The sequence below is a fragment of the Cupressus sempervirens genome, chromosome 10, assembly GCF_028749045.1.
Source record: "Cupressus sempervirens isolate cs-2001-9-10 chromosome 10, ASM2874904v1, whole genome shotgun sequence".
Taxonomy (NCBI): domain Eukaryota; kingdom Viridiplantae; phylum Streptophyta; class Pinopsida; order Cupressales; family Cupressaceae; genus Cupressus; species Cupressus sempervirens.
Genome location: NC_143127.1, coordinates 111051533 through 111123621, shown reverse-complemented (window position 1 = coordinate 111123621; position 72089 = coordinate 111051533).

Sequence of the window (72089 nt, the reverse complement as noted above, 5' to 3'; positions counted from 1 at the left end):
TGGATTTATCCTCTATTTTTGTCATTGGTTGAACATTTCTAGTTGTAGGAATGGTAGTAGGTGTTTCTTGTGTGTTCACCTTTTCCCTTGTTATGTTAGGTATAACCTTTTGTAGTTCGTCCACACTAACTAATAGAGTATTTTCACATAACCTTGCCTATAATGTAGATTGGTCAAGTATTCTTTTAAAATCCTTTGTAGTTAATGGATTGATGTTCTAAGGTGATTTTTTAGGAACATCTTTTACTGTAATGGTCTATGCAGTTGTGTTTGTGTCATGTGTAATTGTGAATCTTCTACATTGTGTTCTAATTGTTGCTCATCAGTTGTTGCCACCTCTTCTTTCTTTTGTTTTGTCTCCTTCACAGTATTTTTTTCTCTCTCTTTTTCAATTTCTTCCTCCTTGTCCTCACCTTCTTCTTCATTATATCTTCCCTCAAAGGGATCTACCTCTCCTTCCTTGACAATTCCTTGACTATTGTCAATCCATATATTAATCTCCACATTTGTATGGATTTCTTAACAACATTTTCAATTTTATTTTGCAAAATGTTCAATGCCCTATATTTTAGTGCAAATCTGCTACAATATTTCTTATTATCTTTGGTTATTTGTGCTTTTGACAATCCTAGCATCACTTGTGCAAATGTAGATTTTCTTATTTCTTTCACCATGTTTAGGAAATAGTGCCATTTATTCTCAACAATAGTATACAAGTCTTTTGGCATTGCATTATCAAATTCAGTAGGAGTGTTCTTGAGTTTTTCCATCATGGCATTATCTCTAACATTATCACAAATTTTTTCAAGATCAGATTGGGAGCTTGACTTACCATTTTGAATTGACTTGTGTCTTCTGACTCTATCTCTTCATCATTTTTCTTTGGTTGTGCTACATGTTTTCTTCTTAGTTTCTTCTACATAGGACCAGTCTACTCAATCACCTTGATTTTCTCTTTGGCTTTCTCACTGGTTGTGTGAGTGGTTACCCTTGTAGTGGCTCTTGTTGCTAGAGCTGCATGATTTGTTGCATTAGGCTTTATAGTTTTCTTTGCCTTAGGTTGTATAATTGGTTGTGTCTTTCCCTTTCTCTTCTTTGGTTGATGCTTTGTTGGTGCTTCCTTAGCATCTTCTCCCTCAGCACCTTCTTCTTCCTGATCCTCTCCTATACATTGGGTCAAAGAAAGAGGTTCTTAACCTTGTTCCTCTTCTTCCATTTCTTCTTCATCATCATCTTCTCCATCATTTTCTTCTACACCTTCCCCAAACTTTTCTTTTAGCTTCTTCACCATTTTTTCTTTCTTCTTCAAAGTTGAGGCTATCTTCAATTCCATTTCTAGCTTTGATTTAACAACATCATAGCTACCAAAAAAATTTGGTAGTCTTTTCAACTTCTTTAGCAAGAAGTGCAATGATACTAGTTGAAGATTCAACTATATTTATTTCATAACCTAAAGGCCTTAACCATCTAAATCTAGGTAGTGCAACCTGGATGAAGTTTTAATGAATATCTACTAAAAAGAAAATATCATTGCAATATTTCTCTACTAGGGAAACAAGAATTCTCAACCTCTATTTCATGGACTGCTTGAAATCTTCAAAATAACTAGTCATCACTGACTCAAAATTCTCTCCCATTTGCTCAATATAATCATTTATTTGTAGAGTAACCAACTTATTTGTCTTCCATCCTACTCTACCAAAAGATGGGAATTCATTTTGAACATACAAAAATATGCAAATAAGTATTCAAGCAAACTTACATTGAGCACTTTTAGATTTCCTTATTTCTCTTAGGTTTTCAATTATTTGTTGCAACTGGAGTTCTACAAGATCATAGGTATGATCTATCTTGACTATCTTGTAGCCTACATGAACTGCTATACAGAGAACACTATTCAGTCTACTTGACTAATAGAATTTGTGTAATATGACTCTAATAGAAAAGTCAATAAGTGGATCTACAATAGTATTAATGGTCATTCCTCACTTATTCCACTTAGGTCATGTATTTGACTTGATTACCTCTTTAGAGTCGCTTTTCAATGTTTTAGGCTAATCTAGGGTTGGGTATCCAGTAACCTTATGTATAATCCTCTTTGAAAGTTTGATGGGTCCACTATCTAGCCATATAAAATCATCATGTATTCTACTTAAAAATTTTTTGATCCAATCAGTTTTGAAGACAATTGGAAAATCTAGGGCACCGGTTGAGCCCTTCCTTTCTACAATTTTATATTCTTCCTTCAACTCCCCACTTTTGCATAATCTATCATATGCCTATATAATTTCCATATCTCCAATCACTCCTACCTTGTAGTTATAATAGTTCCTTATGTCTTGGACCATGACAACCGTAGGCAGAATGACAAATAATGTGCCTACTGGGTCATTTTTTTATGCAACTTATGGTATTTGTTAGAAATGCTTTAGAATAATTGAGAGGCAGGGGGATGAATTAATTATTCAAGGTCCAAATTTTCTATTCAAACTTTTCATACTAAGTGTAGTGAACCCATTCAATCGTTCATTCATCCAAGCTTTAACTTTTCTAATTAGCAAGTGCGCTTGGTTAGAGGACTTTAGAACATTCACTTGGAATGCCAGCTTGTTAAAGGATTTACAAATGGTTGTTAGGCCAACCTAAGTCCATATGATTTTCCTTCAATCCTAACTAATAAAATTGCTAGAGAGTAACAATTAGGGATTTTGACCTGATTATAGCATACAATTGAACTTGCAGATCTCAGATTGTTCTTTAGCTCTTCTCATTGTCTGGCCTTCAATCTTTACAACTCTTGACAACTTGTCCTCCTTTCAAGCTTAGTCTCCTTGAGTCACCATGCTCAATGTACCAATGCAATCATCTCTTCTTGACCCCTTGTAGAAGTAGATTCTATATGCTCTTCCTTCTCCTAGATGCCTTCTTCTGGACACCCTTCTATCCACTTTGCAATTTGGCTCTTTGGCAGTAGTAGCATCAACAACATTTGCTTCCTAGTCTATGACTCCTTAAATAGAAGTCTTGGAGTTCCTTTCATAGTCAATTCTTCCATTCTTTTGATTTTAATTTCTCTTGATTAGGTAAGATTCATTGTATCTAACCCATATTTTGTTTCCTCTAGAAACTTCTTGAATAATCCCTTTGAAATTTCTCAAAAAATAGTTTATATAGAATTTCGTGCCACGAGCTCATCATCCTTATCTTCCAACTAGTTCACAAAATTCAAGACAACAACTTTGTCAACTCAGATTTAGCGAATCTTCATCATTTAAAATAATGCAATAGCTCGACACTATTGAAATACTGGTGCTTGGCACATATTGTGTTACCTAGCATCAACTATGTTTTTCCTGATGCTCAGTACTTGATACTTTACTCAGCACATGAAGATCACTCGAAATGCACTAGAATTTCTTGTTACTTGGCTCCAGCTGAGAACTTGCTCAACTTCAATTAGCTTGCTCGGCACCCACTAATGAATTTAGTTTAAGGTTTGTAGTCATCTTTGTTACAACTTCTTCCTCCAATATTTCTATGTGTGACCAACCTCTATATCTTTGAGTATGTTATCAATACATTATCTAACCATTGTCTTAATTGATCCTTGCACTTCATTACATGATCATAACTCAAATTTTCCCTTAAGTGCTCTTGTTACATCTTGTTGATCAAATCCTCTTCATCAATCAACTAAGTGATAGTACTTGGATCTTATAAGAAAATGTCATTTTTTCAAATAGCAGGTTTGACATTAATGACAGAATTAATGATTGAAAACATTTTGTTAACAACAACATCCCTGTTTGATCTTCAATCTTCTTCTCACAATGATCTTTTCAATTAGATTTCCAATAATCTCCCTCTTTGGCACTGATGGCAAACCAAATTGATCAACCATCAGACTAAACTATTCAACCACCAGTTAATTAGGTTACAACAGTAAGTCAAATGCCAAAAAAAATTGTATTACCATCACCGTCAATTTTCACATTTGCTTCTACTATTCCGATTGCTTCATATGTTTCTCCCTCTTAGCCATTGTAACCTTTCTTTTCTTCTCTCCCTCTGTATTGCTTATCTTGTGCTGTTCTGATCAAATTTTGATTTTTTTTTCTACTTCTCTATCTATCTTCATTTGATCACATGTTGTTGATCAGTTTCTCACAACTTCTCCCTCTTTGACAATAATGTCGAAGACATATTTGTTTCTTAATATGCAAGCCTAGCTTTTGTAGGTTCATTAAATTTATCCCTCTATCACCTTGCTTGTGACTAATTTGGAACTTCTACACTTCAATTACTTTAGGCATGAATCCTAAAGTAAATATCCTTTGCATCAATGTGTAAAATCTTCAACAATCAGCTCATTTGATGCAAGGCAGTCTTTTTTTTACTTCAAGTAGCCTTGGTTAGGGGTACCACCCCTAACTTACCTCTAAGATACTCAAAAGCATCTTTAGGTAGTGCTTTCATGAAGATGTCAGCAATCTGTTCTTTTCAACTAACATATTCCATCTTCACTTGTTTGTCTTTCTCCAACTCTCTTACATAGTGATACTTGATTGCAAAATGCTTGGTTTTAGCATGCATTACAGGGTTCTTTGATATGTTGATAGCACATGTATTATCACAATAAAGTATCATATTCTCACTTTCTTCTTCATTCATATGTTGCAACAAATGTTTGATCCATAGAATATTGGTGCAATTTATAGCAACTGCAACATATTCAACTTCTGCAGTGGACTATGAGGTACAAATTTTCTTTTTGATGGTCCATGTAATCAATCTTTTTCCCAAGAAAAGTGCTTCTCCACTAGTGATTTTCCTATCATCAATGTTACCTCCCCAATCTACATTAGAGTAGGCTTTTAGTTCAATTTTTTTACTCCTCTTATAATACAGACCAATGTAATCAATTCCTTTTAGGTACCTCAGTATTCTCTTCACTACCATTAGGTGAATTTTTTCTTGGATTTGCATAAAATCTTGCCACTATTCCAATAGATAATGTAATGTTTGGACTACTATGTACAACATACTACAACTTTTCAATCATTGATCTATACAATGTCTGATTCATTTCAGCAGACTCATCATTCTTAGATAACTTATGTCCTATTGGCATTGGTGTGCTAATTGATTTTGAATCTTCAAATCCAAATGTCTTGAGTATCTCCTTGATGTATTTCGATTGGGTCATAAATATACCATGCTTCAATTCATGTACTTTCAATCCAACAAAGAATTTGATTTCTCCAAACATTGATCAGCAAAATCTTTGCATAGAGCATCTTTTCCTCCAAATATTATATCATTAACAAATATTTCTGATATCAAAATGTCTTTACCTTTTTCAGCTTTGATATACAATTTGTTATTGTCATTAGTTTTCTCAAATCCTATCTTCACAAGATATTTGTGTAGTCTCTCATACCATGCTCTTGGTGCTTTCTTCAATCCATAAAGTGCTTTATGCAATTTGTAGACCATATCTTTGTTCTTGTTATTGAAAAATCCCTTAGGCTATTCTATGCAGACTTCCTCTTCTAGTATACCATTCAGAAAAAGAAAACTTGACATCCATTTGGTAGAATTTGAAACCTTTGTAAGAAGCATATGCAAGTAGTGTTCTTACTCCTTCCATTCTTGCAATAGGGGCAAATGTTTCTCCATAGTCCAATCCTTCTTCTTGTGCATAGCCTTTACAAACTAATTTGGCTTTGTTTCTTTTTATCTCACCATTCTCATAAAGTTTTTTTCTAAACAACCATTTTATACCAATTACACTCTTATTAGCTGGTCTAGGAACTAAAGTCCAGGTTTTTTTCTTCTCAATTTGATCTATCTCATCTTCCATAGCTTTATACTAGTCATCATCTTGTAGTGCATCTTTCACTATTTTAGGTTCAACCTTTCTTAGTAGACATGATTCATTCCTTAGTCTATTCCTTGTCATTAGTCTGACATCCTTCTCACCAATGATTTGTTCTATAGGGTGATGTCTTCTTACATTGGTTATGTCATTCTTTCAATGTTTGATCCTTTAGCTTTAGAGTAATTTTTCTCTTCTCCATCTGGTACTTCATCATTCCTCTCATGTATACTATTTTTAGAATGAGAATGTGCATTTTCTACATTCTACAACTCAGCTTCTTAATGTAGCTTGGCTTTCACTGGCTATGACTTAGTTGATATTGAAATTTGTTGTTGATTCCCAACTTGATTTGCAGAATTGTCTTTGATAGTCATTCCTTTATAGAAGTATACAAAGGATCTATAATCCTCTGATTGCTTAGACTCAACAACTTGAAATTTTGCATGCTCATCAAAATTTACATTTTCACTCTCCACAATCTTGTTAGTGTTAGTGCTCAAACACTTATATGCCTTACTTGTAGTGGAGTATCCAAGGAATATGCCTTCATCACATTTTGCATCAAACGTTTCATTTCTAGTATCTTTAAGAATATAGAATTTACAACCAAATACTTTGAAATGTTTTACATTAGGTGAGTGAATTTACCATAATTCAATAGGTGTTGCATTTGTACCTTTCTTGACTTGGACTCTATTCAATGTGTAGACTATAGTGCTTACAACTTCTCTCTAGTACTTTAGTGCAATATTTTTCTCCATCATCAAGGTTCTATCACAATCAATCATTGATCTATTCCTTCTTTTAGCAATACCATTCTAAGGTGGGGTCCTTGGTGCTGATGTTTTCCTTTTGATACCTTTGTCATTGTAGAATATCTCAAATTCCTTTGATGTAAACTCAACTCCTTTGTCTAACCTTAGGCATTTCAGATTCTTTCCAATTTCCTTCTCAACTCTGGCCAAATACCACTTGAACATTTGAAATGCATCAAATTTTTTCTTTAAAAGAATAGTAGTCATCATCCTTGAATAGTCATGTAAAAATAGTATTATGTATCTGTCTCCTAGGTAGCTTTGCACTTCTACTGGACCACATAAGTCTATATGAACTAACTCTAATACTTCTTTGGAAGTGTATGTTTTTCTTTTGAAACTATACTTAGTCATCTTCCCTGGTTGACATTGTTTGCACATTGTGTTTTCAAGTTTCTTCAATTTTGGCAACCCTCTGTCTTTGTTCTTTTTGGTACTGCTAATCAGATTATCAAAATTAACATGACACAACCACACATCATCAAGTCTAATAAAAAGACAAGTTGCATCTTCCATATCTAGGTAAAATAAGTTACTCCTAGTTTGTTCACCTTTTCCTATCAGATTTCCATGCGTTTCATAGATCTTGGTAGTATTGTTTCCAAATTCAACTTTACAACCTATATTACCTAACTATGATACACTCAACAAGTTGTAGTTCAATCCTTCAACATAGTATGCATTATCACATGAAATTTTCTTTGTGATTTTAATATAACCTTTCCTTTGATTTGACATGGAGCATCATTACCAAATCTAACACTATTTCCATCATATTGAGTAGAGGTAATGAACTTACTTTTATCTCCTATCATGTGATGTGAGCATCCACTATCTATGATCCACTTTTTATTCTTGTTCACACAAGTAACCAATGTCGTTGCTTCATCTTCATCTTTATATGATTCATCCTTCATGGCCACATAGACTACTTTATCATCATTTTCATCAGAATCTTCTTCAACAATGTAGCATCTTTTGTCTTTTACCTTGTAGTCTTCGCTATCACCTTCTCTCTTGTTCCTATACTTGTTTCCTTCTTTGTAATTCTTCTTCTATGTACATTTTGCAACAATATGTCCTATGTCATTTCAATTTAAACATATGATAGGGAGCTTACCTTTGAATTTACCTTTGCCTCTATGGAATCTTCTAGCCAATAGTGCTTTTAAATGTTCCATATCTTCCTTATCTATTCTACTATCACTGGATGCATGTTTTCCTTTTCTTCTCTTCTTTCTTGATGTCTCCTCCTTAGTTTCTTTTATTGTCATCTTGGCCTTGAAAGAAGATTCAAGGTTCTTAGGTTTGTAGTTATCAAAATTGGATAGCTCAAATGCATTAAGTCTTCCCACAATTCCTTCAAAGGTTAGTGTATTTCCTTGTACATACCTTAGCTCTTGGATGGCTGAAACTCTAATAGAATAGATAGGGAGTAGAGTTCTTAAGTATTTTCTCATAAAAATTTCTTCTTCCAATTGACCACCTAGAATTCTTATTGCACTTACTACTTCTTTTATTCTTGTAGCATATTGAATAGCATTTTCACCTTCCTATATTTTCATGTCATAAAACTTTCCTCTTAGGCTTTCTCTCTTTTCTCTCTAAACATTCTGATCTCCTCCATAGATATGTGATAAGGCTTTCCACATCTTAAATGTAGTATCACAATCTTTGATGTCATCATATTCTGCATAGTTAAGTGCAAAGGCAATCTTCAGCATTACTTGATTGTGCTCCTTCTTTTTGCTCAAATCATCTACAATAAGAGGTTCTACTAGATTTACATGTTCTATTCCAATTGAGGTTTGTTCATAGTCACCTATTGATCCAAGGTGCAGTTTCATTAGACTCTGCCAGGCAGAAAAGTTGTCTTTGTTGAGCTTGGGAACTTCTCTCTTGGACATCTTGATCTTCCTACTTCTTGTAACTTGAAACTAAATCAGCAGATGGCTTTGATACCAATTGTTAGAAATGCTTTAGAATAACTTGGGGGGGGGGGGGGGGGGGGGGGCTGTTAATTATTTTTTCAAGGTCCAAATGTCCTATTCAAACTTTTCATAGTAACTATAGTGGACCCATTCAATCATTCATTCATCCAAGCTTTAACTTTTCTAATTAGCAAGTTACTGTAAATCAACATACAAGCATAACACATAAAAGATCAACGCATAACACAATGATTTACTTGCAAACTTAATTTAGGAAAAGCCACTAGTAACATGCTACTCAATTCTCACTCTTCTGAAGTGATGCCCTATGAAAGGCTTAGCTAATGAAAGGCTTACAACACACTATTAAACGTGACCTTGTTAGAGGATTTAACCACCCTATTAGAAATGGGCCTGGTTAGAGGACTTTAGAATATTCACTTGGAATGCCACCTTATTAAAAGATTTACAAATGGTTGTTAGGCCAACCTAAGTTATAGAATTTTCCTTCTATCCTGATACAATTACTAGAGAGTAACAATTAGGGATTTTGACCTAATTACAATATACAACTGAACTTGCAAAACTCATATCACTCTTCAGCTCTTCTCATTGCCTGGCCTTCAATCTCTGCAACTCTTGATAGCTTACCCTCCTTTCAAGCTTAGTCTCCATGAGTCTCCATGCTCAATGTACCAGTGCAATCATCTCTTCTTGACCACTTCTAGAAGCATAGCCTCTGTGCTCTTCCTTCTCCTAGATGCCTTCTTCTAGACATCCTTCTATCCACTTCAAAATTTGGCTCTTTGGCAATAGCAACATTAGCAGCATTTGCTTCCTAGTCTATAACTATTTAAATAGAAGTCTTGGAGTTCCTTTCCCACTTGATTCTTCCATTCTTTTGATTTCAATTTTATGGATTAAGTGGGATTCATTGTATTTAACCCATATTTTATTTCCTCTAGAAACTTCTTGAATAATCCTTTTGAATTCACTCAAAAAAAGGGTTACATAGAATTCTGTGCCACCAACTCATCATCCTTATCTTCTAACTAGTTGAAAAAATTCAAGACAACAACTTTGTTGGCTCAAATTTGGCAAATCTTCACCATTTAAAATAATTCAGTAGCTCAACACTATTGAAATATTGGTTCTCGACACATACTATGTTGCTCAGCATCAACTATATTTTTCCTGATGCTCAACACCTTATACTTTACTCAGCACATGAAGATCACTCGACATACACTAGAATTTCTTGTCACTCAGCTCCAATAGAGAACTTGCTCGACTTGAACTAGCTTGCTCTGTACCCACTAATGAACTTAGTTTAAGCTTTTTAGTCATCCTTGTTACAACTTATTCCTCCAATGTTTCTAAGTGCAACCAACCTCTGTATCTTTGAGTATGTTATCAATACATCATTTAACCATTGTCTTAACTAATCCTTGCACTTCATTACATTGTCATAACTCAACCTTTCCCTTAGATACTCTTGTTACATCTTGTTGATCAAATCCTCTTATCAATCAACTAAGTGATAGTACTTGGATCTCATAAGAAAATGTCATTCCTTCAAATAGCAGGTTAACATCAATGACAAAACAATGATTGAAAACATTCTGTTAAGAACAATTTCCCTCTTTGATCTTAAATCTTCTTCTCAGAATGATCTTTTCAATCAGATTCCCAACAGTATTTCTTTGAAATCTAGTTGTTTAACCTGGTTGCTAATCAATTAAACTTCAAACATTTCCTTATCGTTTACATTCTTAAAACTTGAGGCCATTTTGCAAGCTACGATTTTAACAAATATCAAAACTACATAGCTTGGCAGGTGAAGAATACCTTTGAAATCAATGAACTAATGCTCGATCTTCATTATGATCTATGCAAATGCTTTACTCTTTCTTGTCAATCACTTCTTCACTTTTCTCACTCTTGCTCTATGTTCATAATGATAAAAAATGTGTGAAATTTTCCCTAATACCCTTTCAAAATATAGCATTTATTGCATGGTACATGTATAGTTATAAACTCAACTTTAATGCAATTTCTATTTCACTCAACATCCATTGGCTTTCCCTACTTGGCACCAGTAGAAATTTCCCTCACTCAATAGCTACCACTGACTCAACTTTAACAAACTTTGGCTAATAGCTTGGCACATACTAGGATTTTACTCGGCAATTAAAGAGGACCTTTCACACTCAACAGTAATGTGAAGACTTAAAGATTTAACCATGAAAATTTCCTTCGAATTTTTCTTTATGCCAATATGCCTTTTTTAGTACTAAATTCTTTTAGAACTTATGTGTGATAAAATAGTTAAATATTATTCCCACATACCTTCTTTTCCTTAGTTTGAAGGGATGCAACCACTTGACCTATTAGGTGAACTGATCCCTTCATTTGATGTGTTGCATCCATCTTTCTTCCTCCATGTTTTTTTCATCTCTCCTTTGATGTGTTCAACGTCTACCTTGCCTTTTCCTTCGTTGAATTCTGAGTTTGGTGCCTTTTTCCTTCTTGGGTAGTGCTTGCTGATATGACTAGTCTTCAAATAGCTAAAGAATGTAGTTTGACTCAACCATCTATTGTAGTTACCACTAAAGTGTGTTCTTATATAATTTTTAGGGATATGTCCATACTTTTGACAATAATAATAGCTTTGTCTTGTATTGTAATCCTAATTATAGGAGTTTTCATAGCTTATTCCCTTTGTTGGCTTATTTGATGACCATGTGGACTTTGATCTACATTCAAAGGCTCTATGTCCAAACTTCTAACAATTGTAATAGACTCCTTCAAATTTTGGTGCATGCATGGTTTTGGTTCTGTATTCATGTGCTCGATGACATTGTTTGTTGCACTTATGACAATGAGTCATGTTCTTAGGCTTAGCATTCTGACTAGTATTCTTGTTCCTACAAACATTTTCTATATGTCCTTTCTTACCACAATAATGACAAGTAGGTTTAGAATTCTTACCTTTATTATTTCTTTCATTAGTAGCTTTGGATGATTCTCGTTCTTTACTGCTTATGTAGCCCAATCCTGATGTGTCTTTACTAGATCTAAGGGATTTTAGTAGTTGCTCAATGTACATGATGGCTTCATTTGGCTTGTTGAAACCTTTAGAAAACTCCTTTTCTATTTTTGGGTCATTCTATAGTTTTTCATTCTGCAACTTCAATGTAGTTATCTCAATGTCCTTGACATTCAACTCATGATGAGCATTCATCATTTGGCTTAGGGTGTCTAATTCCATATTTGAGATTCTGGATAGCTCTACTAATTTTTCTTCGAATCTGTTTGCCAAAACTCTTTTGTCTTCTTCAATCATGGCCTTGTCTTCCATAGGTTTCTTCTTCTATTCAATCACTTCACACAGTAGTATAGCTTGTGATTCTTGTTCCAACTTGAGATGTTTTATTTCCTCAACTAGTGCTCTATTCTTTTCCATGAGATCTATAATTTTTGCATTGAATTCATAGGAGTTACCATCTACAAATAGCTTTGTGGTGTCAATCTCTTTGTATTATATGTAATTTTTTTCCATAGCTATCTCTTTCCTTCTCTTCAGTGAACTTCTCAAAGAATCTCTAGCTTCATTCAATTGTTGTAGCAAGAGATGTATCTCAATCTCCTAATTTTCAGTGGTCTTTCCCAACTTGTAAACTTCCATTCAAGATCTTTTCTCTAATTTTTAAGGCTTCTCCTGATGAGAACTTAGCTCTGATACCAATTGTTGGAAATAAAAATGGGAAATGTATACTTCTGACAAAAGGGGGGTTGAATTAGAACTACTAGTCTTTAACCACTAAAACTTTTTACTTTATAATAGTCATTCATTAACATATTGAAATAGCATGTAAAGTAAATGCATTCACATAAACACTTGACACTAGATATGATTACCCAAAAACCCTCCAATAAGAAGGTAAAACTAGGGTGGGGATGACACGCACAATTCATCACTACTACAGAAATAAAGTTCACCTATTAAGGTTACATAGTTTGACCACTTTTATGATCTTCCCTATGAAAGGTCTACCTTGTTAAAGGAATACAAAGGACTATTAGATTCTAACCTATTAAAGGATTTTAATACCCTATTAAAAGTGTTCCTGACTAAAGGACTTTACAACACTCACTTGGAATGTCACCTTGTTAAAGGATTTTACAATGACTATTAAATAAACCTTAGTCAAAAGGATTTCACCCTATTGATACAACTATTAGAAAGTAATAGTAGAATGTTTGATCTGATACATTTACAACTTTAACTTACTGATTTCTGATCATAGCTCTATCCATCTTGATCCTCTTGATCTATTATATCAATGTTGTATAGCTTCTCCTCTATTTTGCAAACTAATATTACAATTCTTTCACACTTCTAATTCACCTTGTATTCTTTTTGATCAACTCATCCCTTTTCACTTCCTTTAATTCTTCATTTGCATAACCTACTCACATACTAAATTATGGAGTTTCATCTACGCTTTTAAAAGACTTTGGTGGCTTAGGGTTAGATATGAATCTATGACTGAGATTCATTCATTTTCTTACTCACTTCCTTCAATTTTTTTGATTAGTTACATTTTGATCACATAGGGAATCCAAATAGATTTGATCTTATCTTCAAAGCTTCAAGATCCATCCATAAGTTGGATAAAAAATGGTTTACATTGTTGTTTGTGCCATCACAAACAACTAGGTGCATTTTCTGTTACTTAGCACTTGATAATACTGATGTTTGGCACTTACTATAATTCTATCTGGCTCGACACTTGAACATTCTTAGTATCAACCATTCACTCGGCACTTGAGTTGCTTCACACATGAGTGACTTAGCACTCATTGCAACTCGACATCTATACATATTATATTCAACATGTGTTAATATCTTGGCATGAACTTAGTAAAAATCTTAAGTGTGTTGACACTCAATTTTCAAAACCAATTTGAGATCAACAACAATCTCTTTTCATATGAACACTTTCATTGCATATGAAACATCTACCTCTGAATTCATGTCTTACTTCCTTGGATGGTTCATTTTGCTTAGGTTTATCAACTTTATCTGTTTTCACTGACAAATTAACTATTTTAATCTCTTGTGATACTTTAGTAGTTATGCTTGAGTACACCTTACTCAAATTAGATTCTTTAGGGAAATCAATAACTAGATTTGGTTCTCTTCTGTTTCCACTTTCTTGGCTAATTTCTCTATATATCTAAATCCTATCTTATCATAAGGTCTCTGGTGAAATATCAATTCATCCATCTTCTCACTACTAGAATAAAGTTTCTCTCACTATTGCTTAGCTTGTGTCAATTCTCCTTTCACAATGATTTTGTACTATTCTAATTCTACATGCTCAATTTTAATAATATCTAACTCAAATGTTACCTGACTCAACTGGGATCTAAGGTTTGCATTCTCAATTTTCAGTTCAAGTTCATTCTTACTGCCAGCTTTCCTAAGACTCAACTTAAGTTCAAAAATTTTTAACTCATGTTTCAAGATCTCATTTTCTTTCTTGAGATTTCATAATTTATCATTATCTCTAGTATGCACAATTAATTTCTTACCAGGTTTCAAATCACCAATCTTGTCTTTTAGTTTACCAATGTAGACTTTTGCATCTTCATATCTATCTTTCAAGGTATATCTTTCTTTTGTAAGAAGGTCAATCTATTCAAGAGCTTCTTCAAGGTTTTTCTTCAATTGTTCCATATCTATAGGGATCTTACTCAACCTATTAAACTTCTTTAGAGTAACTAAGATCTGATACCAATTGTTAGAAATAAATAATACTGGAAGGGGGGTGAATCAGTATTCTACAATTTTTTTCCCACAACAAAGAATTGTTAATTACTTTATAACTTTCATATGAAAGTAAACCAACAATGTTGAACATTAAATATAACCATGCACATAGAGAACTCATAACACCATTATTTATTAACTATAGAAACCCTATTGAAGGGAAAACCCTAGTGGATATGATACCCCCTAGATGATCCACTAAACAAAAAAATCACATTAAGGATATTGACCCTCTTGGGAGTCTATGAAGTAAATATAGTGTCTCGAGTCCTTGTTAGAGGACTAAGCCTTGTTAGAAGCCTCAACCCTATTAGGAGTTTATTAGACCCTATTAGGAGTTACTAGATCAAATACAATGTATGCAAGAAGTGCCCACTACCCTATCATGCATTTATACAATGAAGTTCTACGCAAGATTAGATATACATAAAATACTTTTTGACTATTGTAATTTGCACTTGTTCTGATCACAAATTAGATATAGTTTTCATATCATCTCTTCAACTTCAGATCAATCTCAAATATCACATAGATCACACATATGTCTTACACTTATCTTTGCAAGAGAATATCTTTACTTATGTTGGTAAATAGATTTGTTCTTTCTAATTTTAACTTTTCAGTGCCCTAATTTGTGAACAACATCTAATTACAATATTTGGAAAGTTACTTTTGAGAAGACTTAATTTCCTCTAAATTGTTAGGTATAGCTCCCTATTGTGAAATTTTCAATGAATTTTGTTTACTCCTAAATCTAAACAAGGTATGTTCTTAACTAGAGAATATGAGAGGTAAACTAGGCCAATCCTATAAGGGATTCAACTTAGGCAAGAAGTAACATTTTGAGGATTAGTTAAATCTATGAACTCATACATCTTATGAATTCATAGCTAATATGCACTAAGACTAATTGATCTATCTAGAAACTAAATTGCAAATAAAGATTATATTGAATGAAAACATCTAAAGGATCTCTTTGAGTTTATAGTGACAATTCCTATCATATTCAGCTCACTATATTAAAACAAGGGTAATAAAAATATATTTATTCCTCATTTCAATCCAAGATAAGGAGAAACAACAAGAAAATAATAATTATTCAAAAATGGAACAAAAAATGGTTGATACAAAAATACCATTCAATTGACTCTGCAACATCAAGTACTTCACATCAAAAATTTGCTAACCTTTTATTAATCTTTCATTATCATACATATAGGATTTTGAGATGACCATTACAATGGAAGTTTAATTATTTTATCTTCTCAAAAATTACAAATGGAAAAGAACTTGTTCGTCCATTACAATGATTACATTACAAAAATAGAAAAGGTAGAATAAGAATAACTTTTCCTTCTTTCCCTTTTCTACCTTTTCCCTATAGGCTTTGGCAAAAATAGTGATCAAAATTAGCTCTTCATGCTTATAGAAATTCACATTTGTGTATCTCAAAAGCCACTTAGAATGCTCCCAGGCCAAATCTTTGATGGTGCCCAACTAGTTTTGTAGTTCTTCCATGGCCACTTGAACACATCTGCCAAGCTTCTGAAGCTTTGAAATTTTATCCTGATGACTAGAAGTTATTCATGTCAACTTGTTTATGAAATTTGTGAAGTTTTCCTACATGGCAGTTACTCCAATTATTACCTACCCTTGTCCACTAGACTATTAATCAGTATGCAATCCTTTTAGAAGTTCATATTCTCTATCCTGCTTTTTCTTCGCTTTAGCTTCTATTTCTTTACATCCTTTTTTTTTCATAATCATTTCAGATTTGATGTACATACTCTGGAACCTCTCAAATAGTGGCTTATCTCCTTTGGGTAAAATCTTTTCTTTGACGACCTCCTTCAATTTCATGTGGATGGTCATTTTCAATAAAGAGACACAATCATCACTCTTGACCTTTTCTGCAACCAAGGTGGGCCTATTTGATGATATATTATCTTTCTTTATTTCCAATCTGAAAATAGCATAACCAATCTAGTCTATAATAGAGAGTCCTTCCACCTCGATCTTCTCACTCCACTCGCTGTTGATTTTCCTAAAATACTTATCTTCTTGAAGTTGAGAGATAAGTGCCTAGACATCTACAATAGTAGGATTTCTAGTAATGGGCATCTTGGAAATGCTTACCAAAGGGGTGGCTAATTGCCTTATGAAACTATTCAATTCCTATTAATGAAGATCTAGAACAAACAACAAGGGATAAGGTATCTTCACTAGGAGCACCTTCATCTTTCCTCTTTCTCTTCCTATCCAAAGTGTCTTCTAACCATGAATTTGTGCCTATTACCTTTGAGGTTATCCCAAGAGAATCTATGGTAAACATTTTCCTTTTGATTGGAGTGATCATTTTTCATAGTCAAAGAGAAAGGATTCTTTTGAGCTTAAGAGACAAGATTTGAGGACTCTTGGCCTTTCTCTATCTTTGTAGTCTTCTTGGCAGCTTCATCTGACTCAGTGGACTCACTATCACTACTTCCTCCATCACTTAAGTCCACTGCTTATACATGAGGACTGCTTGGGAGGAGAAGTGCAGGGATTGTAGATGGGAACTTCTCAAATATGAAAACTCCTCTTTCTCTTGAATTTGTAGAAAATTTACCACTATTTGTCTATCAATGGAAATCAATATCGTATCATCTAGTAATATAATATATCTAGTGTGCAAGTTATAATAGTTTATACATTCACATATCAACTTTGGAGATTGAACTACAACTAGAAAACTCACTATTTCAACTAGCCTACATCCTTGGAGTTTCTCAATAATGGGATGTATAGGCTCTAACCTCACTCTCTTCTAGAAATCTTGCATGTCATAGAAATGGAGGGAAGTGTCTGTGAAATTCTATAGTGAAGACTTGATCTCATTCAATCCATCAAAACCTACAAATCTGCTTGCCATTCTATTTGGAAATGAATCTCAAATCCAAAAAATGAAAGGAATAGCAATTGGGCATTTACTAGCACTTTGAAAAAGATATGTAATTTTAATAGAATAACATTTCAACGAAAAGTGGTAGTTCACACTTTCATCTATATAGGAACTTTGATTCACTCATTTATCTTTAGAATTCATTCTACATGAATGAATTGAAAGAGAAATCCATTGGAATAGTAAATGCATAGTTTTAATAGATATTAGGGTGTCCTTTCAATGTTTCTATTAGTCCAATGGTAAGTTTTTATCTCTCATATTTACTTTCCCCTTTTCCACTAAGTTTTGAAAAATTATAAATAGAGTACTTTGTAACAAAATATTTTTTGAAGTGAATTCTATGTAATAGATCTTTCCCACAATGTTTATATTATTTCCATTTATCATCTTGAGAAGTTTAGTGCACAAAATATGGGTTTAATCCACTTAGCAACTTGATTTTCCTTAAAATCCAAAAAATTGTCTTCATGGGTTGAACCCAATGAGGAGAAGATGATTTTCAATTCTCTACCCAGGCTTTCCTTTTAACTTTACGCTTTCTCTATGGTTTCTCTTTGAGCTCGAAGATTTCCAAAAGTAGTGCAAAAAGTCATTAGGGACCCACTTATGCTTTTTTCTCCTTCAGAATTAGCTTTTTCAAGAAAATGACTTAATGGGTTGAAAACTTGTTGAGGAGAAGTTAGTTTCTAGTTTTCCACTTGGAATGATCCTAAGAGTTGCAATGAATCTTGAATATTTCTTGAAGTAGAAAATTGTAAGAGGAACATTAATTTGTTGTAAGATACCTTGTTGTCTTCTTATTTTGACCTACATTCATCCTTTGTTTCTTTTCACAAAAAAATTCCTTCATGGGTTGAAAACCTATCGAGGAGAAGACAAATTTCAATTCTCTACTCAATTTTGTCTCCATGGAGAAAATTATATATCCCAAACAACTATAACTTTTTGCAAGTGATCTTTGCATGATTCACAAATCTCCACCAGATTTGGTACTAAGCTACTCACAAAAACTCACACAAAAAGGAAGACCACTCAGCTATGAAAAATGGGGAAGGGGATGATGAAAAATCCAATGAAGACTCTCTCCACCTAAGGGGGATTGAACTTAGACCTAAACACCTAGGACTTTATTAGGACATAAAATTTCCATTTTGTAGAATGGTTCAGGGATGAAAAGTGGGGCAACAACTTATACCTTATATATTAGTAAATCTATGTTTAGTTGGCCTTCATATCTTCAAATGCCTGTCATAATATAAATTAACTTATGGAATAATATCAAAAAATTTGGCTCATCATGACTTAATAATTATTTTGTCACCAAAATAATTCCTTAAGTCATACAACTCGATTCTATGCTATTATTTGTTCTACTCTGTCAAATACACATATGAGTATTTCAATCATAACTTGCACTATACTATCCTAACACATCTGTGAACAAATATATGTCATCATGACATTGTCATAGAGATTTTCTCAACTACACATAAGCTAACTCTCAATGAGTCATCCATACAGATCACATTTTTCTTTGTGTTATTGTAAATTATCTAACACTTGGACAATTTTCTAACTATAATTGCATAAATGAAATATTGAATACATGTTGACATTAATGAAAACTCTCAAGATATCTATCTGACCATATTACCAACAAGCTACCCTTTCTAGAGTTCTAGAACTCTAGTGTTTGAGTTTTCAAATTTAGGATAAATTGGATCTGAATGTGTTTTCAACCTTTATAGCATTATTATTTTAGTTAGTAGTGTCACTTGGAGATTCATTGGTTTCTTGGATTGGTTAGTGGAGTATTCCATTGTGATCTTATGATCGACTGCATGTTGATTTTTCTTAATTCCATGCATATATATAAGCTATTATTGATCCTTGTTCTAAGGATGTCTAGGTAGGGCATTACATCTAATATCAGAGTCCATGTTGAAACATTGGGATATTTGTGTTATGCTCTCATTATGATATTATTTTTATTGCATGCATTTTTATCTTATTTTAGCTTATGCTTGTGACTCTTATGATTGTTACATATGACTCTAACCCTTATCTTGTTCCTTCCTTAGTGATTCCTCCTACTCATAAACCTAGTAGTTAGGGTAATAATTGATGAAATAACAATGAGGAAGGACACCATGAGGAGGAATGTCAAGTTGGTAGGGAAGAGTGGGGTAATAGTGATCATGTTGGCATTAGGGAATTGGTGCCCTTGATACAAGATATTCTACCTTGGTTGGGACCTCATGTAGAGGAAAACCAACATGACCCTAGCTAGGAGGAGAGATCTCATCACGGAGATTCCCATATGTCATATCATAGAGAAGAAGAGGAACATGGTTGTGAGCATGAATGTTCTCATACACCACCTAGTGGTAGAGGGCATCAAAGGAGAGGTCTTGGTCAAGATGATGATGACCTCACCCATGTGGAGATCATGTGAGACCTTCAAAGAACTAAACCACCACTATTTGATGGCTAAGGGATGGGACTCAAGGCTGACACCTAGTTACTAGATATGTAGTATTGCCTCTTCTTACTTCCTTATGGAAGAAATGTGAATGTGAATTGTACCATCACACAGCAAAGAGACCATGGATTTTTATGGTGAGATATGGAGAGTGAGAAGGTCCATATTCATGTAGAGAATCTCACTTGGGAGATCTTTGAGGAGAGATTTAGAAATAAATTCATTTCTCCACAATACTGTGAGGCTTGTACCAATGAGTTTCATGAACTCAAATAGGGGAATACGATGGTGGATTAGTATTAGAAGTGGTTTCTTGGATTGAGGAAGTATTCAAATTACTTTCATGATGAGGCACTCCTCACACAATATTTTGTTATAGGTCTCAGGGACTCTATCATTGTGGATGTCAATGTTCACTAGCCAAGAATTTTTTTACTTGCTATGGAGAAGGAAATAATTGTTGAGAAAAATGTAACTAGGGGTTATAGTGGTCAATTAGGCTCTCAAAGTCATAATTCATGACCTTTAGTGTGGAACATACAATCCCTTCATACATAGCCCTTAGGAAAGGGCCAAACCCTATTAAAACCCTCACAAGGTGGTCATCATTGTGAAGATTGACAATGACAAAATTGACCTAAGGGTGGACAGAATTTTGGTATCTTAAGGAAGAAAAGGGGTGACCAGAGCTAATGTTAATAGTCTCAGCAGAGTCACCCACCTCAAAATAGTTAGTAGGCTTCTAACAAAAGTAGTGCACCCTATTCTAATACTCCATAGGGTGGATGTGGATTCAATACCAATTTTGGAGGAGCATGTTTTTCTTGTGGTCAGCTTGGCCATAGATCAGTGGAATGTCCTTCAAAGACATCTTTAGGACCTAGTAGAACAAAAACCATGCCAGAGCCTACTATGGGAGAGGCAAGTAGAACCCATCAAGTTTTTTCAGTGGTTTATAACCATCAAGATGAGAACCAAGGTGTCATAGTCAAGGCTACATGTACATTGCATGGTATTTCATCTTCAATATTTTTATTTTTTTTGCGCTTTAGATTCTTTTATTTTACAATCTCTTATTTAGTGATGTGGGCTAGTGGCAGAATGATAGGTCAATAGGTGGAAAGTTGAGTTAGCCATAAGATCCAAAGTTGTTATGGAATCCTTGGGAAACGGTTGTGAATTATCCTTGGGTACCTTCACCACCACTATAGATCTTTGAATCCTACCTTTAGGATCATATAACATTGTGTTGGGCATGGATAGGTTAGCCACCCATCAGGTGAATGTAGATTGTCGATGTAAGTTGGTATAGTGTGTTGATGACATAGGTGGATAGGTGGAGCTTTCAGTGATCCTAAGACCTATCTCACTTTAGATGATCTTATCTAACCATCTAAAGTGGAGTGTGTGGAAGGGATGTCATATGTTTGTAGTCTCTATTAGTGACCTTGAGGAGGCTAAGAATTGTATGGTGACACTTGACGATCACCCACTCCTTCATGAGTATGCAAATATAATTCCTAATGAGATACCAGGTATGCTACCATAGTGTGACATTGACTTTTAGATCGATCTCATCCCAAGAGAAAAGCCAATATCATGAGCTCCTTACCAAATGACTACTGAAGAATTGAGTGAGCTTAGATTTTAGTTGGAGGAATTATTGGCCAAGGGCCATATTGGTCCTAGTGTATCACCATGGGGTGAACACAACATCTTTTTGAAGAAGAAAGATGGACCATTGTATTTATGCATTGACTATAGGTAGTTGAATAAGGTGATGGTGAAGAACCAATTTCCTTTTTTAAGGATGGATGACTTGTTTAATCAGATGAAGGGAGTGAGAGTGTTCTTGAAGATTGAACCTCAGATACCATCAACTTTGTATTCATGGGACTAGCATTCATTGGACAACATTTTGTACACATTATAGGCATTATGAGTTCATAGTTCTACCCTTTGGGCTAACCAATGCACCATCAGTGTTTATGAGTCTAATGAATGGAGTATTTCACATGTACCATGATTAATTTGTTTATGTATTCTTGGATGACATATTGATCTATTCTAAGAATATAGAGCAACATGAGGTCCATTTACACCAAGTGTTGTAGTGCTTGCGAGATCATTAGTTGTATGGAAACTTGAGTAAATGTAGATTCTTCCAGTCAGAGGTGAAGTATTTGGGGTACATCATCACAACTGATGGTATTTCAATAAATCCAAAGAAAATCTAAGCTATTTTAGATTGGTTGATACCCCATAGTGTTCCTAAGGGTTTTAGTTTCATGGGATTGGTAGGTTACTACTGTTGATTCATGAAGGAGTTTTCACATGTAGCTCATCCCATCACTTCTCTTTGGTGAAAAGGAAAGAAGTATGTTTGGTTAGTCTAGTGTGAGGTAGCATTTGATGCTCTTAAGAAGCCTTTGACCAATGCACCAATTCTTGTAGTACCTAATCCTATAAGCAATTTTATAGTTTGCATGGATTCTTTGTTGGAAGGTTTAGGTAGAGTATTGATATAGGATAGTCACATTATTACATACAAGTCCAGAAAACTCAAGGACCATAAGCTTAAATACCCCACCCATGATTCAAAACTTGTGGATTCAATGCATGTGCTTGTACATTTGAGACATAGGTTTGAGCTCCATAGTGACCATCACTTTTAATATATATTTACTCAGCCAAACTTGAATGTATGACAATATAATTAGATGGAGTTCCTATGTGAGCATGACTTTGATGTTCACTACATTAAGGGTAATGAAAATGTCATCGTGGATGCCTTGAGTTAGAGGTGACATGAGATATCACTTTTGTCATTAGGAGTGGATCTTCAAAGGTCATATCTAGGAGCCCTTGTTTGGTGACACATGGTATATAGAGGTGAGGTGGAGATTAAGTCTAGGTGTACCCTTGAAAGGAGGTATATGTGTTTTTTGCTAGAGTCTGATTGGACTACTGTGACACTTGGGGCTTGTTTATGTACCAGTATTTGGTAATCTTAATGACTTGATTTTGTCAAAAGAACATTGTGCACTATATTATGCACATCCCAACATCAAGAAGATGCATGCTAATCTTATACATTTGTACTTTTGGGTAGTGATGAGGCATGATGTTGCTAATTTTATTGCTCAATGTCTCAAGTGCCAGAGAGTGAAGGCAAAGCATCAACATCTGGTAGGTCTTTTATAGTTGCATACCATTCTTGAGTGGAAATGAGATACTATATCTATTGATTTTATCATAGGATTTCCTATATCATCACAATAACATGATTGTATCATGGTGATAATGGACAAGTTGTCTAATGTAGTACATTATTCACACATTAGAACATCCTACACAAGTTCTTTTGTACTACATGTTTTCTTAGAAGATATTGTTCAATTATATGGAATCCCTCATCAGATTATATCAAATGGAGATTTAGTGTTTAATTTAGCATTGTGGACATCTCTACAACATGCTTTGGGCATGCAACTTAAATTTAGTTTGGCTTACCACCCGGAGACTGGTGGTTAGACATAGAGATTGAACCATGTTTTGGAAGACATGCTTTACTTGTATGTGATGGACAGGTAGGTGAACTAGAAGGATTATTTACACCTAGTTGAGTTTTCATTTAACAATGGGTATCATATTTCTAATGGCATGTCACCTTTTCAAGCCTTGTATTAGACTATGTCAGACCCCTCTAAGTTGGGATCATGTGGAGGACCAATTATGTTTAGGTGCAAAGATTCTTGAGGATATCAAATAGCAAGTTAATTATATTAGAGAGTATTTGGTTAGTGCTTAGGATAGGCAAGAGAAGTATGTAGATGTGAATAGGTTGGATCCTAACTTTTCTATTGTGACAGGGTGTTTTTGAGAGTGCATCTAAGGAAGAGCCCCATCAATTGTGAGAAATGCTCTAAGTTGGTGTCACATTTTGTCAGACCATTTGAGATCCTCTAGAGGATTGACCCTATTGCTTATTGACTAGCATTGTCACATAGCCTATCACACATCCATAATGTTTTCCATGTTTCTATTTTGAGTTAGTAAATTCTTGATGTCACCCATGTTCTTGATTGGGATGCTTTTTAGGTGGAGGACGAGTAGATTACTTTGGAACCCATTCATATCCTTCAACATTAGAGTTTGACACTCAAAAGTTAGGACATAGAGTAGGTATGGGTCCAGTGGGACCTAAGTTATGATACTTCTTCCACTTGGGAAGATGCTACATAGTTGACATATTTGTACCCTTATCTTTTTGCAAGCTTCCAAGAGTAAGCCTATTCCTAGGAGGAGAGGATGTAGTGTCTCTTGTGTTTACATTCTATATGTTATTATATTTTGATTTTGAGAGATACTTTGGCACTCATGTCAAATGACATTCAAGATGACCTGATGCTCATTTACTATATTTTGGTTGCTAGTATCATAGATGTTAGATTCTATGTTGTTTAGTTTGTTCATATCTGCATGATGATGTGTATGTTGGAAGAATGAATATTCATGATATTCCTATGGGGGAGTGTTGTAGAAATATTATTGAATCATCATCATCATGATGATATGTTACATTCATGGCTATGTTTATCATTGATCTTAACATAGCAATTTTATGTGGCATCTAACAAAAGAATAGAAGAAAGATCAAGTTGGTACATATAGATCATTGAGAATTTTTAGTAGTGAGGTTAAAAGGAGATACTACTGAGAGTCTAGTATATGTAGCTAACCTCAAAAACATAAGATATTAATTCTAGAAGAATTTATACAAGTTTTGGTAAAGACTATTCTGAGATAGAGTTTACTGAGGCATGTTTTCGTAAACTTTTTATATCTCTTAGCAAAATTATTATCCTGAGAAGCCAAAGTTACAAATATGAAGAAGACATGTTATTGATAATATGGCTAAGTTTTTTCATCATAATGTTATGTGTACTAAAAGTTATTCAAGTTGCAAGGTGGAAGATTAATGGCATCGCTAAGTATAACATCTTCTTAATGTGGTCCTACAATACTTAATTGACAAGGTGTAACAACTGACTCAGGGAAATGTTTTATGGATTTGATATAAAAGAAGGAAGTTTTCCTTTATCATGTATGTATGTATGTAAATATTTGTAAGAAGAACAAGTGTGGAATGCAAAAATAAGAATAGCTAAGTGGAAGTGAAGGAAACTTCATTACTAAGGTTTTGTTATGTGATCCGAAGTTTGATACTTGGATCCAAGGTTTGTGACCTAGTCTAAAAGGTCTTATAGTGATTGGTCTAGTTGACAAGACAAAAGAGGGAGTTAAAGTATAGTACACATAATTTTTTTGCAAGGAATAGTTGAGAGATCAGTTGATTAGTGAGTTCACTGGTCTTGCCCCAGAGGATGTTTGGATAATGGATCATTCTATCTTTTACAACTCCTAATAGTGTTGGCACAACTCCTAATAGGGTTGGAATCTCCTAACAGGGACTCATATGTACTAAATGTTTTAATAGACTCCTAATAGGGTCAATTCTTTAACAAGGATTATTTATATTAGTATATCATCTTGTGAGCATCATTCTCATCAAGGTTTCCCTCTAATCAAGGGTTTCTCTAGTTAACATATCTGGTGTAATTATCTATGTGTATGTTGTTATGGTTGTTGTTTGCTTTGGTTGGATGGTTAAGTTTATTTAAGGAATATAAATGTTTTAATTATTGTATAACTAATTTACACCATCCCCCAATTATCTTGGTGGACTATTGTTTATAACAATTGGTATTAGAGCATCAAGTCCTTGAAGATTAAGTTTAACAACTTTGGGAGATCCATGGAAAACATGTCCAGGAAAGATAGTCTAAAGTTTGATGGAACAAATTATGATAGAAGGAGAAGATGAAGACACATCTACTATGTATGGGTCTAGGATATTGGATCTTGACAAAATCATCAAAGACAATAATTGTTCAGAAATATTTGGAAACTTGTATTGAGGAAGAAAGAGATATTTTCATACGTGACATGTGCATTAGAGAAGCACTATTGTTTTCACTTCTTGAAATTGAATACAACTAGGTAAAGTCACTTGTTAATTCTCATTTGATTTGGAAAGCTTTGGAAAATAGCTTTGAAGGAGATGCACATTCTAAGAAATTCAGGTTACAAAGTTGGATTTTTTCATTTCAAGATGCTAAAATGATGCAAGATGAATCTATAAGAATATATGTAGGCAAAATATTAGAAATTACTGTAGCTATCAAATCTCATGGTAGAACCAAAGAGGAATATGAGGTTATCTAGAAGATATTGAAGAGCTTAGCACCACCATTTATGCTATTAGTTCAAATGATATAGTTGTTGATATCTTGTACCAAATATTTCACAAAGGAAACATTCTTGAAAGACTTGAAGTAGTTTAGAAAGATCTTAGACAGTTTGGAGAATTGACTAGAACTAAAACAACTTTAGTGCCTTGAATATTCAACCTAATTTATCAAGGAACACAAGTGCTAGAGGATATTTTTCTAGTAGTAGCAGATCTGATGAGGACATAAGAATTGAAGGAGTAACCCTTTTGGTAAGAAGAGAAAAGGATGGTAAGAAAATCTTTAAATGTTGGACTTGTAATGAATAAGGTCATTATGCATTCAAGTGTCCTAAAAAAAAAAAAGTTATAGAGGTAATTTCAAACCTAGAAGAGATAGAGAATGTTTGTATGAAAGTAAAGAAGAAGATTCTAATGAGCAAGTAGTAAATGCTAGTGATGATGAAATTAGATGTGTAGCTATTAAAGAAGAAAGTCCAGAGAAAATGGCTTTGGTATCACAAGTTGAAAAAAAATTGATTGGATAATTGATAGTGGTTCTTCATGTCATATGACTAGTGATATGAACAAGTTTTTTGATTTCAAAAGTCATGATGGAGGCATTGTTAGCGTTGGAAAATATGCAACATGCCAAGTTAAAAAGGTATTAGATCTATAACTCTTGATGGTAAGACTAATACCAAGGATTTTTTTTTTTTAATGGTTTGAAGCAAAATATTTTGAGTGTTGGAAAAATAATAGAAAAAGGTTATTAGTTGTCATTCACAAAGAAGACATGCATGATCAAAGACAAAGATGGAAAGGTAATTGAAACAAGAACTAGATCTAGATGTAATGCATTTTGGTTGTATCTTACTATAGATGAAAATTGGTTATGGCATAAGATATTTTGTCATATAAACTTTGATAGTATTGTGAAGACTAGTAGTATGTTTGCAATTAGAGATTTTCCTAAGATTATAAAGTCTTCTAACACAATCTGCAAAGAGTGTGTTTTGGCAAAGCATAATAGAACTTATTTTCCTAGCATGAAGTTTACTACTACAAAAAACTTGGAGATTGTGCATATAGATCACAACGGTCCTATGAAGACTTAAGGGTTCTATGGTGAAAGGTATTTCATGATTTTAGTTTATGGCTTTTCTAGAATGATGTTGGTTGCATTTCTTAAAGAAAAAAATGAGGCATTTGATAAGTTCAAGATATTCAAGAATAGAGTTGAGAATGAATTAGGTATAAAGATTAAATGTTTAAGATTAGATAAAGGAGAAGAGTTTACTTCAAATGAGTTTAACATCTTTTGTGAAGCTAATGGAATTAGAAGATAGTTATCAGGTCTAAGAACCCTTGAAAAAAATGGTATAGTAGAGAGAAGAAAAAAATCAATAATTGAAGTAGCAAGAGCTATGTTACTTGAGAATGATGTATCCAACATGTTTTGGAGAGAAGCTATGAATACAACAGTCTACACTATGAACATAGTACAAGTTAGGAAAGATCTAATCAAGACCCCTTATGAACTATGGTTTGGTCACTCACCTATAGTTAAGTATTTCATTTTTTTTGGCAATAAGTGTTATATCAAAAGAGATGATGGTATTGGTAAGTTTGATGCTAGAAGTGATGAAGGTATGTTTCTTGGTTATTCATTGAAAAGAAAGACTTGTAAATGTTATAATCTAAGAAATAAGACTATTATGGAAAGTGCAAATGTGAGAGTTGATGAGAAATTCAAGATATAAGAAAAAATAGTTGATTATAATTTAGATGATGAGAATTTTGTTACTAAACCAAGGAATGATAAATTATTCTTTGAGACTAACTATTGGCTTCCCAATTAGATCAATAACTTGGTTTACAAAAACAACTCACGGATTGGACATCCAAAATGAGTAGTTGTCTTTCTTATAGAGAAGGTTCATTTAAATTGTCAACCCAAGGATGTATACTTGAAACAAGTCTAAAAAGTATACGCACCATGAAACTCTCTAAGTTATTCTATTGTATCAAAATATAAACTATAAAAATGCTGAAAATAAATCTAAGCACACAGTAATGGCTCCAAGAAATTGCACAGTAATGGTCGTAGGAACTGTATACTACAAACTACAACTTTTTATATATGTCTAAATCTCTCCCTAATACTTGATTAAAATTTCAAATATATTAGATTATTTACTCCCTAAAAACAATCTAACAAGTGTCTCATCATTTATTTAAACAAGGAAGAGCTTTATTACAAAAGTAATGACTAAGTGTACTTATTTTCTACTCCATATTTTTAGCATCCACTCAAACGCATGGTTCTCCTTCATTATTATAAATTATATAAAACCCTTTTATCAAATTGTGCTCCTCCTTTTTATCTTTCTATATCATTTTGAAAATTTGGATTTCATTAAGAAATGTGGAAGTTATGGCCATTTTATTGAAAGTGGTTTTATGTTGCCAAAAAATGTGCCACTTTTTCCTCAGTCAACTTCTAATCCGTGGTGCTAATTAAATGTTTTGAACCAACTAAAACACTCAAAATATTTTTTGTGCCTTATTTTTAGCTTTCCAAAACTATATGAAATTCTTAATTTTATTAAGAATTGAGAGAGATATGCCTATTTTTCTGAATCTAGCTTTTGACTTTTCTACATTTCTTGCAATTGTTGAATGTTGACAAGTGTCAACTTGATTCTCCTTGTTTCCAACCAAATGAATGACTCAAATACCTCAAAAAAAACATGTTGATCACCTCAAGATAATAATACTTTAATAATAACCAATTATCATAATAAATCATCACAATTTAGCATTAACTAGCTACAGATACAAATGCTAATCAATAAATCATTTATCATAGTTAATGCTTCATAAATCAAGTTCATGTATGGAAATGGATTGGGAATATATTTAAACCATGGGGTAAATTATTATGATAAAAGGATATAAATATGAAATTTTATAGGCTCATCATTTCCCCCTAGCTGAAACCTTGCTTGTCCTCAAGCAAGGGATAAGCAGTAAATAGTCATGAAATCTTATGACAACTTAAATATTTCATCAAGAATATCAGAGGTAGTAAAAAAATATGCATGCAAGTTCATCCTACTATGCTCTATGCCAATAAAAGCAAGTATACACATGTTCCCCCTAGCTAAAAGGTTGTGTATCCTCAAATGACAATGTATGTATGAAGGCTGCAAGATAAATAACTTATGAAGCATATAATTACAATAATGATTATTGAAGAAAAAAAAATGCAATGCACAGATAATCAATTACTAAAAATGATAAATATTATGACTAAATGGAAATCATAAACATAGTACCATTTTTTTTTTCTAAGAAACTTCAAACTTTACAAATAGCTGAAAGTACAGGTCTCTTGATTGTTGAAATTTAGGTCCCTCCAAGAGTATTGCATACTTAATATGAGTACTATCTTCATACTTTCTGAAAGTTGTCTTTTGGATCACATAGTAGTTGCTACAAGATTGTCTATTGAATCAAAGAGAAGTGGTTGCAAAGCTAATTGTTAAAACCAAATAGTAGTTGTTGTAGGACTGACTATTACAACATGAAACCTATAGATAATAAAAACTAGACACCATCATTGAATAGAACATTCTTGACATCATGAAGACTCAAATACTCAATGAAACCTTTGAAAATTTATGCAAAGACTCTCTTCCATAATATAAACTTGACTCACTCACACCCTTGGAAAAATGATTTGAAATATGAGCAACCAACCAGTTGTGAACTCCTCCAAATTAGTCATTGAGACAAGAAGAACTAGGAAACACAGTAAACTAGATAACTACTAACTCTAAGACATTGTGTAACAAAACTTATTGAATGAAAAACCTACCCTAATCTATCCTATCCTACACTAACTAGATTACATGACCTACTCAAAAAAAACCATTCACTGGTTCTTTGAAGTATTTTCCTCTTCTCAAAGTATTCCAATGCTTCACATGCTTATGAGAAATTGGAAATAGTTGCAATATCAATAGAAACTTCAGAAACAAAAACACTTTTGGAAAGACATTAACAAAATCATTTATTTTGCCATATTGACAATTTATATTGTCATTTTAAAGTGCATAAGTAAGATGAAATATTTCCCCTTTAGGTACAACTACATATGTAGCTTTGTCTTCTATTGCAAGTTCTTCCTTTGCTACAACCATAGCTTGTGATAACATTTTTCCTCCATATGAATGAGATTTCTAATAAGACACCTTCATGAAAGAAAAAATCTTGAACCCTCCTTACTGGCTTTGTGTAGATGAGTTGCTTCTTGACCCTCTTCTTGACTTTGAAAAACCAATTTGTGTGGCTGATTTGATAGATGTACATGAATTTTTGTACCATCTTCATAAGGCTCATAGTTTTTCTCTACAAAAGATGTAGGTTTAACATCTAATGTTAAGCAAAACTCCTCTAAATCATCCCAAAATTGATCTTCTTCAATATCTTCTTTACTTTTATGCATGCGAGGACTAATTTTCACTTTATTACAACTCTCTTCTTGAAGTAGGAGTTTTGATTTGACATCACATTCATCTTCAACAACAACCTTGTGTATGGTGATTTCTTCATTTTGCAAAACAAGGCTGTCTTCATTTTTCTCCTAACAAATCAGCACTTTTTAATCAATATGTAAATGAAATTCCTCTATTATACTAGAGAACATGTCCTCATTGATTTCCAAACTTTCTGAAAATGATAATATAACTTTATTCTCATTCTCCATGGATCTAAAATCCATATTGTGTTATATGCAAACTTCTATGATCCTAAGTGCTTTGAAAAGAAACTAAGATTCTAGAAAAATTACAATGAGTAGCTAAAAAATCAGAGACTCTCATAGCTTGAATTGTCCCTAGAAATGGCACCAAAAATGTTGGCTTCCCAATTAGATCAATAACTTGGTTTACAAACACAACTCATGGATTGGACATCCAAAATGAGTAGTTATCTTTCTAATAGAGAAGGTTCATTTAAATTGTCAACCTGAGGATGTATACTTGAGACAATTTTGCAAAGTAAATGTACCATGAAACTCTCTAAGTTATTCTATCGTTGCAAAATATAAACTATAACAATGCTAAAAATAAATATAAGCACACAGTAATGGCTGTAGGAACTATATACTACAAACAACAACTTTTCATATATGTCTACATCTCTCCCTAAAACTTGATTATAATTTTGAATATATAAGATTATTGAATCCTTAACAAAAATCTAACAAGTGTCTCATCATTCCTTTAAACAAGCAAGAGCTTTATTACAAAAGTAATGACTAAGTGTGCTGATTTTTTACTCCATATTTTTAACATCCACTCAAACACATGGTTATCCTTCATTATTAAAAATTATATACAACCCTTTTATCAAATTGTGCTCTTCCTTTTTATCATTCTAGATCTTTTTGAAAATTTTCATTCCATTAAAAAATGTGGAAGTTATGGCCATTTTACTGAAAGTGGTTTTATGTTGCCTAAAAACTTGCCACTTTTTCCTCAGTCAAATTCTAATCCATTGTGCTCATTAAATTTTTTGAACCAAATCAAATTCTCAAAATGGTTTGTGTGCCTTGTTTTTATCTTTCCAAATATATAAGCCATTCTTAATTTCATTAAGAATTGAGAGAGATATGCCTTTTTATTGAATCTGGCTTTTGACTTTTCTACATTTCCTGCAATTGCTGAATGTTGACAAGTGTCAACTTGCTTCTCCTTCTTTCTAACTGCATGAATGACTCAAATACCTCACAAAAAACATGTTAATCACCTCAAGATAATTATACTTTAATAATAACCACTTATAATAATAAATAATCAAAACTTAAGATTAACTAGCTACACATACAAATGCTAATCAATAAATCATTTATCATAGTTAATGCTTCATAAATCAAGTTCATATATGAAAATGGCTTGGGAATATATTGAAACCATGGGGCAAAGTGTTGTAATAAAAGGATATAAATGTGACATTTTATAGGCTCATCACTAACAATGATTTGTAGAATGAAGGAGAGCCTAGATAGGAATAAAGCTCAAAACCTTCAACAGAGCCAAGAGTTGAGATAACAACTCCTGCTTCAGGAAACAATATGATAAAGAATAATCCACCCAAGCTAATCATTAGAAGTAAAGATATACATCTAATGAAAAGAAATATAATCAATGAAGAACTATGTTTGATATCTCAAGTTGAACTTAAGAATGTAGATGAAGCATGTAATGATAACCACTAGAAACAAGCTATGAAAGAGGAATTTGATTATATAATAAAGAACGAGACATGGGAATTGGTCCCCAGACTAGTAGACAAGAATGTAATAGGAAATAAATGGGTATTAAGAAACAAGATGAATGAACAAGGTGAAGTCTAGTTTGTAAAAGTTACTTATAGCAGGAAGGAATAGACTATGATAAGACCTATGCTCCTATGGAAAGAATAGAAGAATTAAGGTTATTCTTGACCTATGTAGCACATAAAAAATTCAAAGTATATCAGATGGATGTCAAGTTAGCATTTCTAAATGGAGAACTTGAAGAAGAGGTATACATAGAATAGCCTGAAGGTTATCCATTGATACATGACAAGGACATAGTATGCAGATTGAAGAAAGAATTGTATGGCTTGAAGCAATCAACCAGAACCTAGTATTCAAGGTTAGAGAAGCATTTGAGAAAACTTGGATATAGAAAAGGTATGGTAGATAGTAATCTCTATCAGAAATAAATTGATGATGGGTTAATGATCTTGGTAATATTTGTTTATGACATCATATTTGGGCGAAATGATGATGAAAGTGATAAGTATGCAAAAGAAATGAAGAAGGAATTTGAATTGAGCATGATAGCAGAGCTGAAATATTTTTTGGGATTACAAATTATGTAGGATAAAGAAGGAATCTTTATTTCTTAGACTAAGTATTTGAAAGATTTATTGAAAATGTTTGGTTTGGAAACATGTAAACCCATTGGAACACCTATGGTAACTAGACACAAGTTATCTATAAAAGATGAAACACCTACTATTGAGCAGAAGAAATACATATCTATGATGAGAGGATTGCAATGCCTGACTCACACAAGGCATAATATAGAAAATGCAGTTGGAATTGTTGCAAGATTTCATGTTGATCCTAGAGAAGCACATTATGTAGCAATCAAAAAGATATTTAGATACTTGAAAGAAACACTAGAGTTTGGATTGTGGCATGATAAATCTGATGATTTCACTCTATATGCTTATACTAATGTTGATTGGGTAGGCAGTACAGATGATAGAAAGAGCATCAGTGGTGAAGCCTTCTTTCTTGGAGGAAGATTGGTTTCTTGCCTAAGCAAGAAGCAATATTGTACGTCACAAAGTACAATGGAAGTAGAATATGTTGTAGCAACAAACAATTGTAATCAAGTTGTTTGGATGAAGCAGATGCTGAAGGATATAAGGATAGAATTCATTGAACTAATTGGCATATATTCTATCAACAAAAGCATAATAAATATGTCTAAGAATCTAGTATTGCATTCTAAGACCAAGCACATTTCTATCAAGTATCATATGTTGAGAGAGAAAGTTCCAAAAAAGAAAATTAGATTGGAGTATGTAAGCACTTAAGAGTAGATTGCAGAAATTTTCACTAAGCCTCTTCCCAAAGAGACTTTTTTGGTATTTGCAAGGTATGCCCCTTCCTACATTAGAGTAGATGATGTAAGAAGTGCTCATGTCTAGTATAACAAAGCATTATTATTTGTCTAGATTGAATGTTGATGCTTCCTATATGGAGAAGTATCTGTTATCGACAAAATTATCAAGGACTCTTGTTGGATGTTTTTTTCAAATAGTGTCTTTGTAGACTTGAGCTTGTCAGAGACAATTGTTGCAGAGATTGTTGGTTGTTAAAACCTTTGACATTGATGTCAATGGGGGAGAAGTTAGCATGAAAAATAGTTTGAAAATAGTATACATGGAAAAATAGTTTGATGTAAAGCACATTGAGGCATATCAATGGGGGAAACTTTATTATTGAGGTTTTATTATGTGATCCAAAGTTTGATAATTGGATTTGAGGTTCATGACTTGGTCTACAAGGTCTAATAGTGATTGTTCTAGTTGATAGGATAGAGGAAGGAAGTTAAAGTGTAGTACACACAATTATTCTACAAGGAATAGTTGAGAGATCAATTGGAAAGTGAGTTCAATGGTCTTGCCCCAGAAGTTGTTTGTATAGTGGGTCCTTCTATCTTCAACAACTCTTAGCAGGGTTGGTGTTAGTTTGTGGTGACTAATTAGGGAAGTACTATAAAAAAAATTGGACTGTGGTTGTCATTGTGGCCAACATGTTGTAACTGTGGATGACATGTTGTAACCCTAAAGTGACATGAAATTACTTGTATAAAAAGGCTTAGGGTTAGGAATTTTCACTAGGAGTGATGCAAAAATTGGTTCTTACAATGGCATTGAGTTATAAGGGGTTATGGATTGTAATTAGGTTGTAATCACTAGATCGTAATAATATTGGACTTGTTGTTTGGTTGACATAGCCCAAGGATTGGGTGAACCATGTTAAATCTTGGTGTCTTGTCTTATTTTCCATGTAATCTATTATTTTTTAATATTGATTATATTTTCATGTAATTATTATTTCTCTCTAAGGTTTAATCCTAACTAGTGGTATCACAGTGAGGTTGTTCTTTAGTTATTCTCTACAAGAAAGTCTCATGGTTGAATGGTGTAACGCCCCGCCAAGGGATCCAAAGAATTAACCTAAAAATTCACCTAGTTTGGTAGCATTTTTTTTTAAACATGAAAGCTAAACCATACACATAGTAATGGGAGCAATAACAACATTTAACTGAAAGTGTGCATAAAAATACATAACAAGTTACATTCTTTAAGGATCCCTTAATGTTGAATCACATCAAAACTAACTAATATTGATTCTATCTAATTCCATCTAAAATCACATCCTCATGAAGTAATAATGATAAATCCAATGTTCTCAAAATAATATGCTTTGTTCCAAATGTCCCTTTAGTAAATTACATTTCAAAATGCTCAATCATCTACTGTACATGTCACAGGGTATGAAAGACATAAAAGAATATACATGTGTGAAAATATAGTACATCATCATATTCTAATCCATGATGCAAGTGTACTAAAGTACATGAAACCACATGTCATACATGATACATCATCATAGAAGATATAAACATCCATCATAAGAGATAACCATAAATCATAACACATAATTATCTAAGTGCATGGTTCCTCCCAATCGTAAATAACATCATTAGACCATCATGGGTCCTAGCCATCCCTCCACATGTAAAATCCTAAGTTATCGAAGAGATCATCAGTATTATCATAGTAGGAATTTCACTCCTAAAACATGCTCCAACATATGCATAAGAAATCTAATCATGCAAAAGAAAGCATAAGATAAGTAAATAACATCATCTATCATATGCTAATCATCAATAAAAGGATGCATGTCCATCATCATAACCAAGAATAGAATGAAGATAGATGCCAACAAAGAATACACCAGCCACAGTGTCTCAGATGGATCTCAAATGGTAAGAGTGAAAAGGCACTACCACCCAACCATGTGGAACCTAAATGGTCCACTCCCACCACACTAAGGAGATAATCTCAAGTCTCAAACAGGCTATCAAATCACATAGCACAAATATTCTCTTAGTCCAGGAATCCTAAAAGTATAGTAACTCAAAGGTTCTAATCATAAACCAACATCTAATCCCAGAGGCACACAACGACATGTAGGGAACCTACTATGCAAGCAAGAAAGTTTCATCACACGGATCATGCTAGAGTTACCCTAATAGTCTCTCTATAGACCCTGGCCCCCTAGTGTTCCCTATGTGGCCACTAGTATCCTCTCGTACTAATGAGGCATACTATGGAATGCAAGGTTGTAACCAAGTGTTCTCTCTACTCCCATCCTAGTCTGTACTAGCACTCGAGGCATGGGCAAGAACAAAAAATTATCTTATTAGGTTCATTTAAGTCAATATTAGGTGTAATGTTTTCACTTATTAAACAACTTACAATGAGTTACCCTAGTAGCAACATAGAGCCCTGGCCCCCATTGCAAGCCACTTCTCGACACTGCATGTAGATAACCTACCCTAAGCTCATGGAATCATAAATCAAAAAATTACCACAATCCTATACAAGCAACTGGTAAAATACCAAAAGATAATCCACAATAAGAGCATCAAATCTCCATGAGCAACTAAAAAGCATCCATAGATAATCATGACCACAAAAATTCTCCATTGGCAAGTGAAGGTATCACTAAAAATCACAATATCCATTGGTTTTCAATAAGCAACCAAAAATTATCTCAAAGTAATATTGATCAAAGACTCCAAAATGGTCAAGTCAAAATATGTCACAACATGATATCATCAAGATCAGATAAACAATTTAGTCCTATCAAAGCGATTAAAAAGCAATCCAAATACAACTGATTGATAACTCATACATGGTTACATATGTCACAGCTTACAAAAGAAGACTGAAAACAATATCAATTAGCATACCATCTCACAACTATGGTTGGGTTTATAAAGATCAAAATAAAAAGACATCATTATGACATCACAATCATAACTCCCGAGCCTTTAGTAGATGTCCTATAACTAGTCAACAATCTAGTCAACCCCAAAATCCAAAATAGATAGCATAGAGAAAACACAAAATGCAAGCACACATTTTGGTTTGCTAAAATTACATAGTTGAATTAAGTGTGGGGTTTCAATTTTTCATTTTAGATTTAGATATCGAGTGAGAGAATGTTTATACATTCTTCTCTAACCCAAGTATTTGTTTCAACAGATGAAAGTTTCTTTCCCCATAGCTCATTGAAACAATATTTTAAAATGTTTTAAGAATATTTTACTTCATCCCTATATTAATAAATGATTCTTCCTTTAAAACATCAATATCTCTAAATTATTCTAAGAAGAAGTATCTTTTAAAATCGTTTATCACTTTCAAACAACTAATTTCATAATCTCAATCATTTATAAAATATCCTCGTAATTTATTAAACATCCCCAAATCTCTTATATTAATTATAATTTATTTTAATGTTTAATTATAACTACATCTTTATTTGATATCTTAATAATTAAATAAAATAAAATATCATTAACAAATTATATAGCAATTAATAATTATAAATTATTAATATGTAATAATGAATAAATATAATAATTATTAATTATTAATAATAAAATACACAATATTTAATATTTAAAATTTATTAATATTTGAAATATTCAAAATCAATTTCATAATATAAATTAACATACCATTTTTTTAACATACCCTGCGATGTAATCAGCACTGTGCACACATATGTGTGAATGATAGCATCGTGTGACTGTCGCAGCAGCCATGCGGCCTCTACTGTCGCAGGCCTGCTGACACAGGTACCTACGCAACAGTCATCCATCGGTGCAGAGTTAGTGGGGTATGGGAGAAATGTAACCCGCCCCTCCCTTATTTAATACAATTTTTTTTTAATGTTTTAAAAAATATATTTCAACAAACATTTTTTTCAATAACATTTTCTAATATGCCTCATTTTAATATCACCAATTTGATAAGGTTTTAGAACTATATGTGTGTGTGTGTGTGTGTGTATGTGTGTGTGTGTGTATAAGTATATGTGTATATATATATATATATATATATATATATATATATATATATATATATATATATATATATATATATATATATATATATATATATATATATATATATATATATATATATATATATATATATATATATATATATATATATATATATATATATATATATATATATATATATATGTATGTATATATGTCTATATAAATATGTATATAAATACATATATATATACATATATATATGTATATGTATATATATGTATATATATATATGTGTGTGTGTGTGTGTGTGTGTGTCTATATATATATATTTCAGGCATAATCCTGAATGTTGTACACAAAATTATTCAGATTAAGAAATACAACCTATTTATTTAAACTATCTATTCCCATGTTATTAAATCTAGTCCATTAAATTACTCGGATCTACGCATGGGGGATTCGCTCATATAGAAATTTAGATATCCATGACAAGAATGCATCTACTAAAGTATGGAATCCTCATAAAGCAATCAAAAGACACGATGAAGATAGGAAGTGCAAGAAGCGAAATATCATATGCAAAAATCATGAGTATCTACCTAGACACTGATGCTAAATCACTTCTCCTCAGAATTTGCAGAGCAAGATCCTTCCTCCTCCTACATTCTCGGGTCCTCCAAACACGCTCCCTGATCTTCTAGGAGTGCCTGAATATAAAGAACTCTCAGGAAGCACCTAGAATATTTCTAAAAACAACCAAAAGATGAGATAAGTGTTGACAACTAAGCACGAGCTTTTTCCAACCTTCTAGATGAGTCACAAGGTTGTAGACACCATGTTCTTAATTGTACACTAACTCCTATGTTGTAGACATATGTGCAATCAAGAGGTGGGCTTACTTCTAGGTAGACTTATAACTTTTATTTTAATTATTTTATCATTATTATTATTATTTATTTATTATTTTATTATTATTATTATTATTAATTTTAATTTCTTTTATTTAATTCTTTTTCTCAATTAATTTGCATTTAATTAATTAATATCAAAATATCATAACATTATATTAATTTTCTCCAAAATAATTAAATTATTAATTAAATGTTTTAATTTTAGACTTAATTAATAGAGAATTCACCATAGACCTCCAAGATAAAATATGAAAACCCATCAAAGAATAATCCACATCAGATCAATCTAAAGGATTAAAAATCATGAATTACATCATCTGACGCATTCCATGGGTAAAACATCTTAGATACTTGTCCTACCTCTTTAGGAAAATTAGTTTATGGGTTTAAGATTTGGGCTTGAGAATTTATCTCCCCTCTCTTACCATTGAGATAGTGCGATAGGGTATGCTCATCCTGGCAATTTAGAGAAGTTGATACCCAGTACTTGCAACCTGCATAAAATTCATGTATGTACATACAATATATAGGCTAAGCTAAATAGGTAATGGTAGGAAGTGGTGCATCACATAGATCTTGACTAGTAGGTGACTATGACTCCCTTCCTTAACTGCATCAGAAATGCCATACATAAAGAGAGCAAACACACACACCTTACACATGCAAGTATGGGGTAAGTATCCATGATAAAACACATGTGATAATAAACCATCTAACTAATCATCATCAATAACTGAGAATAATATAATAATCATCATGCATATATGAAATGTAGAGTCTAATAATCACATCATATATCAACTAAATTTTTAACACAATATCTGATAGTCTCAAAACAATGCTACTAACCATCAACATATAACTAGTCTAACAGAGTTCGGCCATGATAGAAATAATGTATCTAGAAAGATGTAAACTAGGGTAGGCACTACAAGTGGGAGCAATGGAAGATGAGGGTAAGCTAAGGGTTCATAAGTTTAATAGAAAGAAATTTTAGTTATAGAAGATGCAAATGGAAGAAGTTGGAAGGCAAAACCAAGAATTAGAGATCTATGTCAAATGACAACTAGGATATTTTGGATAGAAAGGTACTTGGAAGTATTTGATTATTCCTAGCACCATCAGTGGCATTTAATATTACAAAAGTGAAGAAAAATGAAGAGTTGATACAAACCCTAGCGAAATTGTACAAAAAGCCCTATGCTTCAAACAAGGTATTTCTCATGAAGTGTTTATTTAATATGAAAATGGTAGAAGGTGGATCTGTTACAAATTATTTAAATTAGTTTAATAATATTACTAGTTAGTTATCTTCTGTGGGTATCAATTTTGATGAAAAAATTACGGCTCTCTTGATTTTGTGTTCTTTTCTTGAAAGTTGGAATGTCTTGTTAATGGCTATGAGTAATTCTATTCCTGAATCTAGTAACCTAAAATATGATGATGTGATTGATGTTATTTTGAGTGATTAAACTTAGAGAAAATCCTTAGGTGGATCTACATCTGGAAGTGCTTTGAATGAACAAAGTTGAAGTAGAACAACTAAGAGAGGAAATAATTTCAGAAACCATGGTAAATCAAGAGGAAAGTTAAAGGGGAGGAGGTCTCAATCAAGGAAACCAGGGCATAAAAAAAATTATTGAATGATTCAAAAGAAAAATGAAGGAGATAAACTAGATGGAGACAAGGAAGAAAATGTGATAAGGAACAGATCTAAAGAGAATGCTTTACTTTTAGATTTTGGTGCTTCATTTCATGATACAACTCATAGAGGTTATTTCATTGATTATGTCTACGAGATTTTGGGCTTGTTTATTTGGGAGATAATGAACCCTAGATTAAGTTGTAGAATGGAAATCATTGGCTACTACATGAGGTAAGACATGTTCCAAGGCTGAGTAGGAATTTAATTTCAATAGGATAACTTGGTGATGAAGGTTGTATAGTTACTTTTAATGATAAAAATTGGAAGGTTTCAAAAGGTTCCCTTGTGGTAGAAAAAGGTGTGCAAGTAGGCACCTTATATCTTTGTATAGGTCATATTATTCCTTCTACTTTAATTATTTTAGAGAAACATGAATGTTCAAGAATAGTTGCAATAGTTGAGCAGGGAGAACAAATAGCTACTATAGATTTTGATACAATGTTGTGGCACAACAGACTTGGGCACATGAGTGAGAAAGGTATGAAAGAACTTCATTCCAATAAAGTTTTACTAGTTCTAAAATGTGTTAATATGGATTTTTGTGAAAGTTGTGTGTATGGAAAACAAAAGAGAGTGAGTTTTGTGAAAATTGGGAAGGAAAATAAAAGGGATAAATTAGAGCTTGTGCATATAGATGTATGGGAACTAGCTCAAGTATCTTACCTCAGTGGCTCTCATTATTATGTTACATTTATTGATGATGCAACTAGAAGAGTATGGGTTTATTTCCTTAGATAGAAATCTGATGTATTTCAAAATTTTAAGAAATAGAAATGCTTGATTCAACATAAGACTAGTAAGAAATTAAATTGTCTCAGATTTAATAATGGTGGTGAGTATTGCAATCATGGATTGAATATTATTGCTCCACTAATGGTATTCATAGATAAAAAAGTGTTCCAAGGATCCACAAGAAAATGGAGTGGCTCAACACATGAACAAGACTATAATGGAGCATGCAAAAAGTATGAGGTTGCATGTTGGGTTGCCCTAACACATGTGGGTGGAGGCTATCAATACTACTTTATATTTGATTAATAGAGGTCACTCTACTCCTTTTGGTTGTGGTATTATAAAGGAAAGATGGACTAGTAAGAAAGTGAGTTATTCTTTTCTCAAGACCTTCGGTTGTGAAGCTTTTGCTCATATAGATTCTGAAAATAGAACCAAGCTAGAAGCTAAGTCAAAGAAATATGTATTTTTTGGATATAGAATTAATTAATTTGGTTATAGGCTTTGAGATTTTGGAAATCATAAAATTGTAAGAAGTAGGGATGTCATATTCAATAAGTGTTGTAGAAAGATTTTTTGCAACAACATGAGAAGAAATAAGATGATTATGTAGTGCTAGATGATACTCCAAAAGATGATGTTCCAACAATACCTCATGATGTGCAACAACCACAACAAAAAATAGCACACAACCCTATTAATTTCCAATGGTCAACAAGGATAAGTAGACCTCTAGATAGATTTTCTCCCTCTTTGTATTCTATTTTAGTAATAGATGCTAGTGAACCTAAATGTTGTGATGAAGCTATGTAGATGGATACTAAGATTTAGTGGGAGTCTACCGTGAAAGATGAAATGAACTCTTTTCTGAAAAAAAAGACTTGAGATTTATGAAAATTGCCTGCAAGTAAAAGGGCTTTAGGGAATAAATGGGGCTAAAATGCCAGTTAGCATATGCATTTGTTATAAAGGATTTAGGGACAGCAAAACAAATCCTTGGTATAAAGATTTGTAGAGATTGAAAAAATAGAAAATTGATACTATCTTAGGTTGATTATGTTGAGAAGGTGTTGCAACATTTCTCTATGGAGAATGCTAAAGCTGTCAGCACACCTTTACCTGGTCATTTGAAGTTGACTAAGGAGATTTGTCCCAAGACACAAGAAGAGGATGATAAGATGTCTAAGGTACAGTATGATTTAGCTATAGGAAGCTTAATGTATGCGATGATATGTACAAGGCCAAATATTGTTCATGTAGTGAGAGTCGTTAGTAGGTATATGAGTCATCTAGGAATTGAGCATTGGAATACAATCAAATCAATTCTCATATATTTGAGAGGAACATCCAATAATTGTTTACACTTTGGGGGATCTACTACTAACTTACAAGGTTATGTTGACTCAAATTTGGTAGGGGATATTGATATTAGGTGGAGTACTACAAGTTATGTATTTATTGTTTGTGGGGTAGCAATGAACTAGGTTTCTAGGCTATAGAAGGTTAATGCTTTATCCACTACAAAGGAAGAGTATGTTGCTGCTATAGAGGCAACCAAGGAGGTGATATGGCTTCAATTCTTCTTGGAAGAATTCAGACACCCTCTAAGGGATAATTATTTGTTTATGGATAGCTAGAGTGTTATTCTTCTTGCAAAGAATTTAGCTTGGCATTCAAAAAAAAAAACACATTTAGCTGCAGTACCATTTCATTCAGTTAGTTTTGGATGATGGATAATTAAAGCTAGATAAGATACATATCGATGAAAATCTATTTGATATGTTTACAAATGTAGTGACAAATGAGAATCTAAATTCCTCTTTAGCTTTAGTTGATCTTCTAGACTGAACATAAATAATAGAATAGTAGCATCTAGGGTGGTTTGATCTAGTGAGAGCCCTATGTGGTAGCAATATTGCTACAGGATCAGTCTCTAAGTGGGAGATTGTTGTCTAGTGTGGAGTTTGATTAGTCCCCAAGTGGGAGATTATTAGTTTGTGGTAGCTAATTAAGAAAGTATTGTACATACTTCATAAATTCTATGGTCAAGATGTTGTAAAAAAGAGATTAGGGTTAGGCATTTTCATTAGGAGTGATGCAAAAATTAGTCCTTATGGTTTTATTGACTTGTAAGGGATAATGGATTATAATCAGGTTGTAATCACTGGATTATAATAATATTGGACTTGTTGTTTGGTGGACATCGCCCAGGGATTGGGTAAAGTATGTTAAATCTCAATATCCGATGTTCTTTTCTATGTGATCTATTATTTTCTAATATTGATTATATTTGCATGTAATTGTTATTTCTATCTAAGGTTTAATCGTAATAGTTGGCACAACTCCTAACAAGGAAAGAATCTGTAATGCTACACTAAGCATAAATCGAAAGATTTGAAACAAAGAACAAGAACATAAAACACAATAATTTTTTTTTAAAATCAACTTAATACAAGTACAAATACATAGATTGAACCGCTCTCAATCTTAAAACCTCAATATGAAAGATGATATCATCCAACTACATATCCATTATAATGCGAATACATATAGAGTTAAGTACAATAATGAAGTACAATTTCATTGCTAATCACCTGCGTCCAACATAGGGACTCTAAATGCTTTTCAAGAAGTAACTTCAACAGTTATCCTTAGCTACTTGCTAAACAACTTGAAGCACCTGGAAAACACACAGAAATGGAACACAACACAAAAAGGGGGCTCAGTACACACTAATTTGAAAAGCGTAATCCACCTACATACATGTTAGAATAAACATATACATAACCATAATGCAGATATCTGATCCACTTAACATAGTGCAGTTTCAAAATTAACATGCAAGAAGTAAACATTTACTTAACAATGCAAAATTAAACTCGCACTAAGAATAATCCATAAATGAATCATTTATATACTGAGGTGTCATCGTTATGGCACTAAGATTTTGCATCCATGTATGGTATGCTCATAGTCATCACATAATGGTATTCTCTATTATACTTGTCAATGATAGAATAGAGATATGCTTTGTTCTTCGTACTTAACCATATAGGTTTAAGTCATAGGTAAGGCCAATTATCTTTTATATGCAATTAACCCACCCAATTCATTTTAAATTTATCACTGAATTAGTTAACTGAATAGGATAAACCAAATTCAGCCACCTCGATATATGTTCATCACAGCTATTCTTAAAATACACATCAAACAGATATTCTAAGAATGCACAAGTAACTAATAACAATTCAATTTTCTTATGATATTACATTCTTCATCCTTTAAAAATCTCATCTTTTACTACCAAATTCAAAAGTAAACTTAGACTATTTTAACAACAGAAATAAATACTACAATATTACATTCTTGTAAATATAACTAAACTGATACATCAGTTTAATGATATTTACCAGTCATAGTACTATACTACTTATTCCTACTATTATAATAAACTAAACTTATCTTTCGAAATGACCAAGATAATAAAAAAATGCTCATATGATATTCTTGCTTTAATTGACACATCATCAAACATATATCATAAATCTGCCTCATACATGAAACAACTTTCCATTTCAATTATGAACTAAAATACATCTTTATAATAAATGAATTCTGTTTCAAACATCTTGTGTCAAAATGATCCATAAATGCTATTAAAGTACTTCATAATCAAAATTAAACATAATAGAAACTAAGTACAGTCAATACTTAACAAATGATCATTAACGAGGTTATTAAAATGCAAGTGTCTATTGAGGTTTCACCTCTATTTGACAAAAAGCCACCACTCAATTATAAATACAACAACATATAAAAATATAATATCTAAAAACATTATAAAATGTGATTCATAGAATTTGCATTATAACTTCATCATGCCAATAATCAAAATAATTAGGATGTAATTTTCCGTATACTATAAGATGTAAACTAACTATTCACATAATGAATACATTGACATCGAAACAATAGCATCTCCCTATGTATTTGTTTATCAAATAATGTCACATACAGTTGCAAACTATTTCTCAAAACATCAGTTAATAATGACTCAATTACCATCAGATTATAATGGACAAATTAAGCTATCTCCCTGTTATCACTATTAATTTCGAGCTTCATATTAAAAATTTCTCATAAAGTAGCCCTTGATATCTAATAGAAATCATAACCATCCAACATCTAAATCTCAATTAAATATTAATTCATAATTCCTATTCAAAAAAATTTCCATATATATATAAAAAATGATTGATGCTGTTGCATAAAATTTCTACTTGTTTCCAAATTACCTCTCAATTGTTTGATGGAATGTCATGACTGTAATTGGAGAATAGCATTTAAATATAAGATACCAATTATCATTGATTGATAAATAATCCAAATCACAACAAATTTCCACGACCTCAACTATTAACAACATATCAAACATACAATACACTATGCTGACAATTGCTATTATAGCATTTTTATAAGTTTCAAGCCAACCATTTGACCAAATGCCTACCCTTATTCTCAAATACTTATTCAAAAAAATGTTTGCCTAGTGTTTTATACAGATATATGATAGTTTATCGGTGTTATTGGTTTCCTGAAACTCGCATACCATATAAGTTTTAATATTGGTGTTTTCAGTATTACCACTATGGGTCAGACTGCACATCAAACCCATGCTCATATTTTCATAAGAGAAACTCAGTGATTCCACTTAATAACTCATGCAAAAACACAAGTATATAAGAAAAAAATATTATACATTAAAACCAAGCCCAAACTAAAATCATATTTTAAATTGAAACTCTGACCTAAGTCGTGTGTCAACTATATGACAGAATGTTCATATCGCACATGAAGATAAAACATACAAAGAGTACTTGGGTTTTATAAAACTAAATATGAAAACCCGATTTAAACAACATCATAATCCAAATGCAAGCAACAATACATGACAATACTTAATACCCGTAACCAAACATAGATAGACACAGAACCTAGCACCATTTTTGCCCAATCCTACATACACCCATACTTGGGCATTGATATATATATTTTAAAAACTACAACGTCTACTAATTCCTTCACACAAAAATTAACACCTAAACAATCTTAAAGGAATAGGTTAAGAAATTCCCCCTACCTCAAATCACAATAGGTGCCCAAAATGCTCGATATAGAGCTCTATGATAAAAGGGTATGTGCAAGATCATGGTGTACCAAACTATGGCCTTAAGTGGCAGTGAAAAATCAACAAATCAGGTTTATGTCAACTTGACACATAATTTTGAAGTGGTTATGGACTTTATATCAAAAAATTGTAAGAAAATAATTTGTAGAAATTTGAACATAGTTTCTAAACTACTAGGCCTTATCAGGAGAAAAAAATAATTGATTGGTCAAAATTTTGAATTTTAATGCAGTACTAAGAAAATTTTAGGGCGAAAATAAAAAGTAGGTGTATGTCTGACCACCTTAATCAAAATCAAATCATAATATTTTTTTAATATAATTATAGATATAAAAACTAGACTCATGCTCGGATGTGACGCATATTTTTTGATATTTTTATTCCAAATAAATAATTAAATATGAATTTTCTACCAAAACTTTTTTGGATTAAAAAAAGTCTCGTGTCTCACCACCCTAACTAATAGAAAATTTGATTAAATTTTTCTTTTTTTGTTTTTTTCTTATACTAGGTGAAGTATAGAATGTGACGCAACTTTTAGATTTAAAAAATGTTATACCGTTTGAAAGTTATAGCTATTTTTCATTCAGTATGTCAATCAACACTTTACAATAATCTTCATTGATAATTAACTAATAAATACTTATCGAACTCAGAATTTGACAGAAATTATATTGATGGAATCTAGAGAGTGATATTAAAAAACTCATTTCGTTTCATTAAATTTCGATCAAAATAACATTGTCAGACGGCTACCCGAAGTCTGAGTATCACTAAAACTCTCTATAAACACGTCTTTGGGGTTGACCGGGCAGGCTTGGTAAATAACAAGCCTGATCGGATATCCGATTCAAAATCAGATATTCGATTTCAAATCGGATATCCGATTTGACGTCGGATATCCGATATGGCTCGGTAGTCAAATTCCAAAAATCTTCAAATTTTGGAGGGAAATTCGATTTAAATATTCTAGTTTTTTATTTTTAAATTATTTCACTTATATTAATATGTAAAGGCATATTTTAATATATTATATATATATAATAACGTAATGTAAACATACAAGATATAATCTAATAATATATAATAATATCTTATGTTAATCTTATTACAATCTATAAATATAATATATATTATTATTATTTTTACTAAATATAATAACGTAATTTATATATATATAAAATATGTATTATATATTATTATATTAATATGTATAATAATATAATATTTATATAACAACATAATATTTTTATTAAATATAATATATATTATAAATATTATTATATTAATATGTATGTTATTAATATATTTATATAATAATGTAATATTTTCATTAAATATAATAATGTAATATGTATATGTATATATATATATACATATATATATATATATATATATATATTATTATATTGATATGTATATTATTAATATATATGTATATTATTAATATATAAGAGTCAAAGGGGGTCATAGGGTGACCTATAACCCTCTTTGACCCATTAAAAGATGATATATATCTCCAAGGGTCCTAGGACCCCCAGGGACATAGTCGAATCGTTCATATCGGTCAAAGGGGGTCATAGGGTGACCTATGACCCTCTTTGACCCATTAAACGACAACATATGTCTCTAGGGGTCCTAGGACCCCTAGGGACATATTTGAATGAGTATTATGGGTCAAAGGGGGTCATAGGGCACCCTATGACCCTCTTTGACCCATTAAACGATGACATATGTCCCTAGGGGTTCTAGGACCCCTAGTGACATAGTCGAATCGTTCATATGGGTCAAAGGGGGTTATAGGGTGACCTATGACCCCCTTTGACCCATTGAATGACGACATATGTCCCTAGGGGTCCTCGGACCCCCAAGGACATAGTCAAATCATTCATATGGGTCAAAGGGGGTCATAGGGTGACCTATGACCCACTTTGACCCATTAAACGAGGACATATGTCCCTAGGAGTCCTAGGACCTCTAGGGACATATTTGAATGGGTAATATGGGTCAAAGGGGGTCATAGGGTAACCTATAACCCTCTTTGACCCATTAAATGACGACATATGTCCTTAGGGGTCCTAGGACCCCTACGGACATATTCCAATCGTTCATATGGGTCAAAGGGGGTCATAGGGTGACCTATGACCCTCTTTGACCCATTAAACGACGATATATGTCTCAAGGGGTCCTAGAACCCCTAGGGACATATTTGAATGGGTAATATGGTTCAAAGGGGGTCATAGGGTGACCTATGACCCTCTCTGACTCATTAAACGACAACATATTTCTCTAGGGGTCCTTGGACCCCTAGAGACATATTCGAATTGTTCATATGGGTCAAAGGGGGTCATAGGTCACCCTATGACCCGCTTTGACCCATTTAACAACGACATATGTCCCTAGGGGTCCTAGGACCCATAGGGACATATTCGAATGGTTAATATGGGTCAAATGGGGTCATAGGGTAACCTATGACCCTCTTTGACCCATTAAATGATGACATATGTCCCTAGGGGTCCTCAGACCCCTAGGGACATATTCGAATCGTTCATATGGGTCAAAGAGGGTCATAGGGTGACCTATGACTCTTTTTGACCCATTAAACGATGACATATGTCTCTAGGGGTCCTCGGACCCCTAAGGACATATTCAAATCATTCATATGGGTCAAAGGGGGTCATAGGGTGACCTTTGACCATCTTTGACCCATTAAATGATGACATATGTCCTTAGGGGTCCTAGGACCCCTAGGGACATATTCGAATCGTACATATGGATCAAAGGGGGTCATAGGGTGACCTATGACCCTCTTGACCCATTAAACAATGATATATGTCTCTAGGGGTCCTAGGACCCCTAGGGACATATTAGAATGGGTAATATGGGTCAAAGGGGGTCCTAGGGTGACCTATGACCCTCTTTGACCCATTAAACGAAGACATATGTCCCTAGGGGTCCTTGGACCCCAAGAGACATATTCAAATGGGTAATATGTGTCAAAGGGGCCATAGGGTGACCTATGACCCTCATTCACCCATTAAACGATGACATATGTCCCTAGGGGTCCTAAGAGCCTACGGACATATTCGAATTGTTCATATGGATCAAAGGGGGTCATAGGGTGACCTATGACCACCTTTGACCCATTAAATGATGACATATGTCCCTAGGGGTCCTAGGACCCCTAGGGACATATTCGAATGGGTAATATGGGTTAAATGGGGTCATAGCGTACCCTATGACCCTCTTTGACCCATTAAACGATCACATATGTCTCTAGAGATCTTAGGACCCCTAGGGACATATTCGAATCGTTCATATGGGTCAAAGGGGGTCATAGGTCACCCTATGACCCTCTTGACCCATTAAACGACGATATATGTCTCTAGGGGTCCTAGGACCCCTAGGGACATATTCGAATGGGTAATATGGGTCAGAGAGGGTCATAGGGTGACCTATGACCCTTTTTGACCCATTCAACGATGACATATGTCCCTAGGGGTCATCGGACCCCAAGAGACATATTCGAATGGGTAATATGGGTCAAAGGGGGTCATAAGGTGACCTATGACCCTCTTTGACCCATTAAACGATGACATATGTCCCTAGGGGTTCAAGGACCCCAGGGACATATTAGAATCGTTCATATGGATCAAAGGGGGTCATAGGGTGACCTATGACCCTCTTTGACTCATTAAACGATGACAAATGTCCCTGGGGGTCCAAGGACCCTCAACGACATATTTGAATCATTCATTTGAGTGAAAGGGGGTCATAGGGTGACCTATGACCCCCTTTGACCCATTAAACGATGACATATGTCTCTAGGGGTCCTACGACCCCTAGGGACATATTTGAATGGGTAATATGGGTCAAATGGGGTCATAGGGTAACTTATGACCCTCTTTGACCCATTAAATGATGACATATGTCTGTAGGGGTCCTACGACCCCAAGGGACATATTCGAATCGGTCATATGGGTCAAAGGGGGTCATAGGGTGACCTATGATCCTCTTGACCCATTAAATGACAATATATGTCTCTAGGGGTCCTAGGACCCCTAGGAACATATTCGAATGGGTAATATGGGTCAAAGGGGGTCATAGGGTGACCTATGACCCTCTTTGACCTATTAAACGATGACATATGTCCCTAGGGGTCCTAGGACCCCTAGGGACATATTCGAATGGGTAATATGGGTCAAAGGGGGTCATAGGCTGACTTATCACCCTTTTTGACCCATTAAACGAAGACATATGTCCCTAGGGGTCCTAGGACCCTAGGGACATATTCGAATGGTTCATATGAGTCAAAGGGGATCATAAGGTGACCTATGACCCCCTTTGACCCATTAAATGAGGACATATGTCCTTAGGGGTCCTAGGACCCCTAGGGACATATTTGAATCGTTCATATGAGTCAAAAGATGTCATAGGGTAACCTATGACCCCCTTTGACACATTAAACGATGACATATGTCCCTAGGGGTCCTAGGACACCTAGGGACATATTCGAATGGGTAATATGGGTCAAATGGGGTCATAGGGTAACCTATGACCCTGTTTGACCCATTAAACAACGACATATGTCTCTAGGGGTCCTAAGACCCCTAGGGACATATTCGAATCGTTCATATGGGTCAAAGGGGGTCACAGGGTGACCTATGACCCTCTTGACCCATTAAACGATGATATATGTGTCTAGGGGTCCTCGGACCTCTAGGGACATATTCGAATGGGTAATATGGGTCAAAGGGGGTCATAGGGTGACCTATGACCCTCTTTGACCCATTAAATAATGACATATGTCCCTAAGGTTCCTATGACCCCTAGTGACATATTCGAATGGGTAATATGGGTCAAATGGGGTCATAGGGTGACTTATGACCCTCTTTGACCCATTAAACGATGACATATGTCCCTAGGGGTCCTAGGACCCTAGGGACATATTCTAATCATTCATATAGTTCAAAGGGGGTCATAGGGTGACCTATGACCCCCTTTGACACATTAAATGACAACATATGTCCCTAGGGGTCCTAGGACCCCTAGGGACATATTTGAATCGTTCATATGAGTCAAAGGGGATGATAAGGTGACCTATGACCCCCTTTGATGCATTAAATAAGGACATATGTCCCTAGGGGTCCTAGGAACCCTAGGGACATATTCGAATGGGTAATATGGGTCAAATGGGGTCATAGGGTAACCTATGACCCTCTTTGACCCTTTAAATGATGACATATGTCTTTAAGGGTCTTAGGACCCCTAGGGACATATTCGAATGGGTAATATGGGTCAAAGGGGGTCATAGGTCTTTGACCCATTAAATGACGACATATGTCCCTACGGGTCCTAGGACCCCTAGGGAAATATTTGAATCGTTCATATGAGTCAAAGGGGGTTATAGGGTGACCTATGACCCCCTTTGACCCATTAAATGACGACCCTCTTTGTATTATATATTATTATATTAATATTTATAATAATATAATATATATATAACAACGTAATATTTTTATTAAATATAATATATATTATAAATATTATTATATTAATATGTATGTTATTAATATATCTTTCTAATAATGTAATATTTTAGTATATATAACGTAATATTTTAGGATATACTATTTATACTATTTTAGGATAATAATTATAATATAAATAAACACTAAATATTAATATTATTATATATATAGTAATAATAATAATACTATTATAGCTATAATAATAATATATATTAATACTATATATTGTAGCTTAATATAAATAAACACTATATATTTACACTATTATATCTATATTAATAATATTAATACTATTATAGTTATAATAATAATATTGATACTATAGGTATATTAATACTATTTTATATTAATATTATTGATATTTTATACTAATACTAATATACTATTAACTTAGTTATAAATTAAAGTCGTTTGCCTCCAAATATTTTCATAATATTAATATTATTGTGGCAAAGGAGGGAAACCTTAGCAAGTTTTCCCCCCAAAAGTCCTTTTCCTATATCGGATATCCGATCCTGGATTGGATATCCGATCTATTATTAGATATTCGATTATACTGGCATCAATTTCAAGTATTTTATTGTCCCTACAGAGCTGACAACATTACTTTTTTACCTCTTTTTTCACGAGATTTGTAAAAAGTCGTGTTTTGGGGCCCAACCAATCGAAAAGAATTTGAAAATATAACCTTAGGTGTTTGAATTTGTCATCTGAATGAGGAGCAATAGTCGTCGAAAGAATAAACGTTAAAGGAAGATATCCAATGAAGACATTGCAGCATATAGGGAAAAGGACAAGGTATGCTAAATATCAATCAAGTTGACGATGAATTAATAGAAGGTGAAATCATAGAGTCAGATAATGAAAATGTACAGTTGGGGAATGCAAATGTACCTATTGAAAATGATAATGCAGAAATTGAAAATGTAGAGATTGAAATTTTTGAAGAAGAAATGCCACCAAGTCATAATCCAAATTGCATAATTGACCATGTCGAAGATGACAATTCCCAGGAACTTAATGCACAAGAACCTTACATATCTCCTAATTATAATCGACATGAAGGTTCTAAAACACCAAAATGGATAATTGAAATTGATAAAACGATTATGACTAGTTTGGAAGGAAAAAAATCAGAAAGAACCATTCGGTTATGGGCTTCAAGACTATATCAGATGTTTTTTAGCAACAAGATAGTGGTAGAGCAATGTCAGCTTTTCATTCACTTATTAAAGATGCAAAAGATGAACCCTATGCTTTCCAAATTGAAAATTCGTGTCAATAAAAAGTTAGAAAGAAATGCCATTATTGTGAAGAATCTTTTCAGTGCTCTCAATAGCGTTGGGAAAAATAGTAGAGAAAAGGATAATAGAGCTACTCGAAGGGTTATTACAACCTCTTTGGTAAGTCATCATTTGAGAAAGGGTAGATATATGAGACAAACTTGTATTTATTTGAATCTAAATCGTACTACTTTGAGAAGAGAACTTAGTCGATGAGAGAAAATTGATGATCCTCTTCAAAATGAAACATGGGCATTTGGTGGGAGACTTCCATATTTTGATAAGAAGCTATCCGACGATGTGAAGGAGGAAATTATACAATTTTGGCACTCTAACTCACGAGTATCACCCAATGCTAAAGATGTCTTAAAGTTGAGAATTGGCATCAGAGACCGCACGCCACATCCTAAACACTATTTGGAGGTAAGTCAAACTATGTTGTTCAAACAATTTAGAGAGAGTCATCCAAGTGTTGATATATCACAAAGGGCTTTTGAATCTTTGAAGCCATTTTATTGTGTGCCACTCAAAATTAGAAATACATGTTGTTGCAAATATCATGTTGAGTTTTCTATGCACCATGAACTATTATGCTCCATGCATTCTACTTTGCATAGTAAAGAAATGTTGGAGGATTGTGGGGCTAGTGGGCTTCCAAAATCATCAAGAGACTTGTTAGATCAACTCTTATGTCGTAGAGTTGATGGTTGTTCCTTTTATAAAAATGCTTGCTTAAATGAGAAGTGTTCAGAATGTGGTGGCTTATCCAAGTTTGACACATGTTTCCATGAGGGGTGTGAACAAGATCTTGGAAAGACAATAGTGAAAAAAAGGGTCTATGAAATGGTGAAATACACATTGAAGAGTGGGAGTGAGAGCTCTAGATGTGAATTGGTTGGAAAAGATATCAATGTGGCTAATTTTATTTCAGATTTCAAGGCAAATCTTTTTTACAAGTATGCAAGACATAGTCACAGGTCTTAGTGGTTGGATCAACAATTTAGAACGTGTAAGGAGACTTTTCCCATTGGCACTATTATATCAGTTGTTGATTTTGATGAAAAATTCACATTACAACCTCAAAATGAGACACAATCTCAGTATTACAACTCTATTCAGATTACAATTTTTGTTCACATAACATATAGACATGCCCCTAATAGTGCAGAAGATAATCGAAAGATTATTAGAGAGTATCATTTTTATATGAGTGATGATAGATCTCACTCTCACGAGTTTGTGCAACATTGTTTCAAGAATTTTTTTTATTTCTTACACGAGCATGCAATTGCTATGGATAGACATATCATTTGGTTAGATAACTATACAGGTCAATTCAAGAATGCTCGCATGTTTTATTGGTTGTGTAGGATGCACATAGAGAGAGGGGTGCCTCATATTTGGAGTTTTTTTGAGTCCGGCCATGTAAAAGGGGAACATGATGGAGCGGGGGCATGTGTGAAGAGAGCTCTAGTTAAGGAGCAACTGAAGATTTCAACAACAGAGCTTCTTGATGCTCGTAGCATTGTTGATTGGTGTAGTTTAGCATTATCACAGGGGGGGACTCTTAATTCAGTGGTACGCAGGTTGTTTTGGTTGGTTGAGGAAGGGTCCATAGGTGATAGATCAGATTGTGCTACAGTGATAGACTCATCAAAAATGCATTCATTTCGGAGCTCTAATTCTAGTACATGGACCATTTGGACACGACAACTAGCTTGTTTTTGTCATACTTGTTTTCAGTGTGATTGGGATCACTATGAGTCAAGTGAGTGGGTGGACACATGGGCTCCACATTATCTTACTCCATTTTCTATCATACCCTCTATCAAAAATGATGACATGGAAAGTTCACTTGAGCATAATCATCTATCAGATCTACTTCAGCCAGGACATGTCTTTGCATTGGTTGCACCACAGGGGAATGATAAGAAATCCGATTATTGGTTAGCACGTTGTGTAAGAGGAAAACAAAAACTTGCACAACCGATCACAGATGATGATGGATTCACGTATCCTACTAGTTCAGTGGTTGTTGCTGGAACATGGTTGCAGACATACATGCTTAGAAGGAACGAAATTCCTACATTCGAAGACTATCACAAGCACAAAGTAATTCTCATATATTCGCATCTTATTATAGCAACAAATGTAAAGTTATTGAAGCATCAAGGAAGATCAAAAGTAAAAGAACTTTTTACTATTGCTAATGCTGATCATGAAGCCTTGTTGGAGACCCTAAAATAGAGAGAGGACCCTATTGGAATACTTGACTAGGTATATATACTTCTTATGTTATTTTCTTCATAATAATTTAATGAATTGATGATTATCTTGTTTAATACAATAAGTTACTAATTTTTGTATGATATTGGAATGTAGGTACATCATGAAGAGTTGGAGGGGGGTGGTATTGGGGAGAATTTCTAAAATTTATGATGTATTATGATGTAAAATGTGTAGTTTTTTGTATATGGTTTTTGTATTTTGGTAGGTTCTTTGTAAGGAATTATAAGAGGAAGATATTGAAAAAGTTCTTCCAAATCATATTAGCATGTGATACAAGGCTATAACAACAATTTTAAGAACATTTATAACTATATGAAAGATAATTGCTTGCAGATATCTTATTACAAATTAGGTTTTTTCCTTATTTGACATAAAGCTGACATTATGATTATTAAAACTATTTTTATCAAACTAATCAAATAAGAAAAATCGATAAAGTACGGATGAACAATTAGAATACTTGATTTCTTCCATTTTACAACCAATCATAGCATTTGAAAGCATAAAGAGTCATAATATTGTATAATGTTTTGAAAGACTTTCATATTGAAAAGTTTTATGAAGCACATTTGGGATAAGCCATAAAATCCATGAAAGAAGATAGCATGTAGGATAAGCAATTAAAGCCAATAAGCAAGATAGCACATGCATACTAACATGATATGAAGTTGGATATGAAGGGTATGAGTGGATGAGTCATTAGAGGTATCAACAATCCCATCATAAATGAGATCTTGGATTTTATGTTTCAACACTATGGAATCTTTAGTTTTATGAAATTTTCTTCCATGGAGATTAATTTAAGAATGCCCCGTGTGTATGTAAAGGTCTTAAGGGAAATTAATTTAAGAATACAATATTCTCCTCTAACCTTTTCTCAAGTTTAGAATTGATTTCTATCATGTGCTTAGAGAGATGAAGGTAAGAAAGATTATTTGTCTCTTCTAGCTCTTTGTATTGAACATATAGAAAGAGAGATGACAAGTGAACAAATTTAAGTGTAGTCAATAGATCAAGGAAACCATTTAGTGAAAGAAATTCTTAGTATGCATATCATAAACCATGAAGTTAGAAAATACCAATAGCTCTAAGACCAAAGAGCCATTTTAAGTATGTTCAAGCACTAGAGACATAGAAAATCAAAGTCAATTTATGAAACTCCCCTTAGCAAAAAATGCAAACAAATATTTGCATTTGACATTTTGACTTGGTTGAAAAAGTTTGACAATAATTGATAATATTGAAAGCTTGATGTTCAAAAGCAATTTTTTTCCAAGAAAGATAGTGACACATGGAGTAGTCTTCAAACAATCATCCATCATTTGCGGCCACCCCGTACTGAGGAGTCTCCAAGGTGCTCTAAGTGCATTTGGAGGTCGATCTTTCAAGAGTCATAACTCAGAGCTCGTGAGGGCTATTGATGAACTGTCAAATGCTACAGGATGATGATCCTGAGGCCTAAAATAACCTATCTCATTTTCGAGAGATCACATTCCGTTTGGATTCAGCACAATGATCTCATTCGATGCCAAAACTCGCAATGTGCCTTAGTTCATAGGTGCACCACGGCGTAACTTTGAAACTGCTGATCTTGGCATTGAATCGTCAATGCCATTAGCTTCAGATGGGCGGGTGAACCCTAGTCACACCCTTGTTCTGGCCACGAAGACCATCCATCATTTGCGGCCACCCCATACGGAGGAGTCTCCAAGTTGCTCTAAGTGCATTTTGAGGTCAATCTTTTGAGGGTCATAACTCAGAGCTCGTGAGGGCTATCGATGAACTATCAAATGCTACAAGACGGTGATCCTGAGGCCTAAAATAACCTATCTCATTTTTGAGAGATCACATTCTGTTTGGATTTAGCACAGCGATCTCACTCGATGCCAAAACTCGTAGTGTGCCTCAGTTCATAGGTGCACCACAGCGTAACTTTGAAACCGCTGATCTTGGCATCAAATCATCAGTGCCATTAGCTCCAGATGGGCGGTTGAACCCTAGTTACACCCTTGTTCTAGCCACGAAGACCATCCATCATTTGCGGCCATCCCGTACCGAGGAGTCTTCAAGGTGCTCTAAGTGCATTTTGAGGTCGATCCTTCGAGGGTCATAACTCAGAGCTCGTGAGGGCTATCGACGAACCGTTAGAGGAGACAAGTTCATAAGGATGGAGTGGCTTAGTGTTTTTGCTAAAATAAGTTAGCGGGAAGGCTTTATTAGAGGGTCTTGGCCAAACTAGTGGGGTGTTTTCCAAAATTTATTGTTTTATTTCTACTTGGTTTTGTTTTCTTGTTTTGTGCTTGAGTATTGTTATGGGATTGGGACTTACACTCACCCTTGTGGGAAGGGAAGAGAAGTCCAGGGTGAAGGGCTTAAGTTGGGTTCAAAAAATGTATTGAGAACCTTGGAGTATGGGCTCCATTGTATGCCATAACATTTCATATCTTGCTGGGGGTGATAAGGAAAGTTTGGTGTAGAAAGGAAGTTTGAGGAGTTACAGCTGATGGTAGTGCGTTTGGAGGAGGAAATGTGGAGGCCCTGAGAGGGCATTAAATGGTTCATTTATGATAGCCCCGAGAGGGCATGAAATTTGGTGAATTATGATAGCCCCGAGAGGGCATGAAAATTGTTTATTGCAAATATGGTTAGGTATGGAAAGTCTCCATTTTAGAGCACACCTTCACCCTATGTTTATGGTTCCATCTGTGAAGCCATTGTGAAATAGTCTTGGGGGGAAATTTTTCAAGTTTGAAATGTAATGTTTATGCATTGAAAGATTGTATGTGAATCCTAGTTTGAGCCTTGTTCCCTAGCGCGGGGGTGGTCTCTTTGAGGCCTATGGTTGGGTGGAAAGCACCCATGGTCCTTGTTATTTTGTTGTGTTGCATATGCAGATTTGTGTCCAAGGGAGCAATGGAAATGGCTTGGAATGATCATCTTGCAGATTGATGTTGGATGAGAAAACTTGACATTGTGCCCTCATTTGTGAAGGAGGATTCACCAGCTTGTTCATGTTCTCAACGATCATGTTGGACAATGTTCATGCTACTCATTGTCCATATCTTTCAATGTCCATGTTCCTTATGATTTTGAAAAGTCCCTTATGTTGCCCCATTGTGATGGAAAGAGATTGTATCATTGTTACCTAATGTACATGTAGAAGAAAATATTGATAAGGTTGTATATGCATGTTTCATTTGGAGTTTATATTGTTATGAAAGCATTGGTACGAGTCACAGATTTGCTTTGACATCATTGTTATCATTTGAAAATGTGAAAGAAAGTTTTCTCCTTGTGGTATTGTAAATGACTAGTTGATAATAACAATCCATAGATGTTATGTGATACCATTGATTGTATAAATTTAAAACTTAGTAGATTGCTTAAAATCTTGTTGTGCACTCAATAATTTGGTGAGGAAGCAACGTTGATAGATAATGAGGATAATAAGTAATTCTGATCCCCTTCCCTTACATGCTAGAATCACGACCTAGTCCATATGATACAACTAACAGACCCTAATAGAATATTAGTATTAGAGGCTTGTTAGGATATGAATTACCTCACTAATTTATGAGTGTTGTATCTTGAACTTGCTCGTTTGAATCGTGACGCTAACTTGAACTAGACTGTCATCCAATCTATTTGAAAACCACCTGTGACTAAAATGTTAACACCTTCACACTATTCACATGAGTCTTGAACTCCTATTCAATGATAACCTTTTTTTACAATATGTAATTTCTTATGCGACTTCATAAGCTAAAAAAAAAAAAATATTGTTGTGTTTTTACTAGTAAAATTTAGGGCATGACACATGATCCACGATAAATTGAACAATACTAGATACTAAATTAATATGTATATCATTGTGCACGTAAGTGATAAAAATATATATCAAAATACATGTATCCATAGACAAAATTTTACACAAATATATATCAAAGATCATGTATCCATAGACAAAGTACTCAAATATATATATATCAAAATACATAGATCCATATACAAAATGTGGCTGATCCTGCCATCAGAATGTGTATAATATCAATGTTTCTATATACAATGTGGCATATGCCATCTCAAAATGTCTCATCATGCATCCTACGAAAACTATACTATCCTAGGGTGCTGGTGGATGATCAAAATGCAGCCTCTTCGCTGCACTAGGTGGATCGGATGCCTCCTACATAAACAAAAAAGGAAAACCCAAAGTTAGACTACTAAATTTATATGATTCTACGTATCTAACATTGAATTACTCAAATGCATAATGATCTTTTCCATATTGGAGATTAATACTATCAAAATTTCATAATAAATACCTCTCTCGTCGACCTCTTGTGCCGGTTAGGAGTCCTCTCGTATGCCCTTGGCAATGCTGGTACCTCTGTGATTGTGGCCTATATATGTTCAAATACCTTTGTCAGATGAATCTACAATTTAAACTATAACATTATAATTCATAGCATGCTAAATTTATAACATATTTAATCATGAATTCAAACTACAACTTACTATTGTAGGCTCCTCCTTAGGAGTGAGTGGCCGCGTCATCAAATCTACATAACTGTCCCGTCGAACCTCATGTGCACTAGGAGTCTCCTATGAGATACAAAATAGTAGTTGTTAATATCACAGAAATTAGTTTTGAATTTATTTATGAAGATAAGTGATGCAAGAGCATCCCATGCTCATCAGGGGAACATTGAAGATCCAAGGCATTATAGAGGTCATGGAACATCTCTTGAAGTCAATTGGGCAATCCTTGCACCAATTATGGCTCATGGAAGCATACAAAGTTATAATGTTGGACTCATATGTGGAAGAAAGTTGTAATTGGGCATGAGATAGGATTTTAGGATTTCATATGGTAGATGTGTCATTTGATAGGTTCATGTAGGTTGTCATGATCATATCTTGTCATTAGACAAGTCAAAACATTCTAGAATTGAGTTTTGGCATTTGAACAAGCAGGCCCTAGTTTTTAAGCCATTTTAAGGAGGGTTTTGAAGTTTGGGTGTTTAGGAGTGTGACCAAGACCTATAATCTTGAAAATCCTTAGTGTGTTGGTCCCTTTGTTGAAGCCTTGGTGTGTCTAATTCCTCCTTGTGTGTCCCAAAGTTGAAAGGTACATAAGTGGTGTCCAGAGATTTCCAGATATTTCTTGGTGAGGAAAGAAAGAGAATCAATGAGTTGGCCCTTGGGAAGGAAGAAAACTTGTTGTAAAAATGCCTCCTAAAAATCAAATGGCTAGAGAACTTGAAGAATTGAGAGAAGAGTTGGCAAAAGAGAAAAGAGAGAGGAGAGAACTTGAAGCATCTAGAGTGAGGGAAGAAAGACAGATGAGAAGAGAGAGGCTGAAGCTTATTGCAAGGATAGAATCCTTAGAAAAGGAAAGGCAAGAACCTAGAGGAGAAGAGGTTAGAGGAAGAAATAATGGAGAGAACCATGAAGAAGAAGAGGTTGGTAATGCAAGGCAAGAGCATGAGATAACAGATGATCCTGAAGAAAGGAGATTTATGAGAATCATTAAGGCAGTACAAGGTAATGGTGGGAAGAACCATATTGATTTTCCAATATACCAGGGTAAAATGGATAGTGAAGAAGTGCTAGGGTGGATAGAGGCCCTTGAGAACTACTTTGATCTTGAAGAAATAGAGGAAGATAAGAAGGTAAAATTAGCAACAACAAGACTGAGAGGAACATCACTCACTTGGTGGACTAGTTTTCAGAATGAGAGAGAGGAAAGGTGGTGCAGGGCACCTAACCTATGTGGCAAGGGGGAACAAGTATCTCTATTGTGGGACACCTTGCCACTCCATGAAAGCGAGGATTCAAGTAGATTAGGAAGTTGGAATAAAGGTTTGGTCCATATTTAACAAGTTGATCTATGTTTTGTAATAAAGGCACATGTAAGGCCCACAAGAATTTTGGTGTGGTTATAAACCAAGTGACTCCATGGGACCAAAAGGCCTTAGAATAGGGTATTTAGAGTCTAAACAGTATTAGCAAAAAGTGGTTGTTTGTTTGTTTTATGGTTGGGAACGCCTATATGGTTGTTCCAACGGTCATGTAGACCTTTATATATGTCATATGTGATCTCAGTTGAAAGGGGGAGATCAGAGTGTACGGTGGTTTGGAGAAAAAATAATAAAAACTTCAATTTTCTGGAAATTTACTTAGTTGCATTTAATAAATCCATATGACCAATTTTGAGTCAATGGAATAGTTTAGAAAGTTAGGGAATGCATAAAAACTATAGTTTGAAATTTGAATTTCAAATTCAAACGGTCATATTAGTTTTGGAGGGAAAGTAGTAATTTGGTATTTGTTTGATTAAATAAACCTTTGTAACCAACTTGGTCGGTTGGACAGGTGCATATAAGCCTATTTAAGTTGTAATGAACATATGCAAGACATGAATCATTATTGGTACGAAAAAAATCATAGAAATTTTATAGAACAACAATCATACTTTCCTCTGCATCAATTAAAATAATAAAAAATAAATGATACTTATACATACAACGGGGCTCTCTGTGCGAATGAAAATCCCTGATGATCTAGGACGCCAAATCTCTACAGGCTCATCGCCAGTAGCCACACCCTATATAAAATAAATAATGTAATTAAATGATATTACCACAAACATTTTACAAGAATGCATCAATATTTAATCAATTAGAAAACATCTAATTACCTTTCCTTTGTCAATGCATGCTGGCTCACCCCTTGCACTTTGTCCCCCCGGGGCAGGTGGTATCTGCAAGATAAAAGAAAGATTAGCAACCATATATGCTACAATATCAAATAGAAAAAAGAAATGCGAACACAACATAATGTACCATAGATGTCTCAAGGCCAAATGAAATGGCCGAGAGTGTAGCATCATCTATCTATCTGAGCTCCTCCTCAGTCATCAACTAAACATGAATGAAGATCACATACATGTAAAAGTCAGTATGGCTTAAAAATTAAAATTACTCTATTATAAAAATTAACTTTAAATCACATATGTCATAACAAAAAAATGTATACATGTACCGACACCGAAGGAGTCCATGCCTCTACATTCCCCTCCTCTCTCGCATCAGAGTTTGTAGCCTCTGCACGTGCATCTGGTGTATCCTCGTCTAATACAAAATGATACTCAGGAAGATCACCTATGGGACCCAGGAAAATATTCTTGCATGTAATGCAAGTGTGAGGCACACAAACGTGTGATGAGCTAGCTGATGATGAACTGGCACCAACATCATCAACACGAGGAGGAAAGACTGACCTAGCCTGAGATATCATTAGGCTACTCAGCCTATGAGTGGCTCTGATGATCTAAGAGCTAGCCTCTGCCATAATATCTGGATGCTGCACTTGAGGAGCGGGGGGGATATCAGAGGGGGGGGGGGGAACAAAAGTGCCAAGTTTCTTCTGCTAGGAAGAGGGTCTATCTTGAGGAGCTCCTAGTCCTAAGCCCATGTTGGGCTTCATGCTCCAATAGTTCACTTTAAGTTTCAACACAAATTTTGCATATAATTTTTTAAGGAAATAAAATAGTATGTCTAAATTTCCATGTGGAGGGATATCAAAGACCATCCACCGACGGTCCCAAAAATTTGCACGTATGGCGTCATTTGTGCACCATTTAATCGATAGTTTGGTTTTTTTTGGGTCAACTGGTATACCCATTTTTGGGTTAGCAAAAAGGCTTGCCAAATCGTCTTTGGTTATGTTGAGGGCCGCGACCTCATCATAATCCAAACCATCATCAAACATCTGGTGCATTTCATCATGCCAACAAAGAGCGGCATTTTGTTGGTTTGTAAGAGTTTCAATGTTATCCACTATGGTGTTTAACATGGATAACATAGGAGCCAGTGCAGGTACATTATTGTATGTTCTATGCAAACCTCTCAACTCAGTGAGATTTTCATTTATCAAATCCTCGATTCGAGGAGGGTTTTGAGGAGGTAGAGGATCATTTGTTGGACGGTTTTGTGGGGATACTAGATTGTTTGGTGGTGGGTTGCAAGGAATATTATTCCCTGCCTCAGTGTCATCATTTTGATCAGCCATTCCTATTGAATTGCAAAACGTAATATATATTAAAAAAAAATCTAAATTTTAACCATTTTTGTCAAAAAAACCCTAGATTCAACTAAAACAAACAAAATCTTGTTAAAATCTATTAAATTTAGGTTAAAAATGAGTCGGGGGGGGGGGGGGGGAAATACCTGATATCTAATATCTGATTTGCTATCTGATATCTGATTTATTATCTGATATCCGATCTGACTGGCCCAAATTTGCGTGAAAATAAGGGCCGCGGGTTTGTGATTTTGTGTTTAATCCATGCACAAGTATCGGATATCTGATATTATAATATATATAATATAACATATATATTACATTTTATATATTTTTATATTATATTTTATATTTATTATATTAATTTACTATATATTATAATATAAAATATTATTATTAAACTATATTATTATAATTTATGATATATTATACTTTTTTATTATATATTATATTATAAGATATTACTTTTTATTATTATATTATATTATATATATATTATATTACATTACTATATATTATAATATATGGAATATTATATTATATTATTATAATATAATATGTTATTATAATAATATTATTATAGTATAATATTATACGATTATAATATAATAATAATATTATTATTATATTATAGTATAATAATTATTATAATAATAATATTAAATAATATATCATACTATTATATGATTTTAATTATTAGTCGGATATTGGATATCAAATCGGATATCCGATATCAAATCGGATATCCGATATCAAATCGAATATCCGATATGATATCGGATATCCGATAAGGCTCGGCTTAACCTTCCAGGTTTGGTTCCTGGATAGGTAAAAAAAAGTCAGAGCGGATTTTGAAGCGCTTTTAGGCGTCTTCAAACTCTTTTTTTTTTCACATCGCCACTTATTGGCACACCATGATCTTGCACATACCCAAACCTCACTACCAAAGCCCCAAATACCAAATTAAGACCACACTTCCAAACTGAAAACACTGATATGCAAGAGAAAGACAATGATTGATAGGGAGAACCCAAACAATGCTCAGCTCATAAACATGAATGCTCTTTTGACTAATTCCTCCATGATGCCATTTCTTAGCAAACAACATACTAGATGCATACCGAACAAAGAAATACAACCAAGTTTTTGGCCCAATTCAACAAGAAACTCCGAATTCACATATAAAAATGGTTGACCAAACTTCAGTGACATAAATCCTCATAAATATGCATTTAATACAACTGCAACACTTTCTCTATTTCAAGTACAAATGACAGTCACAACTCACTGCCATATATGGCTTAGAAAACAAAAGATATATATATTACCTTTCATAGCACTCAACACCCATCTACGGTTACTTGCCAATAAGAGGTAATTAAATTTTTTTTTTAAAAAAAATAGAAAATGGAAAAATATGTTTTTGCCAATCTCCACTTAGGTATTTAGTCCCCTTTCCATCACAAGTATATTTGCAAAGCTAACTGAAGTTATCATAAACAAATTAATATACATCATATAATCAGAACCAACTTAGGGTGATAAACAATAATCAAATCCCTTCTCAGTCACACATATGAAAATATAGTGACAATTCAAACACATAAAGCATAATAACACACAATTGTATTTGCATTAACAAGTTAAACATACAACTAAACTTTCTTTCCAATATCTTTTCAACACAGTATGCAGTTTACATCAAGTTTGAAACCTAATAAACATAATTGTTACCAAATAGCATGCAAATATAAATATATATAAGTATACCAGTTTCAAATCTTGAATTCATAAGTATCCTCCAAACTAATTAAATAGTTCTGAACCAAGTTCTGCAATGAAAGACAACATATCTACTAAAATGAACTCTAAACAAAAAGGTCTAAAATGATGATGAACAAAAGTAGTGGTCAGGCATGACAGAATCTCCTAAGAGGGATATAAAATCTCCTAAAAGGAACTCATATGTAGTAAATGTTGTAATAAACTCCTAATAGGGTGCATCCTCTAACAAGGAATATTTATATTACTACATCATCTTATGAGCATCACCACAGTTTTTCCTTTGATCCAGGGTTTTCCTAGTTAACATATCTAGTGTAATTTTCTATGTGCATCTTGTTATGGTTTTTGTTTACTTTGGTTGAATGGTTAAGTTTATTTAAGGAAGATAAATGTTTTAATTATTGGATAATTGATTCACCATCGATTCCTAGTTATCTTGGTGGACTATTGTTTCTTATAGTGTATTGATGTGGCATGCTGCTTTATGATGATATCTAGTTATTTGTATTCAAACATATACTCTATTTCTATTTATATGAAAGACTTATTGAATTTTGGATACTTGGATTTGATGTTATGGTTTTTTAATTCATTCTTCCTTTGTGATGCTTTATGAAAAAGTGAGTGATGTAAATGGATTATTTCAATATAATTAAATAAATGGTTATTTAATGTGATTTAATGCATTATCACTTTGGATGCATTATTATATGCAATTGCACTTGATCATTTTGTTTAGTGTGTAGGATTCATGTCCTTTGTAGTGGCACATGGAGTTAGTGATTTGACTATTCATATTTAACCAATGTCATCCCTATATGCTCAATGTATCCTATTTAATTATTTAAATTAAACCCTCTAGTGATTTAATAAATACATACTCATTTTCATTATTTGATTAGACTTGTGAGCATGTCTGTGTATTTAGAGGTTCGCATTTGTCACAAAATTTATTAAGGAAATTCTATGATTTTGGTTTAAGGGAGTTTTGGGGTTTATCTTATTTAAGATAATCTCTTAACAGCTTTGTTGTAGTTGAATTCAAATTACTTGGAATAGCCTATTTTGATTTGGGCTAATTTAGGGTTTAACTAGGTGACCTGGTTAAATACCATAATCCTTTATTCATTTGAAAAGTGAATAAATATCCAAAAAAGAATTTGATTCCTCACTTCTCATCACTTTTGGAAAATAGAAATTTGAGAGAAAATTTCCAAATCCTCTTTTGTAGGATTGTGTTTTTGTTCATTATAGAAGCTACAAGCATGGGCTCATTGTAAGATTGGTCTTGTTGGATCTAGCTTGGGGAGACCTTGGATTGCCGTCATTTTGGGCAGCTTCTGTAGGATTTTTATTTTATTGTTCAAATTCTCATTGTTGCCCTTTTGGTTGTCAAGTAGGGCTCTCCTATTTTTTTATTTCAGCTACATTTGTGCTCTCATTTTTGGTAGCTATATGTTAGGAGGTTGAGAACTAGTGTTCCCCTACATTTTTGAGTGTTATCTTTACCTGGTTGTGTACGTACATGCATTTCTTTATTTTTCATGATGGGGTTTTGGGGTTTTACATTGTTATGCTGGTCATTTTTGCATACGAAGTTCAAACTAGATTTTTATTGGATTTGTGTGGCTTATTTACCCAAGGGTAGAATGGGTTTTATTTTTGTTGATTTTTTTGAATGTTGGGTTTTTGAATTTTTTGCCTCAATTTGTGTGTCACTCAATTTTCTTATGTTTTATTGGAGTTGTGTTGGTCGTGGATGTAGATTATCCATAAGATGTCAATCCAGACACTTGCATTTTTCTATTACAATAGTGGCTAGTTTGACTAGAGTTCAATGGATTTCTCTGACACTTGGGGTCTATTTATGTATCAGTTTCTTGTGATCTTCATATCTTGATTTTGTTTGGAAGAACACTATACACCATATTCCACACATCTGGGCATCAAGAAGATGCATGTTGATCTAAAAAAAATGTACTTTTGGGCAAGGATGAGGCATGATATTGTTGATTTTGTTGCTCGATGTATCAAGTGCTAGAGAGTGAATGAAGAGCATCAAAATTTGATGGATCTTTTATAGTTGCATACCATTCCTGAGTGGTAATGGGATACTATATCTATTTATTTTATCATGGGGTTCCCTATATCATCACAATGACATGATTGTATCATGGTGACAATGAACAAGTTGTCCAAGGTAGCACATTTTTTACCCATGAGAACATCTTGTTGGTGTTTTTTTTTGGACTACTGGGTTATTCTAAACCCAATACTAGTATGTTGTAGATGAAACCAAGCCGAAGGACTAGCTAAAACCCATATTTAGTATGATCAATCTCATCTCTAGACCAACTTCAACAAAGTACAAAGGATTCTCTACACTTTTGACTCTACAGGACCAAGGCAGGTGCACCTCAGGGATTTGAATATGATAGGTTATTTTGATATACTCTTCAGATACTTTCTCACTAATGCTTCTTCTTTTAGATTTATGCCCTATAGTAGATAATGGTCAATATTCTTCTTACATTTTAAATAAACTCCTTGATTACAATATTTAGTTATAACTCAAAAGGAAAGCTATTACAAATAAGTGTTGACCAGCAATTTTAGTTCTTTGTTACATAAAAGGAAATTTGATTTTTTATTGATATATGCATTGTGCAACCATATGAACATATTATCTTGCAACTAAATAAATAGATCAATGCCTTATTGATTGTTATATAGAGTCAAAACTAGTAACTCTAGAACTATTTAATTGACTTCCAATTAAATTTGTCAATAGTTAACTCTGAAAATCATTCTTATGATATCCCTCCCATATATTGAGAAACCTTATCAATTATTGAAATCACTTGCTTAAATATTTGAATTAAAAGCAATCAATAAAAGATACATACAACTCATCCATCTATCTTAAAATGAAAGAACTTTATTCATTTCAACCCTAAGATTATAGATATATAAGAATGGAGGCAAAACTCAGAGACACAGATATGCAAAACTTCCTTTTTTATTAATTTAATTTGAAAACAACTATAGTACCAATATAAAACTAAAGTACAACTCAAAACTTTGACAACTTAATCATTCAATATTCACTATACTCAGATGTGCAATATTGAATATATTCATACAATTGAGAAATATTAGATTGACTATGAATAACATAAAACACTCAATTATATAGACTTTGGATGAGTACTCTACATCTTTGAGATCCTTATATAGAAGGATTACAACAAGCTTCAAATGGGGGGACATATGTCAAAACCCTAATGGAAAAAAGAAGTTAGTGTGATTAACAACCATCTTCCTTATTCTTTGTGGATAAAGGGTGTCATAAGGGAAAAAGTTGGGAATAAGAAGATGTCTCCCCAATTGTGATCTAATCTTTTATTTTTAGGGAGTAGGGCTAGTCTCAAAAGACTTTTCAAAATTTTAGGGGCCCTAAAGTAACTAGTTTCTAACATCTTCATTATAATAGAACTAAAATTATTAAAAAAAGAAATAGAATTAGAGTAGTGATAGAACCTATCCCATACTCTACCCCATAGACCATATTAGATCCATCCTTGTCTACCACCTTGTGGACACCATGTACTATTTTCACAAAATAGTTTTTGAATTTAACCAAGGGCATCTTCTTATCCACCTTCTTAGGGTAATCATTCACCTACTTCAAGTCCATTGGGATGTGTTTTACCATAGACTTCCCTATGTAAGCCTTGGTGTTCCTTTCAAATTTTTAGTGAAGGTCAATTAGATCCACTAGCTCACTCATGGCTCCTACCAATCCAAAAGCTTCAATGAAACAAGCACAGCCCAATGTACATGGAATGATCCCATCATGTATGTGGAATGATTTGGTACCTAAATTATATGATTTAATAAGGGCTTCTAGAAAATCAACATCAAAACTACCTCTGGAAAGATGAGCTTTTCCAAATTCTTTTTCCATAGGTTGTGAACAAGAATCTTATCTATTTAGTTGTGGTAAAAATATATGAAAAATTTTGTACTCATTGACACCAAGGAATATAATGTCTCTATAGAATGTAGAGAGATCCCTAAAATCATGATCATTTACAAAAATGGCATTTGAATATTTAGGTAATAACTTGATCCATTATTTTGCAAACCAGTTTGGTTTATTCTACCTCTTTCCTCCTTTTTTAGTAGAGGTCTCTAAAACTTCCATGTCTAAAGTTTGAACCTCTTCTACTTCCTTAACATAAATCTTGAGTGTAAATGAAAACACCAAAAAACTTTTCAATTAGCACTAAAATAAATAATTCAACTCAGAACTATTGGATAGAATTGCCTAATTGTGTGTTATCTTTGATGTTACAAAAATGTCATATCAATTATTAGTCAGTGCTTACCAAGCTTACTTGGTTAGCTAGACAATTTTCTTTTTCTATTGAGTGTTCTTGAAGATTACTCTATGAAGACAGTGTCTACTAAGCTCACTCAAGCATCGAAGAAATTCAGGTAGGGAACAATGTTAACCAAATTCTCATGGTTAGCAAAGGAAATTGGATAGAGTCAGCATTCACCAAGTTCACTTGGTTGCCAAAGGGTATTTGCAAGTTTCAAGTTGCTATTGGTTAACATAGAAAACCATCTCAGAACCAGTATTTACCAAGTAGGGTCAATCAATGAAGGATTTTGTTGTTTTGGCATAAGAAGCTTATTTATTTTAAGTATTGATTCTAGCTAACTATGGTGATGACTATTTGTTATTGTAATTTGTAATTATGCTAACTTGACAATATGAATGATATAAATGAAAGGTCAAGTTGATAATTTTTGTGTGTGTGTGTGTAAGTGTGTTGATTGAAATGAGAAGCAAAGAGCAAGAGTGAACTTGAAAGATAAGTAGGTAACCTTATGGAGCATAAAAGTGTTATTCAATCAGGAAGGATCAAGAATGAAGAAGAATAGATATCTATAATCAGCAATTCAATTGCATCACAATCAAGTCATTTCATTGTTACTCTCTTATCATTTTTGCAGTGATCTAAATCTCTTAACAGAGTTGGTTTAATAGCTGGTTGTAAATCCTCTAACAAGGTGACGGTTCCATTGAGCTGTTTTAAGACCTCTTGCAAGGCCACTCCTTACATGGTGATTAAATCCTCTAACAAGGTCACACCTAATCATATGTTCTTTAACCTTTAACTGGGTTGGCTCCTAATAGGGCTAACTTCAGAAGAGTGAAAATTGTAACTAGTTACATTAGTGGTTTTTCCCATATTGGGTTTCCACATTAACTCTTGGTGTCTCATGTGTTCATTTTATTTTTCTTATGCTTGCAAATTAATCACTATGAATTTTTAGGATCAACTAAAAGTAAATCACTTTGCAATTACCGAGTTACAACCTTTTTGTGTGTATACCAAATACCAATTGCAATCAGTTTTATTTGACATCTAAGGGATCTAGGATTTATTTTAGTGGTAACTTATTCACCCCACTCTCAGTTACTCCTATATTTCCAACAATTGGTATCAGAGATTTTGGTGCTTGCAAGAAGGTTTCAAGGACCTAAGCTAAAGATCAGGATGTCTTACAAGAGAGAAATTCCAAAGCTAAACAGAGACAACTTTTTAGCATGGAAAGGACTCAAGAGACTTCATCTGGCCTCCATTAGTGATTCGAGATTGAAATATCTTGATGAAGAATACACAACTCCCACTGGTACATTATTTTTTGGAGATACTGCTAAGAAAAAGAACCATAACACCATGCTGATTGATATTGCATCTACTCTTAGCTATGATGGATTTTATGATATCAAGGAGTACAAAACTATTTTTGGTATGTGGAATAAGCTAAAGGACATCTATGGTGGTGATGAAAATGTGAGGAGAGCCAAAGTAGAAAGCCTTAGAGGACAGTTTGACCAAATGAGAATGAGAGAAGATGAAAATGTTGCCAAATATGTGGAAAGAATCAAAGCCAGTGTCAGTGCAATAAGAGCATCTAGAGAAGAAATCAAGGATGAAACTATTGTAAGTAAAGTTCTTAGAAAATTGCTTCATATCTATGCAATTAGAGTGTCTACTATTCAAGAAAACAGGTTTGGGCCAAATCACAAGATAACTTTGGATACCTCAGTAGGAATATTTACAACTTTTGAGCTAGACAACTATGACAATTATGTTCCAGCTTCCAAGAATATTGAATTTGCATTTGAAGCCAAACTTTCACTCAAAGAAAAAGGCAAGAAAATAAAGAACATTGAATTAGAAAGTGAATAGGAATCAAAGGAAAGTTCTGATATTGATCTTGAAGTTGTTGAAGCTTTACTTGCAAGGAAATATTCTAGAGGTAAAGGAAAATACAAAGGTAAAGTTCCCCTAATCTATTTTTCATGTGAAGAAATTGGTCATATTGCTACCAAGTGCCCAAACAAAGAAAGCAAAGATGAGAAGAAAAGTCACAAGTGTAATGACAAGAAAGATTTCCAAAATTACAAATCATTCAAGGACAAAGGTAAGAAGACTTATTTTATGGCTAAAGATTCTGATAACAGTGAAGATGAAATAGTATGCGTTGTTGTGAAAGATGAATCTAATGAAGAAGAAGATAACATGGCACTTATCTCTCATGTCAGTAAAAATGACACATGGATCACAGAAAGTGGATGTTCACATCATAT